The sequence below is a fragment of the Neomonachus schauinslandi genome, chromosome 7 (assembly GCF_002201575.2).
Source record: "Neomonachus schauinslandi chromosome 7, ASM220157v2, whole genome shotgun sequence".
Taxonomy (NCBI): domain Eukaryota; kingdom Metazoa; phylum Chordata; class Mammalia; order Carnivora; family Phocidae; genus Neomonachus; species Neomonachus schauinslandi.
The window spans coordinates 71,469,948-71,542,036 of NC_058409.1; positions in this window are offsets into that span (position 1 = coordinate 71,469,948).

Sequence of the window (72,089 nt, forward strand, 5' to 3'; positions counted from 1 at the left end):
ATCTATAATAATTGTGTCTTTGATTCTTTGCTAAATTTGCTTTTACCAAAGTAGTCATTCTCATTATCCCCAGGAAACTGAGAATTAGAGAGGTTAAGGGAATTTTTTTCACTGCTTGACGTCAGAACTTGTGTTCTTTCTACTAAGCCCACACTGCTTTAACTCCTAGGCTAATGTGCAAATGGTGATTGCTATGGTTTGAGTGTTTGTGTTCCCCCACCCCCAAATTCATATGTTGAAGTCCTAATACCCAATATGATGTGTTAGTAGGAGATGAGGCTTTTGGGAGGTAATTAGGTCATGAGGGTGGAGCCTTTCTTGAATGGAATTAGTGCTGTTATAAAAGAGACTCCACAGAGTTCCCTCAGCCCTCCCACCATTTGAGGACACAACAAAAAGTCTGCAACCTGGAAGAAGGCCCACACCCAACCATGCTGACACCCCGATCTCAGACTTTTAGCCTCCAAAACTATGAGAAATTAATTTCTATTATTTATAAACTACCCAATCTGTGATTTTTTTTTTTTTTAAGCATTAGCCTGACAGACTAAGATAGTAATTTTAGCAAATGACTCCAAAGAAGTGGGGTCAGTGCTATAATTGTGGTATGTTTAAGGCACAGTTAATGGAGTGATGAGTTCCATGGGAGATATGATCAAAGGTATATACATTGCAAGATGTGCTGAAGCAAGTGGGCCTGGGAGCCTAGGCAGATGATGCAGCTAGAACCAAGATGGATGCAATGGGAATGGAAAGGAGAGACTTAACATTAGAATATTTCTGTATATCCAGAAAACAAAATTTAGTAACTGATTATAGGAAACTGGGGCAACTTAGGTGCCAAGGTGCTAATGAAGTAGAAAAAGGATTATGGAAGGGTATTTCCCAGGTCACAGATTTCTAGGAAATCTGTAGAGTTAGGCCTGGGAGCCATGCAGCCAGGAACTATGTTCACACCATACCCTGGGGCTTCTATGGTGAAAAGTCCACTGTTGGCACCACTGGACACTGCATATCATACCACAGGTGACCACTGATACTGGACATGGAATACCAGAACCTCCACCAGTGCTTGCCCCAAACTGCACACCTCTACGTCTGACCTCATGAAAGTGCATACAGCTCTGGCTTCCTCACTATACCCTAGCTGCAAGGGAAGATAGGAAAGAGAGGTTCTAGCTTCCATTTTGGACAGTTTGAGGAATTCCTCAAACGTAGAATAGACGTTCACAAGAATGCTGGTGACCACAAACATGCCTACTCCAGGTGGTGAAGGAGAAGGAGTAATGAAAACTGATTCCAAGGTTTCTCATTTAGCAAATGGATGATTGGAGATATTAAAACCAAGATAAGGAAAATGGGAGGATGAATAGATTTGTGGGACTAAAAAAATTAGTTTGTTTCTGAATACATTGGATTTAAGATATCTGCAGCACACCAGTGAGAAGTCAGTTGTACAATACACAGTTAGAAATTTGTATCCTGGGGCGCCTGGGTGGCTCAGTTGGTTAAGCTTCTGTGTTCATCTCAGGTCATGATCCTGGGGTCCTGGGTTCGAGCCCCACATCAGGCTCCCTGCTCGGCCAGGAGCCTGCTTTTCCCTCTCTCTCTCTCTGCCCTCCCCCCCCAGTTGTGATCTTTCCCTCTCTCTTTTTCTCTGTGTCAAATAAATAAATAAAATCTTAAAAAAAAAAATTGTATCCCAGGCTCAAGATGGCAGATAGGGCTAGAGACATAGACTTGGGAACCAATATAGAGATGAGAATAGATAAGATTGATCAGGATATATGTAACCCTGATGAATGTTGCCTTGGAAGGGCAGATAGAAGAATGAACCACGTAAGGATTTAGAGGGGAACAAATTGAGGGTAGAATGTGAAGAGATAGTGATCAAGACAGTGAAATGCTGCAGAGAAATGTGTGTGAGGGCTAAGGATCACTGAGTTTCTTAGAAAGGAACTAGCACCTTGATCTTGGACTTCCCAGACTCCAGAACTGTGAGAGAGAAATTCCTGTTGCTGAAGCCACAGAGTCTATGGTATGTTATGACAGTCTGAGCTGACAAATACAAATAGTTTTTGTTGCCTTCTACCAAAGAATTGACTACTGTACAAGATGATTAGTAAGAAGACATATTTTAGCTTTTAGTATCTTGGTTCTGACAGGAGGAAGAAAGGACAAAGGTCAAACAAGCAAGTTTAGTGACTTACTATCATCTCTTGGGGAAAAATTTTGTGAATAAGGAGGAAGTTGAAACTATCCCAAAAACCACTAGAGTGGGATTTGGGAATTATTTATGGATGATACTTATTCTGACTTTCCTAATACCTTTTTTGCATATTCCTCATTCCTAACTTGATTGTGATTTAGGTCTACATTGTGATAAGCCAGTGCTGAGTTAGAAAGTAAATTGGTCCTGGATAACTTCTCTTTCAGGTTGCAGAACTGGTGTAATGAAAGCTAATCCCTAGAAACTGGTCTGCCAGGAAGAAAAGCTGCACTAAAATGGGCACCTAATTTTTATTTGCTTTGGTCTTAAAGAATGTAAGAAATTCTTACTTCAGGAATTTATTCACTGGCTCCCAGTCACCTCTTCCTAACATAGGTTCATCTTTTATTTTTAGAGCTTTGTTTTGATCTATATGTCTTTTGGCTCTGAATAGTGCATTCCATGAGATGATTCAGTTCTGAGAAATCAAGCCAGGTAAAGATAAAATATAAGATTTTACTACCTTTGCAATACTTTTCATCTGCTTTTAAGGATGTATACCTTTCCACCAGTATTTCTTGGCACCATCTATATTTTTTCCTATCAGTTACAGAGCATTTTGAGTTTGATGGCATCTTAGCAATCATGCAGTTCACCCTTCTTATCTTACAGATGAGGAAACAGAGGCCTATAGAAGTAACTGGCTTGTCAATGATTATGTAATTAGTAACCGAATAGGGACTTGAACACACTTTTTCAGATTCCCAGTTCACTGTGCATTCTACTTCCATAAACTGCCAACTAATTGACTAACCGAAGATAATAAAAACAATTCCCATTTAACCTGAACTAAAGAAAAATGTGGAAAAGAAAAAAAATAGAAAGTTTTCAGAGTATTGAATTTCACTGAGCAAAGGGGGAAGATTTTGAGCCATGTGGAAGAAAGAGGCAGAGTAGTGCTTTTAGGAAGGATTGTTTTTAAGCCTACTATCAAATTGCTTTATTCTCTGGGCAAGTGTCTGCATGTTTATTTCCACAGGTTAAATGGTTCCTTTAAGGTGAATTAAACACTGTCTCATTTCTTTGTGAATTTAAGTTTTTAAAAGAATTTTTTTCCCTTGGGAATTTGTCACATTAAATCCACTTGGTTTGTGCATCTATGTCGAAAACAGACTAGGGGAAGTGGGACTTCATCTTATTTTTCTAATTGGCTTCTGTGCCTTCCTGTCATGTGAGAATTGAATGTGGTTTGGATACCCCTCTCCTTTTTCAGCTCTAGAGTGAATATCCAGTGTCTGCTTGGTAGTTTGTCTCTTTTGGGACAACCACGCCCTAGGTCAGGATAGTTTGTTTTCAGGATAGGGCCAGCTGTTGCAGGATTACTTTTTCAGGGTTGGAAACCTCCAGTCTGGACCTTGAGGCAAGAGGCTGAGAATAAAAATGTAAACAAAAAGGTCAAATAACACTTTGTCAGATTGTTGACTTTCTGTTTGGAACCAAATCTGTCTTTAGTGTTCTCTAGTATCCCTGCTCTAGACATATTGCTCTAAAGAACATATGATGACAAGTCATCAATATTAAGTGAAAACATACCCCTCTTCTTTCCTCTAGGCAACAAAAGCAAATACTAAGGCTAGAACAGTGAAATTTATAATTTTCCACCTGAATAAAGAAGTATTTCTTGATAACACTAAGGGCTTGGGTTCTGGGCCTGGACTCCCAAGTCCCTCTGTGTATAAATAAAAGGCAATGATCAAAGCAGACATTTTAGTGAGGCAGACAACTTGAGAGCCATCCTTACCATAATGGGCTACTGAAGTTGAGTAATAAGTAGCTACAGAATTTAAAGCAGAGTTTTAGGAAGTTAGTCTCTGTAGCTGAAAGCATATGCCATGTCATAAGAATTTGTTATGTCACAAGAATATTCACTGAATTCTTTGAAACAAAGAAAAAAGAAAGTAATAAATATCACGTTCAATAATTAAAATTTGTATTTCATAAAGTTGGCTATTTTTTCTCTTGTATTTAGATTGCACTTATAAACCTCTAAATCCTAAATCCCTGTGATTTTTAATAAAGGTCAACAACAATATAAATAAACATTTAAAAACAATTAATTCATAATCCTATTTCCCATACAATGATACATATTTTTGCATAGTAATTTCTAATTCTTTTCATAGGTCTGTGTGTTCTATAATATTTATAATCATAGTATTTTAGATTACACTTCTTTTCTTCATGAAACATTCTACATGTCTGTCAACATTAAAAATTCCCATGTTGGGGTGCCTGGGTGGCTCAGTTGGTTAAGCGACTGCCTTCGGCTCAGGTCATGATCCTGGAGTCCCGGGATCAAGTCCCACGTCAGGCTCCCTGCTCAGTGGGGGGTCTGCTTCTCCCTCTGACCCTCCCCTCTCTCATGCTCTCTCTCCCTCATTCTCTTTCTCAAATAAATAAATAAAATCTTTTTAAAAAAATTCCCATGTTTTTGTTTGTTTGTTTTTTAAAGATTTATTTATTTATCTTAGAATGAGAAAGAGTGAGTCAGGAGCAGAGGGAGAGGGAGAAAATCCCAAGCAGCCTCCCTGCTGAGAATGGAGCCTGACGTGGGGCATGGGGCTTGTTCTCATGATCCTGAGTTCATGACCTGAGCCAAAACCAAGAGTCAGATGCTTAACTGACTGAGCCACCCAGGAGCCCCAAAATATCCCATGTTTTTATATTGTATTAACAATTGCTATTTTAAATGATTGCATAACATTTTATATTATTTATCTTAATATGCTAACTTCTATTGGCCACTTAGATTTCAACTTTTATTAAATTATATTATAGAGATGTAGATGTATATTATAGATAACATTGTATTGAGCATCTTCATGTCTATAACTTTATTTTATTAGTATTCAGTTGAATTATTTTCTCATAATTAAATTCCACCAAATGGTATAAAGGTTAAAGATTATAGACATCTTTATGGTTCTTGCTGTATATCTACATGTCGTTTCTGAAGTGTTTATGTAATATGATCATATGACTTCTCCTGCATTGTACTATCATTTGCTTGTTTTAATTTGCATTTCTTTGAATATGACTGGAATGAGCATTTCCATTGTGGACTTTGTTTTATTTATTTTACTAGTTGTATTTATTTGGATATTAACTGTCTATGACAGTTTAACAACTTATTTTTTTCTGTTTAATAATTTCTCTGAGGAACAGTACACTTTGACTTCTGGACACTTGACCGTCTATTCTAAAGTGATCTTTCGGCCAAGAACATTAGTATAGTTTTTTCTTAGGTGATATTTGTGTGAAACCAACTCACTACATTTTAGTTAAAATAACTATTTGTACCATGAGGAGACTATCCCACCTTGCCACTGTGTCCTCACATGGCAGAGAGAGATCAAGGGAGCTCTCTGATGTCTCTTCTTGTAAGGGCATTAATCCCATCATAGGGCACTACCCTTTTGAACTCTTCTAACCCTCATAACCTCCCAAAGGCCCCATCTCCAAATACCAGCACACTGGAGGTTAGGGCTTCAACATATGAATTTTGGGGGGTACACAAAAATTCAGCCCTTAAAACTGCCCTTCTCCCTCAGGTCACTCCAGCTTCTATCCAAGTATACACCCTCCTAATTAAGAGGAGCTTGGTGAGTGTTAAAGCCAGAGGTAAAATTTCATGAACACCTGATTGAGCTTTTAAAAAATCTAATCAGTAGATAAGGAACACAATGAAACAAAGAAAGTATGGAAAGAAAGTAGTTAGTTGTACAGTTTATGTCAGGGCCATTCACTATGATTTGTCTTGTGGGTATTTATGGTGGCAGGTGGTATGCATTGAGATTTAAGAAGCCATTTGGAAAAGTATTTTTATGTCTTGTAACTCACGAATTCTGAATTTTGAGTCCCTGTCTTGAACGATAGGGATGGAGCTTCTTAAGGCAGGGATTTTAGCAGCCCTGGGAATTACCAATTTGGTACCTTCTCTGCCCCCTCCCCCACCCGCCCTTCCCTTCCTTTCATTCCCTACCTACATCTCTCTACCTAAGCTCCTACATACCAACTAGCATCAGCCTAGTTATGTATCTGGCTGGTTCTTTATTTTCTTTTGTGATTCACAAATAAATCAATATCCTGGCAAGGAGTTAAAAAGGCTGGTTTCTTCAAAGAGCATTTTGTAGGTAAATACAAATAAGATAACTTGAGTGTTTAAAAACATGTTTAAGTAACTATGTTCTTTAATTATATGGTTCTTAAGCTTGACTATTTATCTTAGGATTTAAATAAATCCCATCAGTTGATAATTTAAAAAACTTAACCACTTTGTAGAATCTGAGTAAGTCTTATTCGTACATGTTAAAAAATGCAAACATCACAAAAAGGTGTGCAGTGAAAAATAAATTTCTTTCCCTCCCCACATTCCCAGGTCTTTTGTTTCTCTTTCCTCAGAGGCAGTCACTACTATTTCTTGCTAGTGCCCTGTAGAAACACTCCTTAGCTAATCAAACTTAAATACTATTTATACAACCCCCTTGTAAAAAACCCAAATATGAAATACTACATACACTTTGTTTTTATTATTATTATTATTTTTACTTTTAATTTAACTGTGTCTTGTTTCTTAGAGACTGGTCCATATCAGCATATATAGCTTTATCCCATTCTTTTTATTGACTGTATGATGAAGATATGTGATAATTTATTAATTTAGCCCCATTTTAGTAGGTGTTTAGGTTATTTCTAGTCTTTCAAAAAACAAAGCCCACTCAGTGAGAAGCCTTGTATATATGTATTTGTGCATTTGTGCCAGTATATTTGTAATATATTTGTAGGCTAAATAACAGCATGAAGAAAAATGTGGTATTATAGGGGTTAAAAGCATGGATATTAGAGTTCAATATCTACTACCTGCCTACCACTTAGTAGACATAAAACCTAAGGACAAGTTACTTAACTTTCTTTGCATTGGTTTCCTCATTTGTAAAAGAAGTGTAAATGATAGTACATACCTTGGAGATGTAAATATTAAGGGAGCTAATACAAGTACAGCATTATTAGAGACTTATTAGAGAGTAACTTTTTTTTCCATCCTTGATGAAGACCTCACTGCTAAGCTTGTTACGAGTATTGATATACTTGATGCTTAATTTTGGCCAAAGGAGGTATTTGGGAGGATACCCAAATGAGATGTCCTCCACCTCACCTCTGTGTTCTGTGGTGAGAGAAGAGTTTTCAAATATTAACTGATAGCTTTTATTTGTCACCCCAGACTCAGCTTTGGTATTGCACTTTTTTGTTGCATTGAGGGAGGGATGACATAGTCTTTTCTTGCATTTTAAGTCTCAGAAGTCTGGGCCCTTCAGGGAATGAAAAAGGCAAGGTGCATAAATAAACCAATTGCCAGGAAAAGACATGCTGAGCAAGTAAAGTTTCCATGCTGCAGAAGAAAGAAAGTACCCCAGGGAACACAAGGGGTGAGTAGACAAGGTGGGCCTCTGTTGAAGGGGTGAGACTCCCTGGTCTTTTTCTGAGCTCAACACAGGGATAAGGAGAGTGACAGAAATCCCCCAGAGGTATGCAGAATCTGAGCACAGAGGGAGCCTAGGTTCTCTTTCCTGTGTAGAGTCCAGAGAAGTGAGAAGAAGCCAGAGTACAAATGGCTGCACAGAGCACCCAGGTGGACAGGCCTGAGGAAACTTGCACAGGTTTCACAGAGCCTGCATTGCATGGAGGCAGGGACAATATTGCCATGCTCTGAGAGGAGCATGGAAATGATAAAAGACTGAGGATGGTCCTGCTGATTTTCCTGGGGCCCAGTGTACTGTGGGAGCCACAGAGTGGACCCCTGTACCTTAAAGGGGCAAGGGAGTTAAAGGGAGTTGGGCTCCAAGGTACTGTTAATAGGGAACATCAACAGAATCAGCAGAGATCCACAGGGACCAACTACTGAAGGCCAGATGGAGGACATCTTAGCTACCCACTCCCAGCCTGCCCCAGATAAATGCACGAATCCCAATTCAACTGAGATCCAGTTTCCAGAGCCTGGAGAAATAGGAACTCCATGATAGAACTGAAGTTTGTTAGACTTCTTAAAAACTAAAAACTTAAATGCAGAAGGATTTTCAGCACTTCTAATATTTCTCTACTGCATCATAAATATTTGATTCCTTATCTGCTTCTCTTGATCACAAGCTCTTTGAGGGAAAGCACTATATCTTTCTTTTCTATTTTATTTGTTCCTGTACCTTGTAAACACTCACACAGAGGAGGGGTGCAGTAAGCTTTCTGAATGAGTAGATGGACATTTATTTGATGGCTGTTCTGTGCCACAGCCTATCCCAGGTGCTTTCGTAGCCCTGTGAACTAGGCACTATTATTGCCATTTTGCAGTTGAGATTTAATAAAGCACAGGGAACAAATAGAACCCATTCATGGGCAGTAGGAGGCAGATCTGCATCCACACTCTACGTCCTCTGACACCAGACTGTCTTCATAAGTAAAAGTGATTCTTTTCTCTTACTGTTTACAAATTTCTTGCTTTACTACTTTCAAAATAAAGAGCAGGATGCTCTGCTTATTTTACCTTTATTATTAATTACAAATTAGGAAAAAGTACCTGGTATAGTATGACTGTGATACCACAAGATCTCTGTAAAGCTTAATATTCTTGCTAATACTGCCTTGTTTATTTATAAAAGAAGCATATCTTCTTTGTAGAAAATACATAAAATCAGAAAGTATAAGGAGTTAAAATTCACTTATAATTCCTCTTCCTACAGATATCCATTATTAACTCTCAGTTGTATTTCACCCTTAAAGAAAATTAGAAAATTGATATTAATACTTTGTTCATATGTCATTATATCATGAATATTCTGTCTAGTATAGGGTGTTTAGTGTTCATGGAACCAAATCTATGTAGATCATAGTGTTCACTGGGGGAAGTTATAGGAGTTATGACTTCAGAGGTAAAGTGAGACATTCAATATCCAAATTCTTGCTTTAAATAGTCTTCCAGAAAACTTTTAAAGATTTAAGGAAAGTAAAAATGCATATAGAATCCAACAAGACTATCATACTTTAATTGCAGTTTGAAATTCCAAGAAGACAATAAAAATCACCTTAAGCTTGGTTTATGAATGGCCAAACAATCCTGCTGGAGAGAGGAGGGGCCTCATGTCCAGGGGGGATTTGACTACATGACCCTAGTGTACCCTTTATATACGTGGACAGATTTGTCACTTCATCTGTTTTCTTAAACTAAAGAGAGAGAGGTTAGGAAGTCAGCCAGAAGCACAACAGTGATTGAGCAAGCATAGCAACATCCTCCCTCCCACTGCAGAGGTGGTAAACTCTGGGCTACAACAAGGAGTAAGAGGTTAGCACTAGATTTACCTTTCAAAATTTCTAGAAAATTAACATGTCTGTTTCAGGCCAATTAAAAAAGAAAGGCACCTCCCATCCAAAGTATTAGAATCTTCTCAATGGGAATGGAAACCACGGTGGAATTGTTCTGGCTTGTTTCCATGATGTTTAAGTAAGGATGTTTAAGTAAGGAGGCCACTCTAAATTGACTTGATGTTTTTAGGTTTTTGACATGTGGGGACTAATCTTGTTTCCATGTCAACGTACCCTGTCAGCTGCTGCAGATTAAAATATGATTAGTCCTTCCCTTTAATTGGCCATGTAATAAACCCATCATCTCAAAACCATGGCTTGTGGTTCAAAGCACAGACTTGGAGCCACACTACCTGCTTTTGAATCCTGATTCTGCTCTTTATGAGCTTTGAGACTTTGGGCAAACTATTAAAAATCTTTATGCCTCATTTTTTTCATATGTTCTTATCTCAGGGGGTTTTATAAAGGATTGAGTGAGTTAGCATAGGTAAAGCACCTCAAATAATGCCTGCTGCAGAGTAAGAACTATAAAGGTGTTAAATAAGAAGTAGTGTAATTAGGTTCTTCCTTTGTGTTTGCTGGTGAACCAGAGATAAATAACTAATTGGGAGTGGGCTAATGATATATGGCTGACTTGGAAATCTTATCATAATGAGAAAGTGCCAATGTCAGAGAGTGGGTGGGAGTGGGTGGGTGGTTAAGCAAGAAACAGGGAGGTTAGGGCTGAATACTGCAAGGGCCTTTAAGCTCAGTGGGTTGCTTTACCAGGCATGGCATGTTGGGGCTTTTCTGGGGAATGAATGTGAAAACTGGGTTATTTTACAAACAGGTGGGATACTTAAAGGGGGATTAGGATTTCTCAGATGGGAATGGAATCCCAAACTGAGTGAGTTTGTTAAAAGAAGTAAACTGAGCCTATGAATAGGTTGAAGATATCCAGAATTATTCCTTCTTGCTAGGCTTTTGGATAAATCAGATAGAATTTTAGTCTACTGTTCACTGTTCCTGTTATTTTGTTGGTTGCTAGTACATAAACCACTTTTGGCTAATTGAATCAGAGAAGTAATTCATTGGAAGCTCAAACAACCAAGCAGAAAGGCAAGGCAAAAGGTGTAGAATGATTAAGAAGTAGAACCGCTGGGGAGCTGGGAAGCAGGGACTGCAGGATGTTCATTTCAGGGTCAGTCAGCCTCTTGTCTCTTGTTCATATTCCAGAAAGAGGAATCTGATCAGCCTAGCTTGGGTCAGGTGCCCATGCCTTGGCTAGAAGAGGGCAGGGCATCTAAACTGGCAACCACACCTGACCATATCAGATGGGAGTGTTTCTCCAAAACAGAATCAGGGTGCTATTACCGGAAGGAAGAAAGGAAGCAGAATGGGCAAAAACAACAAATGTCCACTACTCTATATTGCTTCAAGCAACCAATAAGGAAGACAAAAGGCATGAGGAATTAAGGAGACCCTGAAAACTTTGATTTTTAATTTTCTCCCTAGTTGCCTTTTCCTCTGACCTTGAAGCTAGATTCCCCAAAGCCTGGATTTATACCAGAAGGAATCCTCATACCCTGATGGAATTTTCTTCTGATCCTACCACAGTCTGATTTAAACAGCTCAAAACACTACATAGATTTTTATGAAAATGGTGATATTCTTCCATTATATACTTATTGGATGTCTACTATGTATCAGTAAGAGACAAGCCCTGTCTCCTGTCTTTCAGAAATTTATAGTTAAGAAAGTAAAACAGACATATAAACATATATGACATGATTATGAGGTAGTGTGGAGAGTAGTATGGTAGAGAAATAAAATAAGGTACAGTTAAATCTGCCTAGGGATTTCAGTGGAGGTGGTATTTCAACTAAGTCTTGAAAACTGAATGAGCATTTATAATTTTTAAATTGACATTTAGTATAAAAACAAAATTGTGACCCCAAATTATGAGCATTATTCACATCTGTCAGTGGCAACAATTTCATCTATTGGCAGCATAAATATTGTTCTTCGGTCTTCTAAGGCTAAGAAATGAGCTCATAAATAATGCCTTGAAAGTCAAAAACTGAAAAACAAATACACTATTGCATTCCTAAATTACAACTATTTGTAAACAAAGCCCCATTCTTTTTTTTTTTTTAAAGATTTTATTTATTTATTTGAGAGAGAGAGAATGAGAGACAGAGAGCACGAGAGGGAAGAGGGCAGAGGGAGAAGCAGACCCCCCCGCCGAGCAGGGAGCCCGATGCGGGACCAAAGCCCCATTCTTAATAACTAGTTTCAGGAACTTAAGTAGATGTGAAATGTGCCATATCCCTCTGGGACTTCTGGAACCCCTCAGCAGGTGTCACTCATTGGCTAGGCAGTTTGAGGGTCAGAGCCTCTCTGCAAGGATCTTGGGTCAGCTACTGACTTTTTAGTACAGGGACTATTTATGCATTTAACATTCATATCTTGGCTAGAACTCATTTCTAGTATGCCTTTGGGTCTGGATCTCAATCTTGCTGAAAAACTATAAAATGAGAGTTAGGAATATAGTGGTAACAAAGAACTCAAAATTAGTATGGACAAAAAGAATCTCATCACAAAATAGGATGACAAAGCCTCACCAATAAGCAGATTATTCTCAATTAGTAAAAATATTGTCAGAATGGGGCGCCTGGGTGGCTCAGTCGTTAAGCGTCTGCCTTCGGCTCAGGTCATAATCCCAGGGTCCTGGGATCGAGCCCCGCATCGGGCTCCTGCTTGGCGGGAAGTCTGCTTCTCCCTCTCCCACTCCCCCTGCTTGTGCTCCCTCTCTCACTGTGTCTCTCTCTGTCAAATAAAGAAATAAAATCTTAAAAAAATATATTGTCAGAATTTCTTATAATGGGAGTGTATTTTCCTGTGGCAAATGAGTATTTCTGAAGTGTTAGAAAATATTTTTTCCTCTTATGTTGATATGCATGCTTTACTTATTTCATGGCACAGATCTTTGTAAACTACCTCAGATCACCTTTTAGATCAAGGTGGGAAAGCAAAGAAGAATTGAATCAATAAATGAATAAATAAGCTCTAAAAAATAAGGTATACTTAAAAATTCCATTAATGATCTAATTTGAGTTAATGAAAACTGTCCAGAGTCCCATAAAATGCTTCTGTTGGCCCTATTAGTTTGCCAAAAATAAACCACGAGTTAGAAGACCCGAGTTGTGCCTTGGCTCGGCTCCTATCTACCAGTGTGAGCCTAGGTAAAATTCTAGGATGGTCCCAATGGATTAATTGACCTCTGAGGAAATGTCTGCATGAAATGTTAGCCTTCCCCTTCTGAAATCTCTTCAAGTCACTTACCAATTTACCTCAAGTGCTACCATTACTTGAGGTAAATCAGCCCAAACCATATAATGTGTGTGAGATATTCATATAGACAAGTTTTCATTTTAGTAAACATTCCTATTATCTGTTTTGGTTAAAACCTCTCCTTAAGCATAACATTTCAATAGAGTTGATTTATGTATTAGATTATTTTATTATCAGAGATTTCTTTTGCATTTTTCCAGTCATCTCAAGGTATATAACACAGAAAAGCAAAGAGTATACATTTATGTATGTATGTATGTATGTATGTATGTATGTATTTATAAACATATTCCACCTAAAACTTGGAACACAAGTTTCTTAGGTAAAATTTGAACTTCAATTTAATTATTTCCTTTTTTAAAGATTATAAATTTTCTTCATCTTTCTATTTTTTTTGTAGATCTTTGTTCGTTCTTGCTCATGAAACCTTTTTCTATACCAGAAGTACATAATAGAGGAAGGGCTCAGTGGAATAGAGGAAGAGAGATAATGATAGAAACTCACATTGAGCTAAATGGCCCCTGGAATACAATTTGAAGATGAGTGTTCCAAATTATTTTTTCTCTGTTCAGATGACAGACTAATAAGAGAATCAGTCAATCAGTCAATCAAATTCAATCAATAAGAAGGGAGCAAAGCTCATCTGAGTGCTGATGGATGGTACTTGAAAGTGAATTAGTGATTGATTTGGAGAGATTTCAGGAGTAGAGCTAACAATGGCAAATTAGGTTAACTTGTATATATTGCTGACAGGATGTGGGCTGGGCAACAGCAAATTCTATCCAACAGCCTCCAACTGCCTGTGAGGCTGACCTAGAGGCTGCCTCAGATCTGATGGATTGAAACAAGTCCATCTGAAATCATTTTTTCAGCCCTGTAATTTTTGTAATGATATGTATCAAGCCTAGAAACCTACATTTAAGCACCTGAATACATCCACACAGAGGCAAACAATTCCCAACAATGCCTCCACAACAATATGCTGTTGCTTGTTAATTGGAAAAAAAGCACAAGTTATAATTAGAAGACATTCTGTTGCTTGCTGGGGGGCTCCTCCCTTAAATGTTTAAGATATTCAGCTCTATAGGGCAACTACCTGGTTTAAATATTTGGCAGGTGGTGTTAGCAATGCATATTTACTTTTTTTTTAGTAACGCAATGTTTGTGCACCAGCTTAAAAATCAGGCCATGCTACAAATGGTTATTAATATGACCACTGCTGGGCCCTCCTCACCCCCTTTAGAGACAAAGTCCCTCTCACGTCAATTCACCTGAACGCCTACCTAAGCCACTGCCCTTCCTCCCAGTCTTCTCCAGGCCATGGTGCCAGCAGGCTCTTTTCCCAAGGGGTTGACAGTCAACCCTTCAAGCAAAGTGATTGCCAAGCAGAAGAGGAACATTTTGTAATGCATCCTGAAAGAATGTCAAATGCAGACGTTTAGCAGATTCAAGTAAACAAAACCAAGACAAAGAGAAAGTGTGTGCTTCAAATTCTCTCAGCCTCGAAGCCCAGGATTCCTGCCCGGATCCTATGGTTTTGATTGGACTGCACCACTGGATGAAGATATGAGTGTTGCAAATCCAATAGGGATTTATTCACTCTAGAAAGGTTTTATATTGGAAAGTGTAACTACAAGGGTGTTTTTATTTTTGGCTAGATTCATTTTCCCCTCATTTCATTACAGTTAGGAAACAGTTTTCCATATTCCACAGTCTCTTTTTAGTCTTGTTTCTGAAATTCCTCCCACACACTCTTTTTCCCCAATGAGCAGAGGCAGATAGTAGGTTTTGATGTTTCCGTTTGTGGCAGGCATCTCTTTCCTAGCTCATAGCCTGCTCTGGCCTTGTTATGCAGCAGGCTGGTGGAGTTACCAGGATACCAAGAAGTGACTTCTGTGGCTTTGACAGTACCCTGGTGGATTAAGCCGATTAGTCAAAGCCAACTGCTTATTTTCAGGGACTTACTCTATTTTCCTATTTTGCCAGTATCACCTAATTAAGGACCACATGCTTTCAGTCAACATCTGCAGTTCAAGGAGCTCTAAAAATCTTCTTTTACTCCAGGAATCTAATGCCCAGTCTTGAATAAATTGGTTCCCCCTACTCACTCTGAAGGAAGTATGCAACTTTTAAAGGAGCAGGTGAACATATGGGTGCTTTTCTTTTCAGGAGAGAATGGAACTGTCTGGAGACAGAATATTTTGGAGACAGTGGGGGAAGCAGACATGAGTATATATTTTAAGGATTGTAATTTGGTGCACACTTTCCTGGAGGCAATTTAATTCTATGAAGTTTTAAATGCACATACTCTTGACCAAAGAATTTCACTTTTAACCATTGTATCTCCCAACTATACTACCATATGTGTTCAAGGAAGACTCTATGAGGATATTTATATGGCACTGTTTACAATAGCAAAGGTTAGAAGCAATCTAAAGGTCCATTTAATAGGGGACTAGTTAAATAAATGATCAGACAGCCATACAATAGATTCTTTAACAATTGTAAAAAAACAATTGTAGGGGCGCCTGGGTGGCTCAGTTGGTTAAGCGACTGCCTTCGGCTCAGGTCATGATCCTGGAGTCCCGGGATCGAGTCCCGCATCAGGCTCCCTGCTCAGCAGGGAGTCTGCTTCTCCCTCTGACCCTCCTCCCTCTCATGCTCTCTGTATCTCATTCTCTCTGTCTCAAATAAATAAATAAAATCTTTAAAAAAAAACAATTGTAAAAATTGTTAAAAGAATGAAGCAGATCTATAGGTACCGATACAAAAAATTTCCAAGATATACCAGGTATCAAAGAAGGGACAGCAATGCTGCCATTTATGTAAATAAAGGGGCTTTATGGGCGCCTGTGTGGCTCAGTCGGTTAGGTGTCTGCCCTCTGCTCAGGTCGTAATCACCTGGTCCTGTGATCAAGCCCTGTGTTGGGCTGCCCGCCCAGCAGGCAGTCCACTTCTCCCTCTCCCTCTGCACTGCCCCCCCCCAGCTTGTGCTCTGTCTCTCAAATAAATAAATAGAATCTTAAAAAAGGGGGGGGCTTTATGTATACATGTGTACGTTTGTGTATGTGTAGCCTATCTTGACATACTATTATCAGTAGTTGCTTCTGTTGAAGGGAACTGGGGAGCTGAGAGAGAAGGGTGGAAAGAGTCTTATTTTCACCGTATGCCTTTTTATAAAGCTTAAAATGTTTTCTTTGTGTATTTAATTCCTACTCATATAAGCAGGTAATTAAACAAACAGTAAATAAAGATGTTAATTTTTCATCTTCCCATTAGAATTTCTTCTTACTATTTGCTTTCCACAAAAAGGATTCTCTTCCTGGTCCTTGGGGTCAGATAGACCTTTAGTTCTGGCCCCCACTGACTAGCTGTGTGATACTCAGCAAATGATTTAGAATTGTCCAGAGCCTCACTTGTTTTTTTCCCTGGAAATGAGATTAATATCTTAAGACTTACTGGGAGACCTAAATAAGACAAGGTCCCTTGCATAATGCCTAGGCCAAAATCCTTAATGGGACCTTGATAAAAGCTAATTCCCTCCCCCTTCAGGAGGTATGCTGGCAGGATGGACATTTCTAGCACCTTGCTGCATCCAAAAATGTTTCCTTTACCCTTCTTTGAAGGCAAGTCTTCCCCTCATAGCCCACTGAAGGTTTTATGGCCTACTAGGTTAAAACAAACAAAAAGACAAGAAGGTACCATAACACAAATAAACAAAACTTCTTCTCCACCGGTGTTACAATTCGGAGCAGGTCTCCGATGAGGGCCACAGGCTGGCATTAGAGCAGCTGGAGTCGTCATCCCCCTGAGCTTGCACCGTCCTCTCCAGGGCCCCGAAGCTTTAAGGTTCTTTGCTGCTGTGACCTTTAGGCCCCTCTGGAGTCCTCTTAGTTCTGGCAGCTGCTCAGCCCACGAGGACAAAACAGCCTCTGAGCTACCCAGAGTCATTTTTCCCCAGTCTCCTGGGGACTTCACTTTCAGAAAGAAGTTGTTTTTTTTTTTTTTCACTTAGTTTTTGAACATGTATAAAAAATTGTTTCCGTTTTGATGGGGAAAGAGGGTACTTTTGAATAAACTACTTAGTCTCAAGGAGAACTTCTGTGGCAATGGAGTGTTTGTGCCTGTATGTGTGCATGTACACCCTTCTATTCAGAGATCAGCAGAGAATCTGAGGCAATTGAAATGTTTTGCTTTGGTTCCCCCTGTGGCCTTGATGTAGTTGTAGTATACCACATCCTAGGTAGTTTTACACACACCAACTGCAGATGCCGCTGAAGCCAGGGGTCATGGACTCGAATTCACGGAGAAGGCCTGAGTTCTTTTGAGCTCTGGGGAGAGCTGCAGAGACCCTAGTACTGGGCACCTGTCTCCATCACCATTTACCACATTGCACTGCCTACATCAGGTTTATAGTGTAGGGCTGAAGTGGAGGGTAATAGCCCTGGAGCCAGTCAGGTCTGGGTGTGAAAGCCAGCCTTGCTACTTTCTGTCTGGGGAGACTTCATGTCTTAGTTTGTTACAGCTGCTAGAAAAGGATAACTTGGGTGGTTTTTAAACAATACAGATTTATTTTTCACAATTCGGGAGTTTGGGAAGTCCAAGATCAAGACATCCTCAGATTCAACATCTGGTGGAGCCCTCTTCTTCATAGACAAAGTGCCTTCTTGCATGTAACCTCACATGGCCGAGGAAGGGATGAAGGATTTCTCTGGGACCTTTTTATAAGGGCACTAATCTGCCCTCATGAGCCAATCACAGGCCCCACTTCAAATATCATCACATTGGGGGTTAGGATTTCAACATATAAATTTTGGGTGGGGCCAGGGGCAGGGACACAAACATTCAGATCATAGGGTTTGGGTAAATTATTAAATCTCCCAAAGCTTTAGTTTCTTCATCAGTGATACAGGGATAATAATGGTACCTGCCTCATGGGGCTGGTGTGCCTAGCACAGTGCTTGGCACACAGTGAGCCTTCAGTCAGGGGCAATGCTAACTCAGACCCTGGCTGTTTCTCTGCTTGATAGTGAGTTCTTGCAGGGCAGACACTGTGTCTTTCCCTTTATTTTATCTCAAGTGCCCAGCACGTTGCTTAAGCACTTGATGAATAAATGAGATCCCCAGAACAGCATCACAATGTGACTGATTTTGTGACACATTTACTATTGTTGTTTGACTGGCATCCTTGGAAGACCCCCTTTTAACATAATTTTTTTCTTGACTACTCCTCTGCCCTTGGCCAAACTCTTCTCCTTCTATGTATTGTTTTATAAATTATCTTTCACAGGTGCCTTATTATAACATGTCTTCTCTCTCTTTTTTTCTGTCTTAAAGAAATTCTCTCATCAAGTCCAATAGAAAAAAAAGTTTTCAGAGATTTACAGCAAATTTTGTTAGTATTTCTTGTTACTTAAAATACATATTTCACTAGAAAGTAGGAAAGGTAATTACTTTTCAGAATTTTACATACAATTCTCTTAGGTCTATACCGTGGCATTCAGTGTGGATCTTTAGACTCTTTCCCATCCAAATCTGAGTTGGGCCTCTTTTAAATTTTCATGCAGCTTCATGATATAACTTCATGATAACCAAATTCAAGATAAGCCACTACTGAGTTGGTTCAAAATATATATGATGACTTTCAAAAAGTGAAAACTAATCAGCTGCCTCTTTTGTATTTGACATAGAAGATTATTATAACATACTATGTAATAAATGAGCACAAAGTTTGATACCAACTTTCCCCCAAAATATTAATATTGTGTTTATAAAAGAGAAGGCACTGGAGCTTTTCTCTTTCCTGGAGAGAAACCTCTTCACTTCTGCCTTTCAGATATGACCAACTAGGCTCTGATGCCTTTGTTGTCAGGTTTACAGTCATAGAATGAAAGAGCTAGAAGAACATAGAGGTCACCCAGTCCAACCCCTTCATTTTGCAGAGACACTGCATAGCTTAACCAAGATCGCAGGGCTAGTAAATAGTAGGGTGGTACTTAGAAGCCAGATCTCCTAAATCATTGTTCAATGATTTTTCTAATCCACCTAATGCCTTTTCTCCTACACTCATGATTTAGAGGTTTTAGTGATGCATATTCTAATATTGTTACTCTTAATTTAAATAATTTGAGGAATGATGGCAGAAGATTGATTTCCTTGAGGAAATTCTGTAGGCAGTTAGGGGTGTGCCTAATTATTTAAATGAGAGAAAACAAAAATGAGATATCAAACAGAATGTATTTGGGATCATATTTGTCACAAAAACCAGTATTTTGTGACCTAATTTATTACCTAGTCATGGAGATGAGTCTAGTGCACATGAAATAAGTGATATACAGATGTTTTATGAAGTGATAGATTATATGGTACAGAGAAAATGTTTATTGAAGACTGCAGGAGTGCGAGAAGGCTTCATGGAGGAAATAAGACTAAATCTAGGCCCTGAAGAATGAGCAGGATTTGGATTTACACCTGGAGAAGCAGGGCATTCCACATAAGAGCAAGAGCATGAAGAGCAAGAACCATGTGTGAAGCAGTGGAAGGGGCAATGGAGCAGTGTGGGTGTGTGTCTTGTGTATTCATGAGAGAATGGTGAGGAAGCCAGTCTGACTGGAAAATAAGGATAGGCCGGTAGGGTGGAGTCATATTATGAAGGACTTTGAAAGTCAGGTAGAAAAGGTCAGACTTGTAGACCACAGTGAACTTACTTGGCATTTTGAGCTAAGCATGACTCTGTAGTGGCTTTTTGAGACTGTTACTTGGGCAGTTTGGTTTGGAGAATCTGGATGGCTAGTTAGTTATGAGGCATTTCAGTATCTAGGCTGGAGATGCTAAGATGGCAGAGACAAGTGGAGATGGAAAAGAAGAAGAAAATATAAAGACATTTGAAGGAATAATCACTGGGCTAACTGGTTAGATTTGGTAGATCAAGAAAAGAAATGGTTCCAAACTTCCAAAGAAATTTGTCTGAACTTCATTTCCTGCCAAGATTGAATTTGAGCTGATTGTTCTGATAGAACCTATTCCTAATCAGCAATCTTTCTCTCCCCACATCTGTTGTCTTCTTGTTTTAGGTTACAGAGTTCTTTTATTAAAGGTGTGTCTTATTTCCCTTCAGGAAAAACAATATTTGTAAAAAAGTTGTTTGGTTTCTTGCACCTGCCTTCTGATTATTGTTGACTTTGCCACTTAGTTGTCTCATTGTTAAATATATAGAGAAAGATCCCTGGAGCCCATTAGTCTCTGCAGGTGAGAATGCATTTAATCGACAGGAGAAAACAAAATTGCTTACCTGGACAGTTTGTTCTCTGACTAATAATGTAATCACACTGATCCACCCTCTATGCCAAATGAATTCTCAAAGGCTTTTGTATGGGGGGAGGCATTAGAAATGGTTTAATTTCCATATATAACTAGGGGAGCCAGTAGGGGACCTTGGATACACTTAGTAGGTGACTGATTAAATTTTAAAAGATTGTAGGGTACAGAAGCCTGCAGATTTGTACAGAGAGTGATATTTGTTTCTTGTTCAAGGAACATTCCATTTTCTCACTGCCATGTCTCCTTCATCTTAAGAGAGGCTGAAAAGAGGGTGAGCTAGAAGAGCACTGTGCTGCAAGTTTTCTTAATGCCAGCAAACATTTATGTAGTAAAATGTTATAGTTATCATTATTATTACTTAATCTTCACAGTAGTCTTGTGAAGTAGATTGATTGATTGATTGATTTAGAGAGCTCGTGCATATGCATGCAAATGAGCAGGGGAGGGGCAGAGGGAGAAGGAATCTTTTTTTAATTTTTAAAATTTAAATTCAATACATTAACATATAATGTATTATTAGTTTCAGATGTAGAGGTAAGTGATTTATCAGTCTTAAATAATACCCAGTGTTATTACATCACGTGCCCTCCTTCATGTCCATCACCCAGTTACTCCATTCCCCCCTCTAGCAACCATCAGTTTGTTTCCTAGAGTTAAGAATCTCTTATGGTTTGTCTCCCTCTCTGATTTCGTCTTGTTTTATTTTTCCTCTCTTCCTCTATGATCCTCTGCCTTGTTTCTTAAATTCCATATATGAGTGAGATCATATGAAAATTGTCTTTCTGTGATTGACTTTTTTCACTTAGCATAATACCCTCTAGTTCCATCTACATTGTTGCAAATAGCAAGATTTCTTTTTTTCATGGCTAGGTAGTATTCCATTGTATATATATATATATATATACCACATCTTCTTTATCCATTCATCTGTCCATGGACATCTGGGCTCTCTCCATAGTTTGGCTATTGTGGATATTGCTGCTATAAACACTGGGGTGCAGGTGCCCCTTCGGATTGCTACATTTGTATCTTTGGGGTAAATACCCAGGACTGCAATTGCTGGGTTATAGGGTAGCTCTATTTTCAACTTTTTGAGGAACCTCCATACTGTTTTCCAGAGTGGCTCACCAGCTTGCATTCCCACCAACAGTGTAAGAGGGTTCCCCTTTCTCCGCATCCTCACCAACATCTGTCGTTTCCTGACTTGTTAATTTTAGCCATTCTGACTGGTGTGAGGTGGTATCTCATTGTGATTTTGATTTTGATTTCCCTGACGCCGAGTGATGTGGAGTATTTTTTCATGTGTCAGTTGGCCATTTGGATGTCTTCTTTGAAGAAAGATCTGTTCATGACTTCTGTCCATTTCTTGATTGGATTTTTTCTTCTTTGGGTGTTGAGTTTGAGACGTTCTTTATAGATTTTGGATACTAGTACTTTATCTGATTTGTCATTTGCAAATATCTTCTCCCATTCTGTTGGTTGTCTTTTGGTTTTGTCGAACGTTTCCTTTGCTGTGCAGCAGCTTTTTATTTTGGTGAAGTCCCAATAGTTCATTTTTGCCTTTGTTTCCCTTGCCTTTGGAGACATGACTAGCGAGAGGTGCTGCAGCTGAGGACACAGAGGTTGCTACCTGTGTTTTCTTTTAGGATTTTGATGGGTTCCTGTCCCACATTTAGGTCGTTCACCCATATTGAGTCTACTTTTGTGTATCTTGTAAGGAAATGGTCCAGTTTCATTCCTCTGCGTGTGGCTGTCCAATTTTCCCAACACCATTTTTTGAAGAGACTGTCTTTTTTCCATGGGATATTCTTTCCTGCTTTGTTGAAGATTAGTTGACCATAGAGTTGAGGGTCCATTTCTGGGTTCCATTGATCGGATCCATTGATCCATATGTCTGTTTTTGTGCCAATACCATACTGTCTTGATGATCACAGTTTTGTAATAAAGCTTGAAGTCTGGGATTGTGATGCCACCAGTTTTGGTTTTCTTTTTCAATATTCCTTTGGCTATTCAGGGTCTTTTCTAGTTCCATACAAATTTTAGGATTATTTGTTTCAGCTCTGTGAAAAAAGTTGATGGTATCTTGATAGGGATTGCATTGAATGTATAGATTTCTCTAGGTAGCCTAGATATTTTAATAATATTTGTTCTTCCAATCCATGAGCATGGAACATTTTCCCATTTTTTTGTGTCTTCCTCAGTTTCTTTCACGAGTGTTCTAAAGTTTTCTGAGTACAGATCCTTTGCCTCTTTGGTTAGGTTTATTCCTAGGTATCTTATGGTTTGGGGTGCAATTGTAAATGGGATCGACTCCTTAATTTCTCTTTCTTCTGTCTCATTGTTGGTGTATAGAAATGCAGCTGATTTCTGTGCATTTATTTTATATCCTGCCACTTCACTGAATTGCTGTATGAGTTCTAGCAATTTTGGGATGGAGTCTTTTGGGCTTTCCACATAGAGTATCATGTCATCTGTGAAGAGTGAGAGTCTAACTTCTTTGCCAATTTGGATGCCTTTTATTTCTTTTTGTTGTCTGATTGTTGAGGCTAGGACTTATAGTACTATGTTGAACACCAGTGGTCAGAGTCGATATCCCTGCCCTGTTCCTGACCTTAGGGGAAAAGCTCTCAGTTTTTCCCCATTGAGAATGATAATTGCTGTGGGCTTTTCATAGCTGGCTTTTATGATATTGAGGTATGTACCCGCTATCCCTACGGTGTGAAGAGTTTTAATCAAGAAAGGATGGTATACTTTGTCAAATACTTTTTCTGCATCTATTGAGAGGATCATATGGTTCTTGTCCTTTCTCTTATTAATGTAATGTATCACATTGTTTGATTTGCAGATGTTGAACCACCCTTACAGCCCAGGAATAAATCCCACTTGATCGTGGTGAATAATCCTTTTAATGTATTGTTGGATCCTATTGGCTAATATCTTGGTGAGATTTTTTGCACTCATGGTCATCAGGGATATTGGTCTGTAATTCTTCTTTGTGGTGGGGCTTTTGTCTGGTTTTGGGATCAAGGTAATGCTGGCCTCATAGAAGGAGTTTGGAAGTTTTCCTTCCCTTTCTATGTTTTGAAATAGCTTCTAAAGAATAGGTATTCATTCTTCTTTCAGTGTTTGGTAGAATTCCCCTGGGAAGCCATTGGGCCCTGGGCTCTTGTTTGTTGGGAGATTTTTGATGACTGCTTCAATTTCCTTGCTGGCTATGTGTCTGATAAGGTTTTCTATTTCTTCCTGGTTCAGTTTTGGTAGTTTATACATCTCTGGGAATGCATCCATTTCTTCCAGGTTGCCTAATTTGTTGGCATACAGTTGTTCATAATATGTTCTTATAACTATTTTTATTTCTTCAGTATTGGTTGTGATCTCTCCTCTTTCATTCACGATTTTATTTATTTGGGTCCTTTCTATTTTCTTTTTGATCAATCTGACCAGGGTTTTTTCAATCTTATTAATTCTTTCAAAGAACCACCTCCTAGTTTCATTGATCTGTTCTACTGTTCTTTTCGTTTCTATTTCATTGATATCTGCTCTAATCTTTATTAATTCTCTTCTCCTGCAGGATTTAGGTTTTATTTGCTGTTCTTTCTCCAGCTCCTTTCAGTGTCAGGTTAGGTTGTGTATTTGAGACCTTTCTTGTTTCTTGAGAAAGGCTTGTATTGCTACATACTTCCCTCTTAGGACCACCCCAGCTTTCTTTTGATGTCTATTAACACGATAAATTGTTTTCCACCCCCTCATGTTAAATTTGGAGGAGTCTTTGGGTCTAAAATGAGTCTCTTGCAGACAGCATATCAATGGGTCTTGCTATTTTATCCAATCTGATATCCTGTATGTTTTGATTGGGGCATTTAGCCCATTTACATTCAGAGTAACTACTGAAAATATGAATTTAGTGCCATTGTATTACCTGTAAAGTCACTGTTTCTGTATATTGTCTCTGTTCCTTTCTGTTCTATGTTACTTTTGGGCTTTCTCTTTGTTAAAGGATCCCCTTTAATATTTCTTGCAAGGCTGGTTTAGTGATCACAAATTCTTTTAGTTTCTGTTAGTCCTGGAAGCTTATCTCTCCTTCTATTCTGACTGACAGCATTGCTGGATAAAATTTTCTTGGTGCATATTTTTTTCATCTAGCACCCTGAATATATCATGCCAGTCCTTTCTGGCCTGCTAGGTCTCTGTGGATAGGTCTTCTGCCAGTCTAATGTTTCTATCCTTGTAAGTTAAGGACCTCTTGTCCAGAGCTGCTTTCAGGATTTTCTCTTTGTCTCTGATATATGCAAGCTTCACTATTATATGTCAAGGTGTTGACCTATTTTTATTGATTGTGGGGGGGGCGGTTCTCTGTGCGTCCTGGACTTGAATGTCTATGTTTCCTTCTCTGCCTCCTGGACTTAAATGCCTGTTTCCTTCTCCAGATTAGGGAAGTTCTCCGCTATACTTAGCTCCAATATACCTTCTGCCCCCCCCCTCTTTTTCCTCTTCTTCTAGGACCCAATTATTCTAATATTGTTTCGCTTTATGGTATCATTTATCTCTCGAATTCTCCCCTTGTGATCCAGTAGTTGTGTTCTTTTTCTCAGCTTCTTTATTCTCCATCATTTTGTCTTCTATATCATTAATTCTCTCTTCTGCTTCATTCATCCTAGCCGTTAGAGCCTCCATTTTTTATTGCATCTCATTAATAGTCTTTTTGATTTCAAATTGATTAGATTTTAGTTCTTTTATTTCTCCATAATGGGATTCTATAGTGTCTTCTATGCTTTTTTCAAGCCCAGTTAGTATCTTTATAATCATTATTCTGAACTCTAGTTCCAACATCTTACTTATATCCATACTGATTAGATCCCTGGCAGTCAGTACTGCCTTTTGTTCTCTTTTTTGAGATGAGTTTTTCCTTCTTGTCATTCTGTCCAATTAGAATAGATGAACAAGAGAACAAAATACTAAAATGCTAAAAATGACCCCAGAGAAATATACACTAAACAAATCAGAAGAGATCTGAAACTGAAAAAAAAAATAAGTAAATTTTTAAAAAGAGAGAATATAATAAGACAGTTGAACAGAACAGAGCAATACACTGGGGCCTGTGTGTATTTTGGTCTGTTTGTTAGAAAAGTAGATCCCAAAATTGCAAAGAAAAAAAAAACTTAAATATTTACAAAAATAAAATTAAATACAATGAAAGGACAGAATGTAATTGTAAAGATGAAAATTAAAAGAGAAAAGAAAGCGTAAAAGAAAAAAAAGAAGGAATATAAACAGGCAGGTGAACAGAAGAGAACAATACACTATATTCTGAATGTATTTTGGTCACTTTTTTAGAAGAAACTAAATCTTAAAATTGTAAAGAAAGAAAAACATATATATATATATATATAATTAAATATATTGAAAGGATAGACTGTAACTTTAAAGATGAAATTTTAAAAAGGCTTTAAGAAAAAGAAGAAGAAGAAGAAGAAGAAAGAAGAAAGAGTGAATATGATTAGACAGGTGAGGAGAACAAAGGATACATTAGAGTCCAGGTCTGTTTTGGTCTGTTAGAAGTAACTGCATTCCAAAATTGTAAGGAATTAAGAATTAAAAAAAAGAATTGATAAAATAGGAAATTGGTTGAAAAAGGAAAGAGAAAGAAAATTAAAGTGGAAAGCCTAAGGAATTGTGGGGAAAAAATCCATGAATTCTATATATTATTTTCCCCTAGTACTGGAGTTTGACAGTTCTCTGTGATCAGTAAACTTGGTCTTAGCCATACCTCTTGTCCAGAGGTCTTGTCTTAGCCAGATGTTCTTGCTTATCTTCTCAGGGAAGGGCCTGTTGCATTGATTCTCAAGTATATTTGCCCCAGGCGGAGTTGCACTCCCCTTGTCAGGGGGCCAGCCTACGTTCAAGTGGCTCTGCCTTGCTCTATGTGGCTTTCATTCCCTGAAAGCTTTCTGTGCGGCTTAAAGGATGAGAATGGAAATGGCAGCCTCCCAATCTCCAGCCCCAGAGCTGAGAGCTCGGGGCCCCACTCTTCAGTCTGCCCTCAGGGAAAAGCAGTCAGTTACTCCTATCTCCCTGGTCTCCAGCCATACTCTGTGCTCACCCAGCCTGTGACTGACTGTTTCTATCTCAGGCTCATGAACCCACCTTGAGTCTCCAAACCCTGCAGATTCATGTGGCTCGCACGAGCTCTGCAACCCCAAGGGGAGGAAGGGGGTCTCACCAGTTCTGCCGCTTGCTGGGCCCCTGCTTGGAGAGTGGTTGCTTGACCAAGCCCTGGTTCAGGGTATATGGCAACCTTGAGCTGAAAGCCCACTCCTGGGTTCGCTGATTGCAGCTGGCTTCTCCACTCTGATGCCTGGGAAATCTGCTGCACTCAGGCACCCCTGGTCTTCCTGTGACCCTGAGGATCCTGAGACCACATTGTCCCACCCAGGATTTTGCCCTGCTTTGCCACCTGAGTGCCTTTTAGGCAGGGGCGTTCCTCACCAGAGCCGACTTCTGAAAGTTCTGAGCTGCTATATCACTTTCTGGTAGCCGGCTTACAGAGGCTCGCACCGCCCATGGTTTGTCTTCCAATATATTGCCTTGGATTCACTTCTCTTCACCTCCTACTTTGCAGAAAGTGGACACTTTTCTATTTGTACAATTTCAGCTATTCTTTTCTTAGATCTCCGGTTGAGTTGCAGGTATTCAGAATGATTTGATAGCTATCCAGCTGAATTCCTGGGACCAGATGAAATTATGGTCTCCTACTCCTCCACCATCTTGGATTCAGACCCTGAGAGAGAGAATTTTAAGCAGACTCCATGCCCAAAGTGGAGCCGTATTCAGGGCTTGATCTTATGAGGTAGATTTAATTATCATCTTCATTTTGCAGATAATGTCACTGAGAAAGTCTGAGAGAGGTAAAATGAATTGGGTGTTAAACCAGCTATCTGACTTTAAATCCTGAATTTTTCTCACAGTAATGTGGAGAGCATGGGCAAGAAGTCAGGCTCCCAGAAACTGCCAACTTGTTTACATGTTTTCTTTTTCTTTTTTTTTTTTAAGATTTTATTTATTTATTTGAGACAGAATGAGAGAGAGAGAGAGCACATGAGAGGGGGGAGGGTCAGAGGGAGAAGCAGACTCCCCGCCAAGCAGGGAGCCTGATGCGGGACTCGATCCCGGGACTCCAGGATCATGACCTGAGCCGAAGGCAGTCGCTTAACCGACTGAGCCACCCAGGCGCCCCCATGTTTTATTTTTCAATTACGTGACATTGGTTCTTTTTGTATTGTATGGACTTGTCTATTATAATAAATAATTCAGAGAGTTGTATATTTTTTCCATTGGCTATTTGCTCCTGTGAACTAATTATGCTACATAAAGTCATCCTTACAGCTGTTTAAATTATCCAACCAATCCAAATTCTTGTTTTGCTTCTTACAAGGTCCTGCTTAACTTGGAAAAAATGGGTGTTCCATTTCTCTCACTATATTTAGCTGCCTGGAATGGTAACTTCTACCTGCACTTTGGGACTTTGGCTCAAAGCCAATGTGGTTACACAAGGGAAGGGTAAAGTGGCTGGATTGAGGTTGTATTTTGTGTCAGCCATTTTTTTAAGGGCAGTATTTTGAGAAGAATGTTGCCACATGGCTGGAAGAAGTGTTGGGTTGCAAACATACTTGGTGTGGTTTGCTATGATTTTACTCATTATCTCCCCATTAGGCTGTCTTTATCACCTTGTCTTTTGGATACTTGCTGCTATAAAATAGAGTTCTATGAAAGGTGGCTTGTTCTGTGCTTAAACCTGTGGCAAATCATCAACATTGCTCCTCTTTTTAAATTCCAAGAAGATATGCTAGGCACCAAGGAAAAATTGGCTAGCATTTCTTCTGCTTGTCATGTAATCATTGTATTCCCTGACTGGGAGAGATTTTGAGGTCAGCTTGTTTTTTCTACCTTGTCCTCATCTTCTTGACATGGATCCATTAAAAACATCCTCAAAAAAGGCATCACATTTTATTAAACCCCTGAAGAGAGTCCAACTTCTTTTTATTATTAATTCTAGTGTTTATCACTTTAGACTATATTTAAATAACACGAAAAAAAGCAGATGATGACAAGTTTGACCAACTCTGCAGTCCTCTTCCTGTTTGTTTTGGCCCAATACATAGCCGGTTAAATTGACTATGTAAACATCAGCTATGAACATGGAAGAAAATACGGACTGGATTATGTGATACCAGGTGAAAGACCTAACCTTATCATCAGAGAATTCATCCTTTACCTAATTTCAATCCCTGAGGATACAATTCAAGTAAACCTCCTCTGAAACTGCCATGAACGGAAGTGGAAATAGCTTCTTGCCATTTGCTGTGTATGAAACATACATATGTACTGGAAAATAAGAGAAAGAAACTTTGGACTCTTAGAATAAATCATCAGAGAATTTTTTGCTGCTCAAGTCATCCTAGGAACCTGAAGTTGCTCACTAAATATGAAATTGCTTATAAACAATTTAGGACAAAACCTAACAGTTCTAAGAATTTGGTAAAAATTAACTATTATTTAGAGAAAGCAGTGCCAGGGTTTAAAATGAGCCTTCCACACAGAGGAGGACAAAGGAAGGTAATAGACAAGACCAAGGTGATAGGAGCAGAACCAAGCTGTTGGCCTGATCATTTCTGCTGAACAATTTTCATAACTTTAGGGAAGAGACATTCTCAGTCACTACCCAAACATACCTCTGTGCAATACAGCAGTATTGCTTCCATTTCATTTAAACACCTACTAATCTGTTTCCTATTTACCCACAGTTGACCTTGTCATTCTCAAATCCTCTTGTGGCTGGCTGAAGATCCTACTCCATTACCATCTGAAGCAGAAGTGTCTGAATCAGAATGCCTCTGCCATCTGAGTGAAGGACTATGCCTTGTTGGGGCCAACAGATGCCTAAAGTATCTAATCAGATGAAATGAGGTGAGAACCCCACGCTAGCACTCTGAGCAGGGCAGTGGCATTGATCCCCATTAGAACTGGCAAAAGGATGCAGCTCTTGGGGTACATTCCCACCAGTGGACTCCTTTGGCCGTCTTTTACCTGTTTTCAAGCACATGAATCATACAGTTTACCAAAATTATCCAGGACACTTAAGAAAAATACAATTTCCTCCCTATTATCCGATATTCTGATCTTGTTAGTTTGAGATAGGACCCCTGACAATGTTTTATAAGCTTTGTAGATGATTCTTGGAGACTTTCCTTTAAGTAATTGAGCTTTTCCAAAGGAATCATTTATCTTGAGTGAATGGGGGAAACTCTTTGAGCTTTAACAGTTTGCTCACCTATCTAAAAATGTAATATTTTATAGGGCTTTGGACAGCTCTGATTTAGTTCTATTATTAGCCCTTACTGAATTAGTTATATCTGCAGCAAAGTTCAGGGAGGACACCCAGGTCTTTATCAGGATTTCCAAGTAGGACAGGCTCTTCTTAAATCACCCTTAGTTTCTGAGATGTGAGCTGGTGGTCTGCGTGAGGGGTTAAAGAGCCTGATTAGCCCATCTTCCCAGGCCCCCCACTACAGGATCGGCCATTTTTTCCCCCCCCCTGAAGTCCTGCCCTGGCCTGGAAGTAGATCATTGGCTTACTCTTTATTCTCCTGGGCCTGGCATGAGTCCTACCACACACAGGTTGTATCTGGTGTGCTAGATGTGAGTGCTGTGTTACCTCTCTATTGGAACCTCCTCTTCTCCTTACATTGCTGACTTCTGCCTCAGTTTACCAGTGTAACTTTCCAGTTCTTCACTTGATCTGCAGCTGACCTTGAGTCTTAGCCCACTACTCCAGCCCCCTGCCTTACTGCCTGCCTCTTGCCTCTTTTATCCTGTGGTCTGTTCTCTGAACCCTACTGACTAATCCTACAGTGCACAGAGTGGAGTATCCTGTGGGGCCAATGGTGGCTCCCCAGACTTAAACTGCCTTCGTTGGAAGCTGGCTCTAGCACCTTCTAGCTGGGTGAGTTTGCACAAATACCTAACTACTTAGTTTCTTTACCTTACTTTCTTCCATCTTTATTCTCTTAGTTTCTTCATTTGTAAAACAGAGAAATAATAGTATCTACCTCACAGAATTGTAAGAATTAAATGAGGCAACACATGTAAAATACTTAGAAAGTATTTAATAAGTGGAAGCTACTCTCATGATTATTACTGGCTTACTGGGGGCCATGAAACAATTGCCTGCTTGATCATAAATTTTGTCTGCTAAATGGAGTTTAGTTCACCACATCCTTAGGACATTGCCTGTTGTGCTGCCCACTACATGAGTTCCCAGCTGCTTATCTCTCCTCAGCTCCTTACAGTGTCAGTGGTGTTTCTGGGGATCCTGTGCAAAGCTTGTCCAACCAGCCTCATTTATGACAATTCATTCTCTTCAATTTTCTTGCCTTTTTTTTCTTTAACTGGATTAACCAAGAGTCTTCAACTTCATAGACTTTAATTTCCAATCACTTGGTAATCTTTCTGCCTCCACTTTAAACCTTTTCCAAATTCTTTTCTCACTTAGTTGCTTAAGCCAAATGTGGTTTACAAAGGCTTACAAACTAGGCTGAGGATTCAAAGATTATCTTGGGGTCCCTATATGCTCTCCCTGATTCTCCATTCAGGATCATGGTAAAGTGTTGAACCTCAGAATGCAGCTGTTCTTTGGCTGCTGACATGCTCTCACTCACACTGAAAATTTCCTGTGTCTTGTTATACTATTTTGCAAAAATTAATAAGATCTCAAGAAACTGCTGATCTATTATCATGGAGGGCTTAGTGGTGGACTGCCTCTTTTGAAGTGGTGAAGATAAGGAAATAATGATGGGACAAGAAGAGAAAGAATATTGCTATTTATTCAGTAAATATTTAATTAGTACCTATTTTGTGCCAGGCGTTGGTCTAGGCGCTTAGGAGAATATGAATGAATAAAACAGACACAGATCTATGTCATAGAAATTTTCCATCAAAGGTGGACACAAAATCAATAGTTGTATTTTAATAAAAAACATTTTGATTAAAATTTAGAGGGATGTATTAGAGTTTAAGCAGATCATCGAAGTTTAGGAATTACGACATTTTATTACATGCTTAGCAAAATACAGATGTTATTAGTAATATTTAAATTAGTAAACAATAAATATAATAAATAACAAATATAATCAGCCTTTATCTTGATATTTTTCACATTTTCAAAACTAAACTGAATAATGAAAGGCATGCAATTTTATCCTGGTGATCTAGAATCTTCTAGAAAGTATTGATGAGGCTGTGAGGCTCTAAGGTAAATTGTGGGTGGCAAAATTTACAAATACTGTTTGGCAGTGATCAGTTGTCCTCTAAGAGGGATTGGCAGTCTTCTGGATTAAAAAAATCAGATCTTCATTTATTAGGATTTTCTGAGTAGTAGCAGGGGTGATGTCCCTGTCTGGGGAGAGGTAAGGGTGCTGGCAGCGAGAGTGGTGAGAAGGCAGGCGTGTTGGTGGCTTAAAGATCATGTTCTCCACATGTCTATGTGAGGCTGTCTGGTGGGTGTAAGGGTTATTTCAGGACATTCTGGGGGCAGCAAAACTGACAGAAGATACAGAAAAGGGAGGGTAGTTTTCCCCCAGCCTTTAAAAATAGAAATCACATGGGGAAGAGTCACATCTTAATTCTTTATAAACTAACATTTCAATATCATGGAAAAGAAAATTACATAAAACTGTGTTTTAAAATGGTTCTGATATTTTAGTATATTTAAATTACATGTAAAATATTTTAAAAAATAAAGAAAAGCTCTTCAAAGAATTAGAGTGGAAATTTAGAAATTTGGAGCTAATTCAACAAACTGTATTTGAAAATCCAGCCTGTATTCAGCGTTTTTTCAAGGTCCTGGGAATGCAATAGTTGGCTAAGACATTTCTCTGGTTCTCAAAGAACTCACAATATAGTAGAGGGTGAGGGTGACACATGCAACACCGAATGAACACTATTCATTGTTGTAGATGGTCTATCAGACTAGATCCCCTCAAATTACTGTGGGAGGAGGGTGGGCTGGTTCTGGGAAGTTTTATTACCAAGTTTTTTTTCTCTTTTTATCCTTGTGTTTTATGGTTTAATCGTAAGTGTGGCTTTGTATGCAAATCATCGCAAATCCTTTTGAGAAGTAAAAAATGTCCTTAAACAATCAATCAGTAAAGATAATCCTCTGATAAAGTAAAATTTGGATACAAAAATCAGACAAGAGATCAAAGTTAGAGTAATCTTAAACCATTACGTATAAAACACCCCTCAAAAACAAATAGGCTGTTCCAAAAAAAATCTCAGAGTGAATTTGCTGGAGGACTAGTCAAAGGTCATGTTGTTTCCTGATTCAAAGAGATTATCACGGGGGGGGGGGGGGGGGGTGCAGGTGGGGTTGGTCGGATTTCCTTACATTCAGCAGTCTCCTGTTCCTTTTACTCTAGTTGAGTAAAGGATCACAAAGAATCTGGTCAGGATTGGGAAGAGAGGGCAACTATAAAGGAGGATTCTCCATATGGGAAGACTGGCAAAATTCTAGTTCTGGGGGATTATAGGAGGGGAGAAATGGGGGCTGCCTAGGTTATTAGGAAGAAGATGGTTAAAACCTTTGATCCTGGGTCTGATCCCAGGGAGCAGGTTGAAGAGATCCTAAGCTTTCACTCAGTAGCTCCAAAATACAATCAGATGAGTATAGCCTGAATGTTTCCAATTCTTTTTTTTTTTTAATCTTTTTTTAAATTTTTTTTAAAGATTTTATTTATTTATTTGAGAGAGAGAGAATGAGAGAGCACGTGAGAGGGGGGAGGGTCAGAGGGAGAAGCAGGCTCCCCGCCGAGCAGGGAGCCCGATGCGGGACTCGATCCCGGGACTCCAGGATCATGACCTGAGCCGAAGGCAGTCGCTTAACCAACTGAGCCACCCAGGCGCCCATGAATGTTTCCAATTCTAAAAGTCAAGATAGGCAGAAATTTTGTTTGGGCCCGAGAAGCAATACTGCATTAAATTAAACAAGTAGTGACAGGAATTAGTCATATGATGGAAGGCCCCACTTTATTTGCATGGGTTTGCATTTCTTTAGATCTTATTTTATGTAGTTTTAAAACTATATTTTGTATTGTTTATAATTAGCAATGTTAATGAGTAGTTTTCTATTTGTATTGTTACATTAGTAAAAGCTTCTTTTATACAAAAAAGAAAAACCGACTCATATGCTAAATAATCTGAGAGACTTGTCTGGTGAAAACTAGGTGGAATTCATAACATAACTGAGGACTCCATTGTGTCTCCTAGTGTCAGTGACACAAATTGCAAGCATAGCAATCCTGCCCAAGAAGAGTTACCCAGCCTTGTAAATCCAAACCTACTGAGTAATGGTAGAGAGCAAATCATGGCAGGGATTCGCTGGCAACCACTTTAAATCAAGAGTGGAGCATACTACATTGTCATTGCTTACTCCTATTTGGTCATAAATTTTTTGAGTGTAGGGACTGTATTTGACTTACCATTGAATCTCTGGAGCTCAAAAGTATGGGATGCATAGTTGGTATTTGAGGAAAATTATGAAATGAATTAGAAACTAGGATGAGGAGTGAGGAGGGAAGCCAAAAAGGGATGTATGAGGATCTCAAAATTGAACTGAATTTGTCTTCCAAATTTGCCTAGAATCCTCCTTGGCTTTTCCTATGAGCCATAGATGGTTTACTTCATCTAAAAGGGCTTATTATGATTATGGGGCACCTGGGTGGCTCAGTCGATTAAGTGACTGCCTACGACTCAAGTCATGATCTCAGGGTCCTGGGATCGAGCCCCGCATGGGCTCTCTGTTCAGCGGGAGGCCTGCTTCTCTCTCTCCCACTCCCCCTGCTTGTGTTCCCTCTCTCACTGTGTCTCTCTCTGTCAAATAAATAAATAAAATCTTAAAAATAAATAAATAAATAAAAGGGCTTATTAGGTACCAAAGAGAATCTTAATTTTAGTTTTCAAAGTGTAGATTTGTCTTTCCATTGAGAGCAGATTTCTGAACAACAATGGTAGTAATTTTGTAGATTCTTTGCAGTCTTAGAATTAAGACTTCAGGGCCATTATATGAGATCTCCTACCAAAATATATTTTCTGTCACCTCAAATGCACCAAATCAAATAAGACTGTTGTCTTCAGGAAATCCTTGACATTCAGGCCCATCTATTTTATAGAGTGGGTAATGTAGCCCCTTTATAAAATTGCCTATTTAATTCATCTGAATTAAGTGAGAACAACAAACAGAAGCGTTTTAACCACAGAGATAAAGTAACTGAATTGCAAAGCCAAGAATGAGTGCAAGTTAATGGATTTGCATTAGGAAAGGCTTAGGAGAGCCCATTAAAACAGGCAACTGCAAAAATACAAAGTGGGATTTTGTAAAGAATCTTCTCCATAAGGATTAAAGATTAGTGCTTTGAAAATATGATAGCACACAGAAAAATAGCATTAGGAACTTAAAAAAAAAAAAAAGAAAGAAAGAAAGCATTTTCTAAAGCAGCCATTCTCACCCAGAGTGCAAAAGACACCTTTCAGGGGCACCTGGGTGGCTCAGTCAGTTGAGCATCTGCCTTTGGCTCAGGTCATGATCCCAGGGTCCTGGGATTGAGCCCCTCATTGGGCTCCCTGCTCAGAGGGGAGTCTGCTTCTCCCTCTGCTCCTCACTCTGCTTGTGCTCGCTCTCTCTCTCTTAAATAAAATTAAAAAAAAAAAAAAGACACCTTTAAGCTGGAGTGGCTTTTACGATTGCCCGGTGCCAGGTTGCTGTAGCATTGGCAGGCAGCTCCACACAGCTCCTTTCCTTCAGGAGTGCCAGCAGGGAGAAGCTTGCAGAGCATGTCTGCACAGGTGACCAGAAAACTCAGGTTCTAAGGTCTAAATAAGGAAATTGATTCTGACTAAGATTCCTTCTTAGTCAATCCTTGATGACTCTAGAGACAGCAGCCCTATTGGTTTCATTATGTGGTTTAAGAGAATGTACTGAAGAAAATGTTAATAGGACCGCCATGACTGACTACACACATTATACCGCAAGATAAGGTCAGTTTTTCTCACTCTTGGTCATCATCAGTCTATTTCATATAATACTGCTAGTCAGACTTCTTAGGCCCTCCTAGAATTTCAGTGAACAATTCCAGACATCCAAGAAACATTTTTTTTTATACAGGTACTACTTTTTAATAGCGAGCATATGAAAATAAAAGCAGTTTGACCATCACCTCTTGGTGGCAAAGGTACAACATTTTTAGACAGTGAATAAATAGAAGGTTGTTTTAAGGAGCAGTAAACCTAGGCAAGGAGACAGTCTGGAGATAAATGCAAGAGTGGGAGGGATGGTAGAAAGGGAGGAGAACATCTTCCTGGTTGGGATATCCTCCAACCCTGTGACTCCAAGCATAGTCTGTGGACCAGGGACATCTGCAACATCTGGCAGAACCCTGGTCACCCCTACCCCTGACAGACTGAATCAGAATCTCATTGTTAAAAGGATCCCCAAGGTGATTTATATGCATAGTGAAGTTTGAGAGCTCAGTTCTAGGAGTCCTGAGAGTCTGGGTTCTGAGTATTTCTACAATTGCTAGGGTTCTCCAACTTTTGTATTTATGAGATTGTTAAAGTTGTTGTTAGAAATGAAGTTGTTAAAAAGGCAAGTTCAGAAGATCAAAGAGGTTCTAATTCTGTAGGCTTGTGTGGTACCTAGAAAATCTGTATTTCTAACAAATCTCCCAGGGATTCCAGCACAGGTAGTCACTGGATCACACTTTCAGGCCCCTCTGCCACTGATACAAGATCTGGAAAAGGAAGGCTCTGCTTACTGAATAAAATCTATTGAAGCATATGGAAAGGGAAGGAAAGATAAAATAAGATAAAAACAGAGAGGGAGATATACCAAAAGAAACTCTTTACTATAGGGAATAAACTGAGGGTTGCTGGAGGGGAGTTGGGTGGGGGGATGGGGTAACTGGGTGATAGGCATTAAGAAGAGCACTTGATGTAATGAGCACTGGGTGTTATATACAACGGATGAATCACTAAACTGTACCTCTGAAACTAATAATACACTATGTATTAATTAACTGAATTAAAAAAATCTATTGAAGCAGTGGGTCATGAAAGGCTTCCTGTTTGGGACTAGTGGAAGGGAGTTCCCTGCCGGAGACATGACTGATTGTAGGACCCAAGCCCTCATCTTAATAGCTTTATCTGTGTTCTAGTCATACTGAGCTTCTTGTTTTTTCCCAAAACTCACTGTGCACTTAACCACTTCAGTCTTTGCTATGCTCTTTTTCTCTGCACGGGCTTCAGAGTCTGAAAGGCTGTGTTTAGATTCTAGCTTCAGGCATATACTAGTTTGGTGACCTCAGGCAAGTGATTCACAATCTCTGACACTCAGTGTCCTCATGTGTATAAGGGGTAATGTAGTACCTGTCTTCTAGGGTTATTGTGACAATTACAAGAGAAATGGCCTGTGTAAAGTATATAGCACAGTGGACAGAATTTAGCAGACATTTAGTACATTATCACAACTACTGTTGTTACTCTTTTTTTGGGGGGGGGACTGGAGCACTCCCTTTTTCTTCCCAAGACTTAGTTACTCTTTGTAGCATTCCTTGATGAGTGTGCCTTCCTTATTGCCATCATGAATTATTCACCCATCTGCACTCTCATGTGTACTTAAACATTTCTCTTTGTGTCCCTTTTTGACATGTCTTTTTAGTTTGTTCCCTCTCAAGTGAACTATAAACTCATCAAAACAAACAACAACAAAAACAAACCCTGTCTTTCCCCCTTCTGTGGTTTTAGCACCTTACACATAAATATAGTTAAGGCAAGGTGTTTGTTTATGTGTTTGGCACTGTTCTAAGCACTTTTAATATATTTACTCATTTAATCCTTAAAACAACCCCATTAGGTAGGTATTGCCATTATCTCCATTTTCTAGGTGGAAAACTGAAACATGGTGAGGTTAAGGAACTTGTCCAAGGGCACACTGCTAAGCAGCAGACCTGTAATTTGAACTGAGGCAATCTGGTTTCAGGAATAAAACCTTACCAGACCCTCAGTAAATGCTCCATTGAATTGTATTACATTGTGAATGCATCGACATCAGGTGACGTCCTTCCTCTTCAGAAAATGGGGTTCTGAAGTTAACAAAGGAGGAAGTTAGATCATTGTTCAGTTTCCTGATAATATCTTATTAAATTGAAACAATACCAAAACAAATCACAGATATAAAATATTTAGTGTGTTCCTTCTTAAAGGAAACCTCAAATCTGTTACGAAATTGTGATGACAAGTGTTTAACTTATTTCAAAGAGCAAGATTTTGTAGAATAGCAGGAGTAAAGACTTCCTGACATTGACATTCATTTTTTTAGCTTTATTGAGGTATAATTTACATATAATAAACTTGCTCATCTAAGTGTACAATTTGAGAATTTTAGTAATTATGTATAGCTGCATAACCTCCAGCACAATCAAGATACATAAAAATTCCATCACCCTAGAAAGTATACATGTGCCCCTTGCAGTTAATCCTCAACTCTGACCCCTGGCTTCAGGCAACCATTGATCTGCTTTTTGTCACTACAGTTTTATCTTTTCCAGAGTGTCATATAAGTGGAATTATACAATATGGTAGTCTTTTGTGTCTGGATTGTTTTGCTTAGAATAAAGGTTTTGAAATTTATCTGTGTTGTTGTTGGAGTTTTATTTTTATTTAATTTAAAAAAATGAAGTATAATTAACATTGGGCTATATTAGTTTCAGGTGTATAACATAATGACTCAAAAATTCTATACATTACTTATTGCTTATCTTGATAATTGTACTTTTAATCCCCTTTATCTATTTTACCAATCCTCCAACCCACCTCCCCTCTGGCAACTACCAGTTTGTTTTATGTATTTAAGAGTCTGTTTTTTTGTCTCTTGTTTTCTTTGTGTGTTCATTTGTTTTGTTTCATAAATTTCACATATGAGTGAAATCATATGGTATTTGTCTTTCTCTGACTTATGTATTTCATTTAGTGTTATACTCTCTAGGCCCATCCATGTTGTTGCAAATGACAAGATGGCATTCTTTTTTCATGGCTGAGTACTATTCCATTTATATATGTATACATACCACATGTTCCTTATCCATGTATGGATGGATGGACACTTGGGTTGCTTCCATAGCTTTGCTATTATAAATAATGCTGCAGTAGACATAAGGGTGCATATATCTTTTCAAATTAGTGTTTTCAGGTTTTTTTGGGTAAACGTCCAGTAGTGGAATTACTGGATCATATGGTAATTCTATTTTTAAGTTTTTGAGGAAACTCCATGCTGTTTTCCATAGTGGCGGTACCGATTTGCATTCCCACCAAAAGTGCATGAGGGTTTCTTTTCTCCGCCTCCTTGATAAAACTTGTTATTTCTTGTCTTTTTGATTCTAGTCATTCTGACAAATGTAAGGTGATAACTCATTGTGATTTTGATTCGCATTTCCCTGATGATAAGTGATGTTGAGCATCTTTTCCTGTGTCTGTTGGCCATTGTATGTTTTCTATGGAAAAATGTCTATTTAGGCCCTCTGTCCATTTTTAAATAGGATTATTTGTGTTTTTTTGGTGTTGAGATGTATAAGTTCTTTATATATTTTGGATATTAACCTCTTATTGAATATATCATTTAAAAATATTTTCTCCCTTTCAGTAGGTTGCCTTGTTTTATTGGTGGTTTTCTTTGCTGTGCAAAAGTTTTTATTTTTGTGTAGTGTGTGTTGTTTTTAATCAGTAGTTTTTCTTATTGATAAGTAGTATTACATATTGTAGAAATACCATGATTTATTTATCCATTTACTAGTTGATGGGCATTTGTATTATTCTCAGTTTTTTTGTTATTATGAATAATGCTGTTGTGAAAGTCTTTGTGTGAAAATATGCTTTCATTTCTCTCAGGTAAATATCTAGGAATGAGTTTGTTGGGTATGGTAAATCTCTGTTTAACTTTATAAGATACTGGCACATTGTACTAGAGTTCTGGTAACTTCTATTTTTGATGACACTTGATATTGTCAGTCTTTTAACTTTACCTCTTTTAGTGAATGTTTAGTGGTAGCTCATTGTGATTTTAACTTGCATTTTCTTGATGACTAATGGTGTTGACTATCTTTCCTGGACCTATTAGCCATTTGCATATCTTCTTCAGTCATTGTATATCCAAATCTTGTTCATTTAAAAAATTGGGTTGTTTGTCTTTTTCTTATTGAGTTGTATGTATGTTTTCTAAAAAAAATACTCTGAATATAAATTTTTTGTCAAAGATAGTTGCAAATATATTGTCACAGTCTGTAGTTTGCATTTTCATTTTCCCAATTGTGTCTTTTGAAGAGCAAACATTTAAAATTTTGATTAATTTATCTATTTTTTCTTTTTTGTGCTTTTTGTTTCTTGCTTAAGAAATCTTTGCCTAACAATGTCACAAAGATACTCTTCTAGAAGTTCAATAGTTTTTTACATTTAGGTCTACCTTAATTTCATGTAAATTTTGAGTTTCACATAGACAGTTAAATCCTGCTTTTATTGGAGTTCTCTCTTCTTGCCATGTAGCTCATCATGTAACCCTGCCAGGTTATACATGACCATGTAGAAACTAGTATAAAAGAGTGTGTGGGTGTGAGACTCAGGGAAACCTTTAAAGCTGGTAGCTGTTCAGTTCTTAAGTTCCACAATAAATAAATTGTTTAAATTAGGCTTGTGATTTTTTGTGGGTATGTAGAAATAATGAGAGGGAAATATCTCATGATAGATACAGAGTTCGAGTAATTTTTTTAAATCTTTAAGCCTTGGGCAGATGGATATGTTCAAATCAAAGTTAACTAAATAAGGTATTAATGACTCCAAGTTTTGTTGAATCTTCTAAATGTGAAACCAAGTGATATTATTTTTCTTGGTTTTTAATTTTATGCCCATTTCCAGGAAGCATAGACTTCTTATTTGGAGAGAACGAACACTTTGCTCATTGCTACAAACCTGTCTGAAATTGGGAAGGACCAATCTTGGGAAAATTTTTCAGCCTGATGTCTTTTTTCCTAGCCTGCCTTTTGCCCATAACCACTCCCACATGCCCTGTTCCTAAGATAGTCTGAAGTTTCAAAATGCCAACAAAAAATTCTCTGTATTTAGGTTGTTTTGGATTGTTAATTATTGGTGGCAATGGATGAGTGTTCAGCACCTTGGAACCTTTGCAAAAGAAACTTAATAAGGATACGTTTGCTGTAGTTGGAAAAGTATTTGATGAACAGCTGACCTTTCAAATGTTTACATGAGTTGAATCTCTGAAATGCTAATGTTAGGAAGGTCCAAATTCTAATTCAGAGTCAGACACTGAATCCCTTTGTGGGGAAAGCTTTTAAATATCTTCAGTTTTTTCATTTGTTTTTTTAAAAAAAGGCTGACTTCACCTACTAATTAATTCGTTAATATTTGTGAATGTTTTGAGAGGATGAAAAGCACTTTTTCAGGGCAGTGCCCTATTGTTCCCTATCATGATTATGGTTTGCCACTCACCTGAAGTAAGTGGGTAAGTCATGTGCCAAGTTTGCATTGTAGAAAGGAAATGATTCTACAGATCCTTAACTGTGAGTTGGAAAAAGATGTTTCTTTCACGTGGAGCTTGTGAATAAAGCTTCCACTGTTCTAAGGAAAAAAATGTAAAAGGAAACCTAGTTGTCTGGATTAGGTCACTTATAAATACCTTTAAAAATATTTACATAAATCTCCATTGACTAACCAATTCTCTGCAGCACATTTCATAAAAATTTCTTCTCAAGGAATTTCTTTTGAAAATTCATACATTTGGTGAGTTCCCCCCACCCACTATGTCTTGCATGGGGCCTGGTGTTTACATAGTGCTCAGTTAACTTAAAAAAATTAATCCATGTGTCTCAAAAAACTAGGGAGAGAAGCTGAGGAAGAAAGTTGGGGTGGAGGAATTGGGAAGGGCCTCTTTTCTATGGTGGCTTTTTTTTTTCCTGATGTACTATTTTAGCATAGTTTTTGCTTACATTCAGTTGCTTTGTTGCTTGAGTTCCTCTTTTAGATGAGTTCCTGCATCCCTCAGCAACTGCACCAGTCACCAAGGCTGTCTCGCCCTAAGCAGTTCCAGAACTCTCCTTTTGTGTTTCTGACATTGCACAGGAAGCAGCAAGCCAGGGCATGTCCATATCTTCACTGGAAAAGGCCATTTTGAAATTGTTCTAAAATTACTAATCATTTTGGTTGCACTTGAAGTATGAAGGGAATTCTCAGGGAATCACATGCCATAGACGTCATCTGATTTCCATGAAGGGAAGATAAATGTTGTGTTGTTGTTATTGGAAACAGTAAAAAGAATTGCCTCTTTTGAGGTCTGATCATACCTTGAAGGTGTCTGGAATGGAGAACAGAGGTCATTTTTAGTGTTCAAAAACTGAAACAAAAGACAACAGTTTCCAGCATAGTGTTAAAAACCAAACAGACAAATAAACAAACCCCCCCCAAACAAAATTTTCAGCACTTAAAATTTAGAGGTTTCACATGAAAATCTGGAATCCCAGCTGTTTTTTGAAAAATTGGGAGATCTGGTGTTTCTGGATCTTGCTTTCAGATTTGACAAAACTGATTAGATGGAGCATCAGCTGCCCCTTGGAACATCTGAAGGCTCATATTACCAGCTTGTTCCCTGGAAATATGATCTACAGGGTTTACATGCTTAGAATAAAGGTCCAAATATATCCTCTTAAGTCATTCTTTTCACTCTCTCTTAATAGTTCCTATCCTTTGAACAGGAAATAGATATGGAAAGCATGATAAGAGAATGAATGACTCTTTATCATGCTTTCCCATGTCTATTTCCTGTTCAAAGGACAGGAGCTATAGAGAGTGAAAAGAGTGTTTTAAGAGGATATATTTGGACCTTTATTCAGCTGTTTATAGGCAATACTTCACCAGGTTATCCAAATAACTCAAATTTAAATATACCGATTGAAATATACTTCCTCGGATTTTTGTGAGGGGAAGATGTGTATGTGTTATGAATTATGTAGGCTTAAAAAGAAAATTAAATATTTTTCAAAATGGTTTATCTGATATTTAGGGCCTTTTAAGCAAAAACTTTGCTAGTGTGACCACTTGACAGCAAACAAACTAATCTCCACTGTAGTCTAGTGACTACCACCAGAATTATATTTATATCTAAAGAGAGGTAAAATAACAATCAGACACCAGTACCTCTTTACTGAAAAGTATGGGTGAATTTCTGAGGCCACATTTATTCTAAGATATATTTTGTTTATAATTCTGCCTTTTTCCACTAGACATAAATTGCTTCATAGATATTCATCCTTTCTTCCTAATAGCATCCTGATTTTCTTCTGGGGTGTTATCTCTCTCCCATCTATTGCAGTCCCAGGAGGCTGAAGGGTGGTAGTAGTAAATCAAGCCACCTTGGATTCCCATTAGAGAAGCCCTTGGTTCTTACCCTTACTGCCGGGTATAGGCTTGTGACTCAAGTTTTGAAAGGGGGACTCTTTTGGTTATTTGAATCTTGGACAGAGTGGTACAAAGTCAAAAGCAATAGTTGAAGCTCAGGCATTGCAGGGATGTTGCTCTGATGGTCATTTGGTTCCTTGTCTTGTTCCTGTCCTGTTCTAAAGTCTGGTTTCTCCAGGCTCCCTCTTGACTTCATGAAATTTCCCAATATTCTGTTTAATTTTCTTTTCTTTCTTTCTTTTTTTCTTGCATAAAATCAGACAGCTCTAACTGATATATCTGACTGTCTTGCCACTTGCCCTGCTACTGCCTTAGTCCATTCTCCACCATCTCTTGCCTGGGAATACCAAAGTAGACTTCTTGCCAATCAAAACAGATAAATTTATATATATCTGCTAAAACATTTTATAAGTCAATTCAAGTCACTTCTCTGCTCAAAATCTGCAAGTGGCTTCCCAATTCACTCTGAGTTAAGGACAAAATCTTTACATGTTTAAGAAGGTTCACCATGATCTGACCCCTAATGCCTTTGTGACGTCATTTCCTACTACTCTTTCCCTCCTTGCTACACTGGCCTCATTGCTGGTCCTTTAATGTCAGGCATAATCCAGTCCCAAGCATTCTTCACTTGCTCTTCCTTCTACCTTGAATACTTTTTCTCCAGACAGCCACTTTAGCTCATTCTCTCACTTTGGGATTTTGTTCAAATATCACCTATGTGGTGAGACCTTCCCTGACCACTGTATTTACAATGTAAAGACTCTCCCACCATTGGCATTTCCTACCCATTTCTCAGCTTTTTTTAATTTTTAAATTTTAATTCCAGTATAGTTAACAGACAGTATTATATTAGTTTCAGGTATACAATATAATGATTCAACAGTTCTATACATTGTTTAATGCTCATCATGATAAGTGTACTCTTAATCCCTTTAACCTATTTCACCCATTCTCCCCCCAACCCCCCACTCATCTCCTGTCTGGTAACCATCAGCTTGTTCTGTATACTCTTTTTTTGTCTCTTTTTGTTTGTTTTGTTTCTTAAATTCTGCATGAGTGAAATCATATGGTATTTGTCTTTCTCTGACTGACTTATTTTACTTAGCATTATACTGTCTAGATCCATCCATCTTGTTGCAAATGCAAGATTTCATTCTTTTTTTATGGCTGAGTAATATATATATATATATACATCTTCTTTATCCATTCATCAATGGATGGGACACTTAGGTTCCTTCCATGTCTTGGCTATTATAAATAATGCTGCAATAAACATAGGGGTACATATATATTTTCAAATTCGTGTTTTCATTTTCTTTGGGTAAATATTCAGTATTACTGGAATTACTAGATCATATGGTAATTCTATTTTTAAGTTTTTGAGGAACCTCCATACTGTTTTCCATAGTGGCTATACTAACAGTGTAGCATTCTCAGTAACAGTGCATACGGGAGACTTTTTCTCCACATCCTTGCCAATACTTGTTATTTCTTGTCTTTTTGATTCTAGGCACTCTGACAGGTGTAAGGTGGTATCTCATTGTAGTTTTGATTTGCATTTCCCTGATGATAAGTGATGTTGAGCATCTTTTCCTATGTCTGTTGGCTATCTGTATGTTTTCTATGGAAAAATGTCTATTCAGGTCTTCTACCCATTTTTAACAGGATTATTTGGGGGTTTTTTTGGTGTTGAGTTGTATAAGTTCCTTACATATTTTGGATATTAACCCCTTATCAGATCTATCATTTGCAAGTTTATTCTCTCATTCAATAGGTTGCCTTGCCATTTTGTTGATGATTTCCTTCACTGTGCACAAGATTTTTATATTGGTGTAGACTCCTTAGTTTATTTTGGCTTTTGTTTCCCTCGCCTTTAGGAGACATATCTAGGAAAATGTTGCTACAGCTGATGTTGAGAAATAACTGCCTATGCTCTCTTTTAGGATTTTTATGGTTTCAGGTCTCAGATTCAGGTCCTTAATCCATTTTGAGTTAATTTTTGTGTATGGTGTAAGAAAGTGGTCCAGTTTTATTTTTTTGCACATAGCTGTCAAGTTTTCCCAACACCATTTGTTGAAGAGACTGTCTTTTTCCCATTGCATATCCTTGCTTCCTTTGTCAAAGATTAATTGGCCATATAATCATGAGTTTATTTCTGAGCTCTCTATACTGTTCTATTGATCTATGTGTCTATTTTTTTGCCAGTGCCATACTGTTTTGATTGCTATAGCTTTGTAGTATACCTTGAAATCTGGAATCATAATACCTCCAGCTTTGTTCTTCTTTCTCAAGATTGCTTTGGCTATTTGGTTTTATTTTGTGGTTCCATACAACTTTTAGGATTATTATAGTTCTGAGAACAATGTTGTTGGTATTTTAATAGGGATTGCATAAATCTGTAGATGGCTTTGCATAGTATGGACATTTTAATAATATTTGTTCTCTCAATCCATGAGCATAGTACATCTTTCCATTTATTTGTGTCATCTTGAGTTTCTTTCATCAGTGTTTTATAGTTTTCAGAGTATAGGTCTTTCACCTCCTTGGTTTATTGCTAAGTATTTTTATTATTTTTTGGTATAATTGTAATTGGGGCTGTTTTCTTAATTTCTCTTTCTGCTACTTCATTATTAGTATATAGAAATACAATGGATTTCTAGGGTGTGTGGGTGGCTCAGCTGGTTAAGCGACTGCCTTCAGCTCAGGTCATGATCCTGGAGTCCCTGGATCGAGTCCCGCATCGGGCTCCCTGCTCGGCAGCGAGTCTGCTTCGCCCTCTGACCCTATCCCCTCTCATGTGTTCTCTCTCTCTCATTCTCTCTCTCTCAAATAAATAAATAAAATCTTTAAATAAAAAAAAAAGAAATACAATGGATTTCTAAATATTAATTTTGTATCTTGTGACCTTATTGAATTCACTTATCAGTTCTAGTAGTTTTTTGGTGGAATCTTTAGGATTTTCTATATATTATTTCATGTCATCTGCAAATACTGAAAGTTTTACTTCTTTCTTACCAATGAATGGATGCCTTTATTTCTTTTTGTTTTCTGATTGCTATGGCTAGGACTTCCAGTACAGTGTTGAGTAAAAGTGGTGAGAGTGGACATCCTTGTCCTGTCACTGACCTTAGGGGAAAAGCTCTCAGTTTTTCTACATTGAATATGATGTTTCCTGTGGGTTTTTCATATAAGTCCTTTCTTATGTTGAGGTATGTTTTCTGTAACTCTACTTTGTTGACATTTTTTATTATCAGTAGATGTTGCACTTTTTCAAATGCTTTTTTTGCATCTATTGAAACGATCATATGGCTTTTATCATTTCTCCTATTGATGTGATATATCACATTGATTGATTTGTGAATATTAAACCACCATTGCATCCCAGGAATACATCCCATGTGATCATGGTAAATGATTTTTTAAATGTATTGTTGGATTCAGTTTGCTGATATTTTGTGGGGGATTTTTGTGTCTATGTTCATTAGAGATATTGGCCTGCAGTTCTCTTTTTTTGCAGTATTTTTATTTGGTTTTGGTATCAGGGTAATGTTAGCCTCCTAAAATGAATTTGAAGCTTTCCATCCTCTTTTGGTTTTTTGGAATAGTTTGAGAAGAATAGGTATTAACTCTTCTTTAAATGTTTGGTAGAATTCACCTGTGAAGCCCTCTGGTCCTGGACTTTTATTCATTGGGAGTTTCTTGATTACTGATGCGATTTTATTGCTGGAAATTGGTCTATTCAAATTTTCTATTTCTTCCTGTTTCAGTTTTAGTAGATTTTATATTTCTAGGAATTTACCCATTTCTTCTAAGTTGTCCAATTTGCTGGCATATAAATTTTCATAATATTTTCTTACAATCCTTTGTACTTCTGTGGTGTCAGTTGTTATTTCTCCTCTTTCATTTTTTATTTTGTTTAATTGAGTCTTCTCTTTTTCTCTCCTTTTTTAATTAAAAAATCTTTTTATGAGTCTGGCCAAGGTTTATCAAATTTGTTGATTTTTTCCAAAGAGCCAGCTCCTTGTTTCATTGGTCTGTTCTATTGTTTTTTTAGTTCCTATTTTGTTTATTTCTGCTCTAATCTTTATTATTTCCTTCCTTCTCTTGTCTTTGGATTTGCTTGTTCTTCTTTTTCTAGCTCCTTTAGGTGTTAAGGTTCACTGTTTGAGATTTTTCTTGTTTCTTGAGGTGGGCCTGTATTGCTATAAACTTCCCTTTTAGAAAAGCTTTTGCTGCACTCCAAAGATTTTAGACTGCGGTGTTTTCATTTTCATTTGGCTCCAGGTATTTTTTTAATTTCCTCTTTGATTTCTTTGTTGACCCATTCATTGTATAGTAACATGTATTTGTGTTTTTTCCAGATTTTTTTCTTGTGGTTGATTTCTAATTTCATAATGTGGTCAGAAAAGATGCATGGTATGACTTTAATCTTTCTGAATTTGTTGAGAATTGTTTGTGGCCTAACATGTGATCTATTCTGGAGAATGTGTATTCTTCTGTTTTAGGATGGGATGTTCTGAATATATCTGTTCAATCCATCTGGTCCAGTGTGTCATTCAAAACCACTGTTTCCTTGTTGATTTTCTGTTTGAGTGATCTATCTATTGATATAAGTGGGGTGTTAAAGTCCTCTACATACAGTATTATTGAATTTTAATCAATTATTTCCTTTATGTTATTAGTTGCTTTATGTATTTGGGTGCTCCCATGTTGGGTGCATAAATACTTATTATATCTTCTTGTTAGATTGTTTTCCTTTATGATCATATAGTGTCCTTCTTTGTCTTTGGTTAGTCTTTGTTCTAAAGTTTATTTCATCTGATATAAGCATTGCTACTCCAGCTTTCTTTTACTTCCATTTCCATGATAAATGCTTTTCCATCTTTTCACCTTCAATATGCATGTGTCTTTATGTCTGAAATGAGTCTCTTCTAGGCAGCATATAAAAAGAGTCTTGCTTTTTTACTCATTCCATCACCTTATGTCTTTTGATTGGCACATTTAGTCCATTTATATTCAAAGTAATTATTGATAAGTCTGTACTTATTGCCATTATGTTACTTGTTTTATGGTTTTCTGTAGTTCTTTTTTGTTTCTTTCTTTTGCCCTCTTCTATCCCACTTTGCTGGCTTTCTTTAATGATATACTTGGATTCCTTGCTGTTTATTTTTGTATATCTGTTACTGGTTTTTGATTTGTGGTTACCATTAGGTTTATATATAACATCTTATTTGTATTGTAGTCCATATTAAGTTGATGGTTGCTTAAGTTTGAACCCATTCTTTACCCACCCACCCCCCATGTTTTACATATACGCTGTCTTATTTTACATTTATTTATTTATTTATTTTTAAAAAGATTTATTTACTTTAGAGAGTGAGAGCAGGGGGAGGGGCAGAGGGAGATGGAGACAAGCAGATTCCCTGCTGAGCAAAGAGCCTGATGCGGAACTCAATTCCAGGACCCTGAGATCATGACCTAACCTGAAACCAAGAGTCAGATGCTTAACTGATTGAGCTACCCAGGCGTCCCTCCTTTTATTTTATAATCCCTTCACTGAATTTTTTTTTTCTAAAGAAGGTGAGAGATAGTGGGGGGAGGAGCAAAGGGAGAGGCAGAGAAAGAATCTTAAGTAGGCTCCATGCCCCATGCAGAGCCTGACGTGGGGCTTGATCTCACAACCCTGAGATCATGACCTCAGACGAAATCAAGAGTTGGACACTTAACTCACTGAGCTGCCCAGGCACCCCCCACCCCAACTGATTTTTATAGAGATACTTAATTTACTGCTTTTGTGCTTCCTACTTTTCACACCTTTACTGACAGTATTTCCTTTCTACTCAAGGAATCCCTTTTAACATTTCTTGTGGGGATGATCTAGTGTTCATGAATTCCTTTAACATTGTCTGGGAAACTCTTGATCTCTTCTTTTATTCTGAATGTTAGCCTTGCTAGATAGAGTATTCTTGGCTACGTGTTTTTGTTTGTTTGTTTGTTTTCTTTCCTCACTTTGAATATATCATGCCAATCCCTTCTGGCCTCTAGTTTCTGCTGAAAAATCAGCTGATAGACTTATGGGGTTTCCCTTGTATGTAACTTTTCTCTTGCTGCTTTTGAAATTCTCTCTTTATAACTACTTTTTGCTATTTTAATTACTATGTGTCTTGGTGTGGACCTCCTTGGGTTGATTTTATTGGGGGCTCTCTGTGCCTCCCGGATCTGGATTTCTGTTTCCTTCCCCAGATTTGGGAAGTTTTCAACTATTATTTCTTCAAATAAATTTCCTACCCCCTTTTTTCTCTCTTCTTGTGAAATCCCTATAATGTGGTTGTTATTACAACTGATAATGTTGCTGAGTTTCCTAAGTCTATTTTCATTTTGTATTTTTTTTCTGTCTCCTGTTCAGCTTGATTGCTTTCCATGACTCTGTCCTCCAGGTCGCTGTTCTGTTCTGCTTCCTCTGGTGTACTCTTTATTCTCTTTAGTATATTTAGTATATTTTTAATTTCAGTTCTTGAGTTTTTCATCTCTGATAGGTTCTTTTTTATGTTTTTTAATCTCATTGTTAAGAGTTTCACTGATGTCCTCCACTCTTTCCTCAAGTCCAGTAAGTATCTTTATTACCAACAATTGTCTACCGGGCACATTACTTATCTCTGTTTTGTTTAAGTCTCTTGTCCTGTTCTTTCATTTGGAACATATTTCTCTATCTCCTCATTTTGTCTAACTCTCTGTGTCCATATTTATGTCTTAAGAAACTCAGCTATGTCTCCTGTTCTTGAAAGTGGTGGCCTTATGAAGAAGAGGTCCTGTGGTGCCCTGCAATGCAGTGTTTGCTGTTCACTGGAAGCTTGTGCTTCAGGGCTATCTCCTATGTGTGTTGCATGTGCCCTACTGTTGTCACTGAGCTGCTTTGCCTTCAGTTCAGTTGTCTGAAATGGCTCCCTTTGCCTGTTGTGGGTAGGGCTTGTTTCCTATGTTGTTAGTGGGACAGTCTGGGGTTGCCTTGGTCTTGAGTCATACCAGGTATTTGCCAGAGATGTGGTATCACCAAACTGTAGGGCGCATTCCCTATGTTGTCCCCTGAGAAGATTTTATTGGTGGGCAGGGTGTGTAGTCAGACCTGGTGTCTGTCCTCATTTTACTGCTGATACTACAGTGGGACTGGTTATATGGTTATCTTGCCCTTTCCTGGGCAGGAGTCACTTTGGAATGGGCAGATCCCTATTAGGACTGCTTACACACTGCCAGGCTTGTGACATCATTTTGGATGGGCTCCTACCACAGGTGTATTGGAGGGAGTATCAGGTCTGCAGGAGAATGCAGAAGTGGGGTGTGCTGTTAGCAAGTTAGGTAGCAAGTTTTGGTGCTATATGGTTCTTGCAGGTATATGTGTCTAGGCTGGGGCATGGGGAAAGGAAATGGAGTCCACCAGCTCTTTTGCTCTTGGGTAAGTCTCCCAAAGATCCCTGCCCCTCCAGCCACACTCTGAGATCAGTAAATGAATCTCCCTCCTGTATATCCCAGGCATTTTTCAAACTGCTGCTTCTATGCTGTATCTCCATGGGGCTATTTGTTGTGCTGCCTCTTTAAGGGTGGGAACTCAGTTTCCTTTCACCCTTCTGGCTGTCCCAGAGTGGAGCCTGCTGATTTTTAAAGTTCCAGGTGGTAAGCCCCACTCATTGTTGGGCGTCTCTGGTTTCAAAGCCAAATGTTATGGGCATTTGTCTTCCCCATGCAGGTTCCCTCCTCTCTCCATATCCCAGTTTTCCTCCCTCCTGTGGACAGTTCCACAGGTTTGTTTAGCTCCCAAGCATGTCTCCCTTCCCTCTTTACTGTGGCCTCTTCCCTACATTTAGCTGTGGAGAGTCTATTCTGCCAGGCTTTGGGTCATTTTCTGGATTATTTACTTTGATGTGGGTGTTACCTAGTTGTATCCATGAGAAGAGGTGAGTTTAGGGTATTTCTATTCTGCCATCTTCCCTGGAAGTGCCAGCTTATTTTTAAATTTTATGTTATAGAACTTTCTTTCTCACCATCTAAAATAACCATGTGGTTTTCTAAAAATTGCCTATCTATGCTCCTGGAACATAAGCTTCAAAAGGTCATATAATGTTCACTTCTGTATCTTTAACATATAGAATAGTGCTTGGCATGTCAGTTCATTGTATAAATGATGTGCACCTTGGAGGAACAGTTTTTTTTTTTTTTTTAAGATTTATTTATTTATTTTAGAGAGAGAGAGAGGCACAGGGAGGAGCAAAGGGAGAGGGAGAAAAAGTCTTAAGTGGACTCGATACTGAGTGCAAAGCCCAATGCAGGGCTCGATCTCATGACCATGAGATCATGACCTGAGCTGAAACCAAGAGTCGGACACTTAACTGACTGTGCCACCCAGGACTCCGGAGCAGTTATGTTTTATTTGAATTGTGTCCTTAATATCTAGCACAATGCAAGGCACAGGATGGGCATATAATAAATATTTGTTTTTGTATTTGTCCCTAGCTGTTGTAATTGTTAAATAGGACAGAGTCATCAGGATCTAATCCTTCCATGGTTTCACTCTTTTGGATAAGTACTTTGTAATAATCATAGGGACTAACTCCACCCAGTATTTGAGCTCATATTCATTTTAATGAAAACAAAACAAAAAAATGACAACTTGATCAGGATAGAACTTGCTTAAAGAAAGACTCAGATTAGCTTCAGCAAGCTTATGTCGTCAGCATTTTGGAAGTGAAGCTCTGAGGTTGAATCAAGCCAAGAAATACAATTGATCATCCTAGTCTGCAAATTTCATTTGCAAGTTCAATTGAAGTGTAAGTGGAATGGGATCATGTTATTAGTTCTCTTAGAGGCACAGATTTCCAGGATAGGAAAGTGTGTCTGTGCCTGCCTGGTCAGTCAGCCATGGGCTGTCAATGCAGTGTTCCCAGGGACACTCCTTAGAGGGAACAAAAGGACATAAGAAGAGACTATTACTAAGCAAAATGTTTTGATCTTTCCATCCTCTTCTCCACACTCTCCTGTCCCCAGCACACACCAAGTTAGACCAAATGGTTGTGGTATTATGATAAAAAGATAAATATAATTCTAATCTAAGTTTAGTCGTTTTTTTCAGCCAGAATATTTCTTGTCCTCCTTTTGCAATTCAGCATTCTAATTTTCTTTTCTGTCTCCAAAATTTTGTCTTTTAGGTTGGCAGGGATTCAAATGGTATTAATCATTATTTCTAATTATTTAAGCTATTTCAATGATTGAAAAGAATGTCTATGATTATAGGTTACTGCTGAATAATGGGGTCCTTTCAAAATCTCATTGGTCAGTTTCAATTTAGTTAGGAAAAAAATCATAAAGACAAAAATATAAGTTTGAGAAACTGCCCTTTGTAGCTACAAACACTAGCTTTCATTCTTCTTACCAGAAGTGGAGGAAAGATTTTGCTGCAAACTTGGGAGAATACTGCTTATTAACTTCTTTATAATGTGATGAGATTTTTTTTCCTTCCTGAGTTTCAGCAATTTTGAAATGTCAAGATAGTCTCATTTTTCCTTTTAACTCAACTCTGGAATCCAGAATTTCTTCCTTGGATCGTGAATTCCCACACCCCAAGAGAATTTTGAATTTCTTTTCTTTTTCATAAAAATAATAAATGGCACCTGAAATATTTGAGTTAGATAAATCCCAGCTAAGGTTAAGTTCACCTTTTTGAGACCTGCTATTCAAATCATAGCTGCCTGGAGCTGGAGTGGTTCTGTTGCTCCCAAGTATTTGAGGAAATCTTACTGGGGATTGAGAGCTGACTCTCATACTTTATGTGTACATATCAATTGAAGAAATAAGATAATTGTCTAAAACCTTCATGTAAGATTTCATTAGAGTTTTTTGCAGGGAGGGGCAGTTGTTTGTTTTTTTTTTGTTTGTTTTGTTTTGTTTTAGTCAAGCTTACATATTAATGGCAGTGGGATTTTTTGTGTGGGTTTTTATTTTATTTTGTGTCTTCAGTAAATGCTGTTCTTGTACATGTGACGCCAAATAAAGTAACTGTTCAGCTCAGACAGCATTATTATATTCATTATTTGTAAGATAATGTGCATTTGTAATCAGTGGAGCAATTATAAATTCCAGATGGCAGGGGCCATTCCTATTAATTTTTCTATCCCCAGAGCTTAGCACAGTGCCCAGCACATAATAGGTCCTCTACACTTGCTTAATGTGAACCAACTAAGCTAATGGGATGGTTTATTACTGTGATCTAGTTTTTTGACCTATAAATGTGGCATCAATTATCTCTTTGATATGTTCTATTATTACTATGCCATTTAGAAGTTCTTAGAATCACATACTGGGCTCATAATAGTAATTCCTTCAATTTGAATAACTGAGAAATACTTATATCCATTATTTCAGTATGTTCCCACTACATCTCTATTAAGTCAGGAGGCATGGAAGCCCAGAGTTTAAGAGATTGTTTATCATTCTTTATTCTAACCCCAGGCCAGTTCTCTCTTTTTTGCTAACCATATGGTAGGCATAATGAACACATTATTAACTTCCAATAAAAAAATTTCCTTCCTGGGGTGTCTGGATGGCTCAGTTGGTTAAGCTTCCAACTCTTGATTTCAGCTCAGGTCATGATCTCAGGGCTGTGAGAGCAAGCCCCACTTTTGGGTCTGTGTTCAGTGGGGAGTCTGCTTGAGATTCTTTCCCTCTCCCTAGCCCTCTGTCCTAACCACCCCCCATCCCAGCATGTGCTCTGTCTCTCTAAAATAAATAAATAAATCTTTTTAAAAATTTCCTTCCTGAAGACTCATTGGTTGAGTGTTAAAATAATGATGGGGAATTCAGAAATCAAGCTTCTGATATCTTTATATTGTTGGCATGAATTTTAGAGTTTTATTTCAAATAGCTATTTTCCAGACTGAAGCTCAGCATGAAGGAAAAATCGGCTCTGGGCTATCTGCTTGAGGATTGTTTACTTAGTGGATTAATAAGACAGTTGTTGGTTTATTCCAAGGTTGGCTTCTAGGTGGGGATCCCTGAAGGTTGATATGTGTTGACAGGTCACAAAATAGTTTTAATAGCAAATTCAACATAATGGAAATGTCTTCTGAATTATTAGACTAATGTACTTATTGTTCACCTCCCCAGTTGGAGGAATTGAGAGATGGTTTTATAAATACTTGTACATAAGAAGTCTTATTTAAGGTTTACAAACATATTAGAAAAAGATGGCTTGTCTTTTCTTAAAATTGTCTACTTCATCTTTTTTTCCCTCTGCTTTGCCTATTTTATGAGCCCCAAGGCCTGAGATTCTATGCAGTTTCCTCTTCTTTCCATAAATACTTTCTCCAACTGGTTTGTCAATAAGGCAGGCAGTATTTACTTGGTTGACTGATTAATTTTTCAGAATTTTAGATATGAAAAAATATTGTTTTCTCACCAAAATTTAATTGTCCCAATCATCAACATTGTCCTTATGTTTGCTTAGACAAAAATTTTCCCATTTCCTAAATTTTTTTATAGAGCTAGAGCTTATTAATACTGCCAGAAATTGTTAAGTTAGGTCAATTGTACCTTTTGTTTTTCTCTAAATAATCTAATCTCAAATCTTTAAACATTTTTTTTAAAGATTTTATTTATTTATTTGAGAGAGAGAGAATGAGAGACAGAGAGCATGAGAGGGAGGAAGGTCAGAGGGAGAAGCAGACTCCCTGCCGAGCAGGGAGCCCGATGCGGGATTCGATCCCAGGACTCCAGGATCATGACCTGAGCCGAAGGCAGTCGCTTAACCAACTGAGCCACCCAGGCGCCCCTCTTTAAACATTTTTTATTCTTCTTCCTTTTTAATACCCTCTAATTCTAAATACCTTCAAGCGTATACTAGCTAAATGGTTGCCTCAGGTTGAAATGCAATTCACTATAAGTTTCACTTTTTTCATCTAAATGTGCAAACTCCTTCAAGGCAGAGACCTTATTTTTTTCTGTATTCCTCTTTTTTTTCCTATCACATTTTTTACCAAGTTAGCTTGGTACCTTCAAAAGAGGAACATCATACATGGTTATTTGCTTAATGAGAAATCAATAATAGTCCATATCTGTATTTCTTAATAGCAACAATAAACACTTTTAACATTGATCTCATTATAAATGTTAGACAAGTTAGGAAGAATGGTAACAGAACAATGCAAATTGTTTTACAGAAATGAGGATTACAGCAGCTATTAATGCATAATGTGTACTGAAGATATTGATAAGGTTATCTCAATCTCATTTTATTTTATGTCCTATCACCTTGTTTACCCTGTCCTTTAATGTTTGAGTAGGACATCAATTGACTTTAATGACTTGTATTGCAGTTATCTTCTTTTTTCCCTTGATTAATTTTTTAAAAGACTACCCCCATTCTTAGAACAAAATGTCATGATAGGGACATGTGTATCCTAAACTGCCCATATGTTACCAAATCAAGTTTAGATTCTGTGCAGATCATTCTGAGCCTGTTATTTGACTAGGAGGATTTTGCAGCCTTTAACAGCAAAGCAATTATTGGATACGTATGCTCCAAAGTTGATGATACGTTTTGCTTAACATTTTACATGGTATCTAAAGTGCCCTTAAATTTAAAAAGTGAACTTTTGAGTTGCTAGCCCAGTGATTAAGAACTCTATAAATGTCTACCTATAAATGTCATATTTCATGAATAGGTATGAATAACTGCAACTTCTTATTGACAGTGACCTCAGTGATTTCCCCCAGTGGTTGGGCAGGCATCTAAAGTTTAGCTCTTTAAAGTTCAAAGCTAACTTAGATGGTAAGATACTGGATCAGTTGTGTGAGTGGAGTTTTTTATCTGGTATGGGGCTTTGTGAGTGAGTTTTGGAGTTAGACTGCTTGCCTTTGAATCCTGTCTTTGCCATTCTCAAACCATGTGGAAGTGCTACCAAATGATTTGACCTTTTTGTATGTTTCCTTATTGGCAGAAAGGGAATAATGATAGTACTTCCCTAAGAAGATTGTTATGAGCTTGAAATTAGATACTTAAATTGCTCAGTTAGCACTTAATAAAGATCAGATATTATTATTATTATTCTCTTTCTCTGATCTATCTCTACTTTTTTTTCCATCTACATGACTTTAGCCAAGAAAGTCCTGACCCTGAGGACCATTTCAGAGACTTCCTCTTTCCCTCTCTTCCTCTTGTTCCCTTTCCTCCCTTCCAGACTGGCAGTGATGTGGAATGCAGTCTTCCTAATTTGTTGCTCCTTTCATTTTCAGAGTTTTGATGATACGGCCTAAGAGAATACAGAGTTTAACAAACATGGGGGTGGGGTGATAAAGCTTAAATCGTACCAAGTTCTTACAGTTATGAGTTCCAGTATAATTCTTGCCTCCCTTATGGAGATGTTCTCCATTCCTTCAAATTATTTAAGATTTATTTATTTACTTATTTTAGAGATAGAGAAAGAGAAGGAGAGAGTGGAGGGAGGGACAGAGGGAGAGGGACAAGCAGGCTCTGTACTGAGCACAGAGGCCCACACGGAGCTCCATCCCATGACCTTGAGGTCATGACCTGTGTCAAAACCAAGAGTCGGATCCTTAACTGACTGAGCCACCCAGACATCCCTCATTCTAATTATTTAAAGGCAAAAAGTACCTGCTTTCTTCTTTTATGAAAACCCTTTTCCACATGGACTAGTATAAAGATCAGTGAGCTTGTTTGATGAAATGAAATTTGTCTATTATAGATTTCTCCTTCATGCAGGAATGGTGCCTTTGGGGAATTCTTTGCAAACCCAGCACCAAGTCTATTATATTATTACTTTCTCAAATTCAGAGTGTTTTTTAACATTGGGGTGCATGTGCCCCTTCTTTTCACTACATCTGTATCTTTGGGGTAAATACCCAGTACTGCAATTGCTGGGTCATAGGGTAACTCTATTTTTAACTTTTTGAGGAACCTCCATACTGTTTTCCAAAGTGGCTGTACCAACTTGTATTCCCACCAACAGTGTAAGAAGGTTCCTCTTTCTCCACATCCTCTCCAATGTTTGTTGTTTCTTGCCTTGTTAATTTTGCCATTCTACTGGTGTAAGGTGGTACCTCAATGTGGTTTTGATTTGAATTTCCCTGATGGCTAAATGTTGAACATCTTTTCATGTGTCTGTTAGCCATTCGTATGTCTTCTTTGGAGAAGTGTCTGTTCATGTCTTCTGCCCATTTTTTGACTTGATTATTTGTTTCTTGGGTGTTGAGTTTGAGAAGTTCTTTATAGATCTTGGATACCAGCCTTTATCTGTAGTGTCATTTGCAAATATCTTCTCCCATTCTGTGGGTTGCCTCTTAGTTTTGTTGACTGTTACCTTTGCTGTGCTTTTTATCTTGAGGAAGACCCAAAAGTTCATTTTCGCTTTTGTTTCCCTTACCTTTGGAGAGGTGTCTTGAAAGAAGTTGCTGTGGGTGATGTGGAAGAGGTTACTGCCTATGTTCTCCTCTAGGATGTTGATGGATTTCTGTCTCACATTGAGGTCTTTCATCCATTTAGAGTTTATCTTTGTGTATGGTATAAAAAAATGGTAGAGTTTCATTCTTTTGTATCTAGCTGTCCAATTTTCCCAGCACCATTTATTGAAGAGACTATCTTTTTTCCATTGGATATTTTTTCCTGCTTTGTTGAAGATTAGTTGACCATAGAGTTGAGGGTCCATATCTGGGCTCTCTGTTCTGTTCCATTGATCTATGTGCCTGTTTTTGTGCCAGAACCATGCTGTCTTGGTGATCACAGCTTTGTAATATAGCTTGAAATCAGGCAACGTGATGCCCCCAGCTTTGTTTTTTTTTTTTTTTTTCAATATTTCCTTGGCCATTTGGGATGTTTTCTGGTTCCATACAAATTTTAGGATTGTTTGTTCCAGCTTTTTGAAAAATGCCATTGGTACTTTGATCAGGATGGCGTTGAAAGTATAGATTGCTCTGGGCAGCATAGACATTTTAACAGTGTTTATTCTTCCAACCCATGAGCATGGAATGTTTTTCCATCTTTTTGTGTCTTCAATTTCTTTCATAAGGGTTCTGTAGTTTCTAGATTATACATCCTTTACCTCTCTGGTTAGGTTTATTCCAAGGTATCTTATGGTTTTAGGTGCTATTGTAAATGGAATCGATTCCCTAATTTCTCTTTCTACAGTTATATTCTTAGTGTATAGAAAAGCAACTGATTTCTGTGCATTGATTTTGTATCCTGCCACATTACTGAATTGCTGTATGAGTTCTAGTAATTTGGGGGTGGAGTCCTTTGGGTTTTCCACATAAAGTATCATGACATCTGGGAAGAGAGAGAGTTTGACTTCTTTGCCAATTTGAATACCTTTTATTTCTTTTTGTTGTCTGGTTGCTGATGCTAGGACTTCTAGTACTATGTTGAACAATAGTGGCAAGAGTGGGCATCCCTGTCCTGTTCCTGATCTTAAGGGAAAAGCTCTCAGCTTTTCCCCATTGAGAATGATATTTGCTGTGGGCTTTTCATAGAGGGTTTTTATGAATTTGGGGAATGTTCCATCTATCCCTACATTTTGGAGAGTTTTAATCAGGAAAGGATGCTGTATTTTGTCAAATGCTTTTTCTGCATCAATTGAGAGGATCATATGGCTCTTGTCTCTTCTTTTATTAATGTGCTCTATCACGTTGATTTGAGAATGAGATTAGCACTGGGTGTTATATGCAAACAATGACTCATGGAACACTACATCAAAAACTAATTAAGTGCTTTATGGTGACTAACATAACATAGTAAAAAAATTTTTAAAAAGTGGTTTTAGTTGTTAGTATGGGATTTCTGATTTTATTCAAAAATGTGTCACTGCAATTTGATGGGATGTCTATATTGAGAAAGTCTGTGAAATTTATCTTTTGTAAGGATATTGTTGAGGATACTTTTCATTCCATTTGTTGCCCTCTTTTGAAAAACTCTTAGAAAAAATTTCTACCTTACTTTAGTGTCAGTTAATCAGTTGTTGACCTATTTTCCTAAATAATCATTCTGTGTATCTTAAAAATTGTCTATATATAACTGATAAAGCTCATCTTTTATGACATTTTATCTTTTAAAAATTAACCTCATCTTCTTTTTTCTTTTTTGTGTTTACAATTTGATTTAGTGACTTTGTATTTTAAAGATCTTTGTAAGCCACCTTAAAGATTTCCTGAAACCAAGGTAGTGTGTAAAAGCTGATATGTTTGTTAAGTATTCAAACTATAGCATTCTAAACATCCTTTATTTCCCCACAATAATTACAGTTATCATTTGTTCATCTCTATGTTCTACAAACTGTGCCAAACACTTTGTAAATCAACTCTTTTAATCCGCATAGCAGTGCTATGTAGAGGAGTTGTTTTTTTTTTTTCCTTTTTATAGGTGAGAAAACTATAGAGAAGTTAAAATCATAAAATTAGTAAATTAAGAAGTCAGGTTTTGAACTCAGTTGGATACAAAACTTGCACCTACTCCCTGTTATATCTAATTGAAGAAGGTGAGTTGGTCCTCCATGTTTTGAAAACTTACAGATTTATGTTAGGGGACTAGATATGTGGCTATCCAAATCTTTATTGGCAGTGGCATTTGAACAATTCAATGTCCTGGGCCTTAAAATATGGTGAAATAATTTAGCATTTTTATCAAATGTCAAGTTACAGATTAAGGAAGGCATAGTAGCATTTTTATTTGCAATCACCTCCAAGATAATTATACCTGAGCTGATTTAAAATTTGTGGAGAGTGGTCAGAGGAAATCATTAGCTGCATTACTATAATTATGATTTTTTTAAAATTGTGAAATTCAATAATTGCTAGTGTGAAGACAGGTACTCTAACAGGTCAACTTTTATTGTTGTTGTTCATTTTTTTTTTAAAGATTTTATTTATTTATTTGAGAGAGAGAGAATGAGAGAGAGCGAGCACGTGAGAGGGGGGAAGGTCAGAGGGAGAAGCAGACTCCCCGCCGAGCAGGGAGCCCGATGTGGGACTCGATCCCAGGACTCCAGGATCATGACCTGAGCCGAAGGAAGTTGCTTAACCAACTGAGCCACCCAGGTGCCCTGTTGTTGTTCATTTTAAGAGTGAATTGCAAATTCATCTAAAAATGAGATAATATACTTGAGTGTTGCCGCTTGCTGTACCTGAAAGCTGGAATGATTTAAAGGAGAGGAGAGAAGGGCAGCCTGCTTTTCTTCTGCCCTTGACTGAGAAGTCCAAATATCTATTTTGTTTGTTTGTTTGTTTGTTTTAATTTTCAAGTACCCTTTATGGTCTTCCTACAGAATATTAAGTGACAAGAAGGTCCTTTTTATCTTTCTATTCCCAATTCCTTTTATTTATTCATTTTTTTCCTAACAGTTTTGGAAAGCATGCTCCTTCCAGGCATTTAATTTTTGGCATCTGATGCTGCCAGTGTTAATAGTGGCAATTGGAGCAATTTACAATAGCATATTAAACATAAGTCTCATTTTACATCACTTGCATAAAATTGACTTTTGATAAAACTTTGCTGGTAATGATAGGTGTATATTATGAATTAGTGCATGTTCAGTCCATGCACTTGAACTATATGGAGGTAAACAATAATATGTTTACTTAAGAAATGTTAATGTGTCTCTACAACTTAATTTTTGTCATGTCTTTGTCAGCTTTGAAAAAGGCCATGATGAGTTTCTATGTCCTTGAGTTGGGTAGTTTCCTGTCTGGGAAAGATTCACTGAGCAATTAGAATAAATGATTTTAAGCCCTTTTTAGAATTTTAAATTAACTTCTGACATAAATTTTTCCCATCTGGGTGACTTCACAGCCTTGAGATTTTTTTGTGGCACACCTTATTCCCTTTGTGTGATTAGAACACTGTTTGTAGGATATGTGAGCATGTAGCAGTTTATCCTAGATGTTTTGGGGCCCTCTGAGGAGTACAGAGAAGCACAATATTTTCTAAGCTTTTCTGGTTTGTCTTTTTCCTTGAATGGGTGCATTTGTTTTGGTTTCAGCTGCACTGTATTTTATTTTAGTCTAACTGGTGTTTCATTGGCTCTGGCCTCTACACAGTTCTGTTTTCCTTAGAACACTCACCTTTAATGAGTCTAACTTTTCTCTTTTGAGTCCTTAGTTCTCCAGAGACTCTCTGGCTTCTGGTTTAGTTTTTGTTGTTCTGGGGTCTGTGCCTTTACCAAATTAGATCTTTCCCCCAATTTAAACTTGCTTTTAAAAATAGAAGGTAAAAGTAATACTGTCCTCCAATCTTTCTTAACTTCAGTTTAGGTTTGTGAGAGAGAAGTAAGCCTTTCTGATAATGATTTGAGTGGTTGTTTTCCCAAGTCTCCCAAAAGTGATACTTAGGTAATACCTTTCTGGATGCATAAGAGAGAAATTAATTCATTTAATCCAAAGGATGCCTTTGGTCATTAGGGCTTAATTCACTTGCAGAACCCCAGTGTAGAAGGACACTAAGATTTGCTTTGAATATACACCAAACAAATGAAGGGGCAGGATGACTGACATTCTTTCAGTGCCTACATTGCAGGAGGTAATGCATAAGGACTTTTAAAAATATTCTCTCATTTAATATGAGACTTGACTTGAAAAGCTGGACCACTGATAATGCTTCTATTAGGCCTTTCCTAATCTTTAAAAAAAAAAAAAAAGGCTTATGGGAGACCCAGGCTAATTTGAGTATGTTTGGTTCCTCTTGCAGCTGGACTGATAAAACAAAGATCCTGGTAACTTTAATACCCCAGTTCTATCAGTGGATAAGTCATCTAGACAGAAAATATCAGCCTTAAATGAACATTAGACCAGATGGGCTTATAGATGCATATAGAACATTCCATCCAAAAGCAACAAAATACACATTCTTCTCAAGTCCACATGGAGCATTCTCCAGGATAGATCATATATTAGGCCACAAAACAAGCCTCATTACATTTAGGAAGACTTAAATCATATCAAGCATCTTTTCACAATGATATGAAACTAGAAATTAGTTACAAAAAGAAAACTGGAATAATCACAAATATGTGGAGATTAAACAACATGCTATACTGAACAACCAATGGGTGAACAAAGAAATAAAAAAATACTTTAAGACACATGAAAATGGAAATACAACTTACCAAAATCTATGGGGTGAAGCAAAAGCAGTTCTGTGAGGGAAGTTCATAGCAATACAGGCCTAGCTCAAGAAACAAGAGCAATCTCAAGTAAACAATGTAACTTTATACTTCATGGAACTAGAAAAAGAAGACAAAACAAAGACCAAAGTTAGTAGAAGGAAGGAAATAACAAAGATCAGAGTGGAAATAAATGAAATAGGGATTAAAAGACAATATCAAAAGATCAATGAAATTAAGAACTAGTTCTTTGAAAAGTTAAACAAAATTGAAAAACTTTTGGCTAGCTGTGCCAAGAAAAAAACGGAGGGCTCAAATAAATAAAACACTAAAGGAGAAAGGAGAAGTTACAACTGATACCACAGAAATACAAAGGATTATAAGACTACTGTGAATAATTATATGCCAACAAATTGGACAACTAGAAGAAATGGATATTTTTATAGAAATATTAACACATTAATGAAAGAAGTTAAAGAATACACAAATAAATGGAAAGATAGTTCATGCTTATGGATTGGAAGAATTAATACTGTTAAGATGGCCATACTATTCAAAGCAATCCACAGATTCAGTGCAATTCCTATAAAAATCCTGGGGGCATTTTTCACAGAAATAGAACAAACTTTCTTAAAATTTGTGTGGAACCACAAAAGACTCCAAATAGTCAAAGAAATCTTGAGAAAGAAGAACAAAGCTGGAGGCATCACATTTTCTGGTTTCAAAGTATATTACCAAGCTATAGTAATCAAAATAGTCTGTTAATTACTATAGCTTTGTAATATAGTGGATATATGGAAATGTAATTTGGTGCAGCCACTATCGAAAACAGTGCAATATTCTTTTGGATTTCAGAGACTTAGTGCAGTTTCAACATATAATCGAGTGTCATGTAGTTCATCACCTCTTACTTTATTTTAAAAAGACAGAGGCTTAAAATTGGATTCCTTTCTTCTCTCCAAAAAAGGAAGTTGATGGCAATATGGAGTTATCTTTAGAGCAATCTGTTGGTGCTTTAGCAGAATCTACCCTGTTGGTAAAGTTTTTTTTTTTTGTTTTTTTTTTTTTTAACTAAATGTCATTCCACTTTCTCCACAATAATAAAAAATCAAAACTTTGCTTACTCACAAAACTTCACATAGTAGATTCAACTCACATATATGATCAACTCTTAATTACTATAGGGCAAATACATTGGGAAATGAAAAGTTCCCTTGAATTGGTTAGCATTATAATAGTATATTTTTCCAAATTAAGTACAATTTCCACAAAATTCTATGTCAGAGAAGTTGAATACTGCAGCCCTAGCTTAAAGGCACATTATTAAAGAATCTCTGCAAAACAATATAACTTCATCAAGTTCCAAACAATTTTAAGACATTAATAGCATTCTTGCTACCAACGTAGCCACTAGTCTCTTTCTGTTTAATTAATGCTTACTATTGAGAATCCATGGGATTCAGGATTATGGAGTAATCCTGATCAGAAAGGGTTTAGGAGGAAGGGAAGGACACTCCCTGTGTCTGAGAAATGGTAGTTTAGTTTCACTCAGAAAAGTGAAAAATACACCCAGTTGCAAGTGCCACTGTCAACAACATATATCTTCTTTTGTATTAATCTATAATCTCTTGACTGTTTCCAGTTGAAAAATTACTTCCATATTGTATCAAGCTCAAAAATCCTCAAAACAGGGGCACCTGGGTGGCTCAGTCATTCAGCGTCTGCCTTCGGCTCAGGTCATGATCCCAAGGTCCTGGGATCGAGCCCCACATCGGGAAGCCTGCTTCTCCCACTCCCCCTGCTTGTCCCACTCCCACTGCTTGTCCTCCCTCTCTCATTGTGTCTCTCTCTGTCAAATAAATAAATAAAATCTGTAAAAAAAAAAATCCTCAAAACCTTGGCATCTTACTGGATTAACATTACTCAGCCATAAAAAAGGATGAGATCGTGCCATTTGCAACAATATGGATGGACCTAGAGGGTATTATACTAAGTGAAGTGAAAAAGACAAATACCATATGATTTCACTTATATAGGGAATCTAAAAAAAATGAATAAACAAATAAAAAGCAGAATGAGACCTATAAATACAGAGAACAGATTGATGGCTGCCAGTGGGGAGATGGGGGCGGGGGCTGGGCAGAATGGGTGAAGAGAAGTGGGAGATACAAGCTTCCAGTTATGGATGAATAAGTCACATGAATAAAAGGCACAGCATAAGGAGTATAGTTAATGATACTGTAATAGCATTGTATAGTGACAGTAGCTACACTTGTGCATAATGTATAAACCTATAGAATCACTATATTGTACACCTGAAACTAATGTAACATTGTGTGTCAACTATACTCAAATAAAATAATTAAAAAACAAAACAGAACAAACAAAACAAAACTCATAGATACAGGAAACAGAATGGTGGTTGCCAGGGGGAAGGACTGCTGGGGGGTGAATGAAATGGGTGAAGGGGGCATCGAATGTTACAAATTTCCAGCTATAAAGTTAAATAAGTCATGGGTATATCATGTACAGCATGATGTCTATAGTCAATAATATTGTAGTGCATATTTGAAATTTCCAAGAGAGTAAATCTTAAAATCTTTCTTTAACATCGCAAGAAAAAAACTTTTTTTGGTAACTTAGTAAGGTAACAGATGATAGCTAGACTTCTTTTGTGGTGATCATTTCACTGTGTATACAAATATTGAATTATTATGTTGTACACCTGAAACTAATATAATATTTTATGTTGATTATACCACAATTTAAAAATGTAAAAGCCAAAAGCCAAAACAAAATGAACTTCAGAGACCTTGAGACCCTTTGGCTGCCTAATATAAAAATTGTGTCCATTTGTACTGTTTTTTATCCTAAGGAACCTAGAGTTTCTAACTTATTATAGGTGTACAATAAATATTTTTCAGTAAAAGTATAATGTAATCTAATGATTTTTAATCCCCTTTAAGATAGTTTTACATACTTTCACTTAAAATTTGTCGAGATTTTAAACAGGTTATGAGTCTTGTTATGATCTCGCTGATCCCTCAGATCTTCACTGAAGTGAGTAAAGATCCAGAGAACACTGAATGGAGTGGATGTGAGTGGATTTGTTTTGTGAATTTATGAGTCAGAGAGGCAACTATCAACAGGAGCACATGTTGTTTGCCATAGGTCTGGGGTGTCCTGGTTCCCAGGCCTCTGGCTGATTCTGCAGCAGATGAGATGAAGCAGGAATTATAACAGGACATGCTCCCTATCAGGAGCTGTCATGAGTCACTCCTTTTACTGGGAAAAACTGTTCACAGTAATATGAAGACCTTGATGCAAGAGTGATTGTCACTGGCACTGGAATGCATGAAATAAAGAACTTGGTACCTTTCTAGTCCCATTTGAATATAATTAGGTTTAGAATGACATCAGAGATGTTTTTCTACATTGTGTTCTAAGAACAATGTGACTTCAATGACAGAGACTCTGGTGAAAACCTGAATCATTTAGAAAATGTACTATTGCTTTGACAAGCATAAAAATTTATACAATTCCAACTACACAGCTGTTTCTAAAAAGTATTAAGTATAATAGTATTGTCCTGATTACCTTTGTTTTTTTTCCCCAGAATGTGGTATTGTATGACATCACTTACAATTAATTGTGCTTTGTTGAAATCAGTATGCCAACCCTCTTACATTACATACAATGCTATCAGTTTTGTTATGAATAAATATACCAAACAAGAAAACAAACATATATTTTGAAAATGAAAGAAAAAGGAAAGAAACTGAAGTGTTGACAGGGGTGAATGGAGGTAGGAGGTGAGAATACAGGAGGCAGAAACACAGGATAATGGTGAAATTCTAAGCCCTCAGGGGAAAAAAAATCTTGAGTTATAGTTCTCCTTATGTAATAGAACTGAGGGCTGAAGGATATATTACCTAGATCTCAGGAATTAGGGAACCTCTTGTTGATGTCTGGGTGACATTAGTCAGCATCTCAAGTTATGCTCCCAATGTTGTACCAACTTCTCTCTCACTCACCATTCAAATTCCACTATACATCCAATCACTTATACCAAAGCCCAGGAGTTATTTTTTTTTTTAAAGATTTATTTATTTGAGAGGGAGAGAGCATGTGTGAGCAGGGGGAGGGGCAGAAAGAGAGGGAGAGAATCCTCAGCCCCATGTGGGGCTCAGTCCCATGACCCTGAGATCATGACGTGAGCTGAAATCAAGAGGATGCTTAACTGACTGAGCCACCCAGGTGCCCCAGCCTAGGAGTCATTCTTAACTGTGCTTTTCCTCTTACCTTCCATAACCAACCCAAAAGCAATTCTGTAGTTCTGTTTCCTTTTTTTTTTTAAGATTTTATTTATTTATTTGAGAGGGAGTGAAATCAAGAGAGATCACAGAGGGAGAGGGAGAAACAGACTCGCCCCTGAGCAGAGAGCACAATGCAGGGCTCGAAATCCCAGGACCCCGAGTTCATGAGCTGAGCCGAAGGCAGAAGCCTAACCAACTGAGCCACCCAGGCACCCCTGTAGTTTTCCTAAAATAAACTTTGAAACTATTTACTTGTTTACTATATCACTACTACTTCTGGTCCTAGGACACCATCAACTCCTTCCTGGACAAGAGCAAAAGAATTGTAATCTCCATTCTAACCACCTTTTCCCCACTCTTGCCATGCTCTTCTCCTTCCATAGCAGAGTGATACATGAAAATAGTAAATAAAATCAAGTCTCTTCTTTGTTAAAAATCCTCTAGTGAGTTCCCATATCTCTGAGGATAGAATCCATAACCCTACAGTGCTGGGGAGGACCTGGCCCCTCACCCAGTATCACCTGCTCTCAGTAGGCTCCCACAACACTGCCTGCCTATGCCCAACAGGTGCCAAGATTTCTCCTGCCTTAGGGTTTTTGTTCTTGCTACTTCTGCACATGTATTTCTCCTTCTCATTCCATCCCCATCTTGTCATCCTTCCATGTTGGTTCAAATATCACTCCTTGTGGAGGCCTTCCCTTTCTATTCTATTGAAAATTGCCCCCATTTACCACATTGCTTTATTACTTTCATAGCACTTGTTAAGATCTATAGTTTATTTATGTGCTATTTCTCTTCCCACCAGAGGCAGGAACCTGTGGCTTTTTCACTGTTGTATTCCCATTGCCATTTTATAGTAAACACTCCATAAATATTGGTTGAGTGAAAAAAAAAATCCTTTATTTAGATGTCCTCCTGTGCTTTTGGGAACCACTGGCTTACCACCCATCCCTTCCTGTGGTTCAGAGAAATCCATGGGCCTATCCCGTATTTTGACTTTCATTTAGGTCTTTTCTGCTTCTCATCAAACAAACCCCCTAAAAATTGAGTCATGTAAATAGGCCTCTGATAGGGTAAGGAAAAATCCCTCTGGTTGCCATAAGGGTCCAGCCAGGTCTGAATCCCAGTAGGCACACAGATTGGGCAGAAATGGGCTCTTGATGTATTTGTCCTTAAAGTCAGTGCCAGTTATTCATTCTTCACCTCCAAAGTTAAGTGATTTTCAAAGATATGATACATAACTTACAGAGTTCTGAGAAGGAAAACTAAGACTCTATTGCCCTTCCTGAAATCAGTTTTAATCCAAGAGAAGTTAGAAGAACTCTAGAGGGTGAAAGGCTTATTCTTGTAGATCAGCAATTCTAATAGTTTTTTCTACTCTTCTTTTTATTGAGGTATAGTTGAAAAATATAAAATAGTAAGATACTGAAATTGCACCTCTTGATCATTTGATGTGTATACATTGTAAAAGGATACCCTCCATCAAGTTAATTAACACATCCATTACCTCATATATTGACCTGTGTGTGTGTGTATGTGTGTGAAGTTCTACTCTTACCACATCCAGTTATACAATACAGTGTTATCAATTACAATCACTGTGTTATATGTTAGATACTTATATTTTATTCATCTTATAACTGAAAGTTTGTATTACTCTTCTACCAACCTTTCCTTATTTCCCCCAGCCACTAGCCCCTGGCAAGTTCTTCTCTACTCTGTTTCTATGAGTTTGACTTTTTTTGTTTTTTTTGAGATTTCATTGTAAGTGATACCATGAAGTATTTTTCTTTGTCTGTCTGGCTTATTTAACTTAGCACAATGCCCTCAAAGTCCATCCATATTTCAGCACGTGGTAGGATTTTCTTCTTTTTAAAGGCTACATAATATTCCATCATATGTATATACTACATTTTCTTTATCCATTTACCCATGGCCAGAAACATAGGTTGTTTCTATGGCTTGGTTATTGTAAATAATGCTGCAATGAATAAGGCAGTACTTATGATCTCTTTGAGATAATGGTTTCATTACCTTTGGTTATATACCTAGAAGTGGGATTGCTGGATTATGTGGTAGGTCTATTTTTCCTTCTTGAGGAACCTCCATAGTGTTTTCCATAGTGGCCATACCAATTTACATTCCCATTAACAGTGACAAAGTTCCACTTTTCTCCACATCCTCCCTAGCATTTGTTATTTCTTGTCTTTTTGATGATAGCCATTCTAACAGGTATGAGCTGATATCTCATTGCAGTTTGATTTACATTTCCCTGATTATTATTGATGTTGAGCACCTTTTCATTACCTGTTGGCCGTCTGTATTTTTTTTAAGAAAAATATCTATGGGGCACCTGGGTGGCTCAGATGGTTAAGCATCTGCCTTCAGCTCAGGTCATGATCCCAGGGTCCTGGATCGAGTCCCGCATCGGGCTCCCTGCTAGGTGGGGAGCCTGCTTCTCCCTCTGCCTCTGCCTCTCTCTCTCTCTCTCTGACTCTCATGAATAAATAAATAAAACATTAAAAAAAAAAGAAAAATATCTATTCAGGTTCTTTGTACATTTTTTAATTGGGTTGTATGTTTTGTTGCTATCGAGTTGTGTAAGTTCCTGTTATATTTTGGATATTAGCCTGTTATCAGATATGTGATTTGCAAATACTTTTTCCCATTCCATAGGTAGCCTTTTTATTTTGTTGCTGGTTTCTTTTGCTGTGCAGAAACTTTTTAGTTAAATGTAGTCCCACTTGTTTATTTGTGGTTTTGCTTCCTTTGCTTATGGTATCAAATCCAAAAAAATCATTGCTAAGACCCATGTCAGGGAGTTTACCCTCAATGTTTTCTTCTACGTGTTTTATGATTTCAGATCTTATGCTCAAATCTTGAGTAAATTTTTGTGTATGGTATCAGATAGAGGTCCAGCTTGATTCTTTTGCATGTGGCTATCCAATTTTCCCAACACCAGTTTTTGAAGAGGCTATCCGTTTTCCATTGTATATTCTTGATCCCTTTATTCTAAATTAATTGACCTATTTCTGGGCTCTCTATTCTGTTCTATTGATCTATGTGTCTGTTTTTATGCCAATACCACACAATTTTGATTACTATAGTTTTGTAATATAGTTTGAAATCAGGAAGTGTGATGCCTCCAGCTTGTTTTTCTTTCTTAAGATTGCTTTGGCTATTTGGGGTCTTTTGTGGTTCCATACAAATTTTAGGACTATTGTTTCCATTTCTGTGAAAAATGTCTTTGAAATTTTGATAGAGATTGCATTGATCCTGTAGATTGCTTTGGGTAGTAGAGACATTTTAACAATATTAATTCTTCCAATTCATAAGCATGAGATATATTTCCATTTATTTGTTTCTTCTTTAATTTCTTTCATCAATGTCTTATACTTTTAAGTATATAGGTCTTTCTCCTCATAGTTAAATTTATTCCTATGTATTTTATTTTTCTTGATGCAGTTGTAAATTGGAATGTTTTCTTAATTTCTCCTTCTGTTCAATGTTGGTGTATAAAAACACAATTGTTTTGTGTATTGCTTTTGTGTCCTGCAATGTTACTGAATTCATTGATTAGTTCTAACAGGTTTGGTTTTGTTTTGTTTTGGAGTCTTCAGGGTTTTCTATATATATCATCTACAAATAGAGACAGCTTTACTGCTTTCTTTCCGCTTGGTTGCCTTTTCTTTTCCTTGCATAACTGCTCTGCCTAGGACTTCTAGTACTATGTTGAATGAAAATGGCAAGAGTAGGCATTTCTGTTTTGTTTCTGATCTTAGAGGAAAAGTGTTCAGCTTTTCATCAGTGGGTATAGTATTAGCCATGGGCTTGTTCTATATAACCTTTACTGTGTTGAATTATGTTCTTTATACCCACTTTGTTGATAGTATTTGTTTATCATAAATTGATATTAAATGTTGTCAAATGCTTTTCTTCAGCTATTGAGAAGATCATATGATTTTTATCCTTCACTTTGTTAATGCACTACATCATATAATTGATTTACAGATGTTGAACCATCCTTGCATCCCTGGAATAAATCCCACTTGATCATGGTGTATGATCTTTTTAATGTACTGTTGAATTTGTTTACTAATATTTTGCTGAAGATTTTTTTATCTGCCTTTCTATCCTCATCTTGTCCCACTCTCCCTCTTTTTTTTTTAGTTGAAGTATAATTGACATACAGTATTACATTAGTTTCAGTGTACAACATAGCAATTAGACAGTTCTATATGTTACACTATACTCAGCATGATAAATGTAGTTACCATCCATTACCATACAACATTATTACAATATTATTGACTATATTCTCTATGTGGTACTTTTTATCCCCATGACTTATTTATTTCGTAACTGGAAGTTTATACCTTTTAATCCCCTTTACCTATCTTGCCCCTCCCATAGCCCCCTCCTCTCTGCAACTACCAGTTGTTCCCTGTATTTATGATTGTTTCTTTGTTTCTTTGTTTTGTTTTTTAGATTCCACATATAAATGATATCATATGGTACTTGTCTTTATCTGACTTTTTTACTTAACATAATACCCTCTAGGTTTATTTTGGCTGAATTATTACATCTATATTCATCAGGGATGTTGGTCTACAGTGTTCTTTTCTTGTACATTCCTTGTCTGGCTTTGGTATCAGGGTAATGTTGGCCTCATATAATAAGCTTGGAAATTTTCTATTTTTTTTGGAAGAGTTCCAGAAGTATTGGTATTAATTCTTTTTAAAATGTTTGGTAGAATTCACCAGTGAAGTCATTGGTTCTGGATTTTTCTTTGTTGGGAGTTTTTTGACTACTGATTCAATCTCCTTACTAGTAATTGGTCTATTCAGATTTTCTATTTCTTCATGTTTCAGTATCAGTAGGTTGTATCATTTTCAGGATATATCCACTTCTTCTAGGTTGTCCAGTTTGTTGGTGTATAATTGTTTATAGTAGTGTCTTACGATTCTTTGTATTTGTCTGGTATTAGTTGTAATGTTTTCACTTTGATTTATAATTTTATTTATTTGAGTCCTTTTTTTTTTTCTTGCTTAGTCTAGCTAAAAATTTGTCTATTTTGTTTATCATTTAAAAAAATTTGGGGGCACCTGGGCTGTCATTAAGCGTCTGCCTTTGGCTCAGGTCATGATCCCAGAGTCCTGGGATCAAGTTCCACATCAGGCTCCCTGCTCCACGGGAAGCCTGCTTCTCCGTCTCCCACTCCTCCTGCTTGTGTTCCTGCTCTTGCTGTCTCTCTCTCTGTCAAATAAATAAATAAAATCTTTCAAAAAAATTTTTTTTATGCATCCCATAAACTTAGATATGTTGTTATTTCTATTTCATTTGTTTCAAATATTTTTTGATCTTTTGATTTTTTCTTTGACCCATTGGTTATCAGGAGCATGTTGTTAAACCCCCATGTTTGTGAATTTTCCAGTTTTAGCCTTATAACTGATTGATGGTTTCACACCATTGTGGTTGGAAAAGATGCTTGATACGACTTCAACCTTAAATTTATTATGACTTGTTTTGTGGTCTAACATATGATCTATTCTGGAGAATGCTTCATATGTACTTGAGAAGAAGGTGTATTGGAATTGAATGGAAGTGAATGAAATATTCCTTCCTTCCTTCCTTCCTTCCTTCTTCCTTTCCTTTCCTTTCCTTTCCTTTCCTTTCCTTTCCTTTCCTTTCCTTTCCTTTCCTTTCCTTTTCTCTTTCTTTCTTTCTCCCTTCCTTCCTTCCTCCCTCCCTCCCTCCCTCTCTCCCTCCCTTTCTTTCTTTCTTTCTTTC